The sequence below is a fragment of the Microcaecilia unicolor genome, chromosome 11 (assembly GCF_901765095.1).
Source record: "Microcaecilia unicolor chromosome 11, aMicUni1.1, whole genome shotgun sequence".
In the NCBI taxonomy this organism is placed as follows: domain Eukaryota; kingdom Metazoa; phylum Chordata; class Amphibia; order Gymnophiona; family Siphonopidae; genus Microcaecilia; species Microcaecilia unicolor.
Window position 1 is genome coordinate 172,556,198 of NC_044041.1, and position 72,089 is coordinate 172,628,286.

General features: G+C 44.2%; 1 protein-coding gene across 1 annotated transcript; it reads right to left on the reverse strand.

Moving 5' to 3' along the window:
• Nucleotides 1-16,575: 16,575 nt before the first annotated feature.
• Nucleotides 16,576-52,575, reverse strand: LOC115480796 (cytochrome P450 2C15-like). Its single transcript, XM_030219703.1, has 9 exons — nt 52,380-52,575; nt 44,152-44,314; nt 36,498-36,647; nt 34,994-35,154; nt 34,297-34,473; nt 29,820-29,961; nt 21,639-21,826; nt 18,611-18,752; nt 16,576-17,327 (listed from the first exon to the last, which is right to left on the reverse strand). Exons 1-9 carry the CDS (start codon nt 52,560-52,562, stop codon nt 17,146-17,148), a joined length of 1,488 nt encoding a protein of 495 aa, XP_030075563.1. The 5' UTR covers nt 52,563-52,575; the 3' UTR covers nt 16,576-17,145.
• Between the last annotated feature and the right edge of the window lie 19,514 nt (nt 52,576-72,089).

Genomic DNA, 72,089 nt, shown 5'->3' on the forward strand with positions numbered 1-72,089 from the left:
AGAAGAAATTCTGTGTGTAATCCTTCCACGTGTGCCCTAAACTTGCCCCACTGATAGCCTATGATAAAAGGAAGGCACAATGCAAAAACGCTATAGCCTGATGGAACCATATTGGCTAATGAGGAACAGGAAAAGGGGTCATGCTACTACCTTTCCTATGACCTTTGATTGACACTCCGAAGTGCATCTAAGTAAGTGGATTGGGCTCTATGGAGAGTGCAATATCAACTGCACATGAAAGTGACCCTTTTGTCTTAACACTATATGGTGCATAGTGAAATGTCGTGAGTCAACTGTGATAGATTACTTGAATGTTAAGTCCTTCAATAATTAACCAGCTTGATCGTAGGTTATGTGTAATCTGCTGTGTTGGTATAATAACCTTACCTAGCATCAATTATGTGCCTAATGATGACCTCCTGTGCTGGTGTCAGTACTCGGTGTAGCAGCAATGTATATTTTTAGTATAAGGAACCAAACTGAAAAGTGAGAACTATTGCCATGTCTTATGTTCATAAAGCCCTTTGTCTACCCCAAGCGAAATGCGAGCAAAATGCAAATAACCAGTGTGTTAATCATTGTTGCCATGGATACCCCATAAAGAATACTGGTGACATAAATGCAAGAAAACACTCTTATGTATAGGTAAGTGCTGAAGAGAAGATGTGCTGTAGAAAAGATGGATGTGTCACCCTTCGATAGTTAACAAGCCTGAGAGCCGATAGATGTAAAACTAATGTGTGCTGATACTACACTGTAACCTCCAGTGTTTATGTAATTACCCCACCCAGCCTCAATTATATGCTGGTTTTACCATTGTAAGTGCTAGCATTCAAGGTAAATCCATTATGCCTGAGACTACCAACAGTGTAGATGTAGTTACCCTATCTAGCAGTCAGGTATGTTCTTAGCTGGGGAACCTAAAGTGATGCCAAGTTGAACATCAAAGCCAATGGAGACTCTGTACTGATAGAAAGGTAAGAATTGCTGTCATGAATTCTGTTCCCAAAGCCCTTTGTCAATAGCCTCATGCTCATCACTAAGCATTGTCGACCTCAGCCTTAAATACCACATACTGAATGTTGGTTAACCACTGATTTCTTGATGTACATTCCAGTTAACCGTAGCAGGTTTCCAAGTGCAAAGCTAGTTATGCTAGTTATATGCACACCACAGCGTATCAATTGAGGTGTAACGCCAAGGATCTGAACTGGGGCCCAGTCACATGTGAGTGCGTGCATGTCAAAACTGAATTGTGAAAACATAGTATGATCTGAGTGCTATTCAGTGGCTAGTTGCTGGTGTGCGTGTGTAGAGTGCCATCTGTCATGATCCAAGCCATGGATTTTGTTTAGTTGGATTCAGCACCCTCCTGCAGGCACCATTCGGAAAAGGCTGTACAGTATATGTTGGTATGTAAAATATGTGTAGATGTACCATGCCCCATGAGTCCGAATGCTAGTAACATAGTGAGTGCCAGGAGATATAGTTCTGAATGATCCATCCCGTCTACCCAGCAGTTAACATTCATTATTCAAGTTTAAGTCAACAATAAGCATGAGATAATATACTTACTAATTATGAGTAGGAAAGCTAGGAATAACCATATGGTGTGCTACATGTCTTCCAAACGGTAGACTGAATGCATGCAGGCACGGCAGTACCTGCTGACAAATTCTACATACCTATACTAAGGCAGATGTAGTGTGCCCTGGAAGGCCAGGAAAACTTCACATCCATGCCATTATTTGCTGGCACCAAGCTGGTACCGTCTCTCTGCCTGCTGCTTCAGAGTATTCCGTGAATGGAGGCATACCTGCAAAACCATACTGAAGAGGATGTAAATTAGTGAGTGTAATACTCTCAATCATATTAACAATTAGCCTCTACCCTCAACACCAACACAGATATTCTAAAAGTTCTAAAGCAGAGGAACTAAGTGGGTCCAAGTGGTCATAAGTTCAGTGCCAGGAGGGCAAATTTAGTGAAGAAGGGAATGGATACCGTGTTTTAACCCTATCCGGTATCCTGTTTATTGCTATATACACATGTCCTTGGGATTACCTCTTCTCCAAGCAATACGTCCCGGGAAGTGTAGCACAGGTACTGGATAACTTTAAACTTACCATAGGGTTACCAATCATACCACGATACACCTGAATGGACATAATGCACATAAAATTGCATTGAACAAACTTGGAGCTAACAGTTACCCCTTAATAATGAAACAACAGGGAGGAAAATTTGGGTGGGATACCGGTGTCGGAAATGGTATTTCAAGCGGACGAGTCGGAGAAACTTACTGACTTCACGGTAAACCTGGAGGACGTAATGGGGCAGTTCAGCAAACTGAAGAGTAGCAAATCTCCTGGACCGGATGGTATTCATCCTAGAGTACTGATAGAACTGAAAAATGAGCTTGCGGAGCTACTGCTAGTGATATGCAACTTATCCTTAAAATCGAGCGTGGTACTGGAAGATTGGAGGGTGGCCAATGTAACACCGATTTTTAAAAAAGGTTCCAGGGGAGATCCGGGAAATTATAGACCGGTGAGTCTGACGTTGGTACCGGGGAAAATGGTAGAGGCTATTATTAAAAACAAAATTACAGAGCACATCCAAGGACATGGATTACTGAGACCAAATCAGCACGGCTTTTGTGTGGGGAAATCTTGCCTGACCAATTTACTTCAATTCTTTGAAGGAGTAAAGAAACATGTGGACAAAGGGGAACCAGTTGATATTGTGTATCTGGATTTCCAAAAGACGTTTGACAAGGTACCTCATGAAAGGCTACAGAGGAAATTGGAGGGTCATGGGAGAGGAGGAAATGTCCTATTGTGGATTAAAAACTGGTTGAAGGATAGGAAACAGAGAGTGGGGTTAAATGGGCAGTATTCACAATGGAGAAGGGTAGTTAGTGGGGTTCCTCAGGGGTCTGTGCTAGGACCGCTGCTTTTTAATATATTTATAAATGATTTAGAGATGGGAGTAACTAGCGAGGTAATTAAATTTGCTGATGACACAAAGTTATTCAAAGTTGTTAAATCGCGACAGGATTGTGAAAAATTACAAGAGGACCTTACGAGACTGGGAGACTGGGCGGCTAAATGGCAGATGACGTTTAATGTGAGCAAGTGCAAGGTGATGCATGTGGGGAAAAAGAACCCGAATTACAGCTACGTCATGCAAGGTTCCACGTTAGGAGTTACGGACCAAGAAAGGGATCTGGGTATCGTCGTCGATAATACACTGAAACCTTCTGCTCAGTGTGCTGCTGCGGCTAGGAAAGCGAATAGAATGTTGGGTATTATTAGGAAAGGTATAGAAAACAGGTGTGAAGATGTTATAATGCCGTCGTATCGCTCCATGGTGCGACCGCACCTTGAGTATTGTGTTTAATTCTGGTCGCCGCATCTCAAGAAAGATATAGTAGAATTGGAAAAGGTGCAGCGAAGGGCGACTAAAATGATAGCGGGGATGGGACGACTTCCCTATGAAGAGAGATTAAGGAGGCTAGGGCTATTCAGCTTGGAGAAGAGACGGCTGAGGGGAGACATGATAGAGGTATATAAAATAATGAGTGGAGTGGAACAGGTGGATGAGAAGCGTCTGTTCACGCTTTCCGAAAATACTAGGACTAGGGGGCATGCGATGAAAGTACAGTGTAGTAAATTTAAAACAAATCGGAGAAAATTTTTCTTCACCCAACGTATAATTAAACTCTGGAATTTGTTGCCGGAGAAAGTGATAAATGCGGTTAGCTTAGCAGAGTTTAAAAAGGGATTGGACGGTTTCCTAAAGGACAAGTCCATAAACCGCTACTAAATGGACTTGGAAAAATCTACAATTCCAGGAATAACATGTATAGAATGTTTGTACGTTTGGGAAGCTTGCCAGGTGCCCTTGGCCTGGATTGGCCGCTGTTGTGGACAGGATGCTGGGCTCGATGGACCCTTGGTCTTTTCCCAGTATGGCATTACTTATGTACTTATGTACTTAGTATGATATATCCAGTGGTGTACTGGTAAATGTTTAACAACAGGCTCTCTTCCCTGCCCTGCATACACCCATACCCAGTGACCCTCCTTTCCCCTGCCCTCCATCCACCCATGTCCAGCAGTGACCCTCCTCTCCCCTGCCATGCATGCACCCATACCCAGCGACCCTTCTCTCCCCTCCATCCACCCATGCCCAGCGACTCCATTCTCTCCCCTGCCACCCCCTCCTGAGTTGTTCAGCGAATTCTCCTCCCTCCCTCCGGATCCGGTCCCTCACCGACTCCTTGTCCTTCTAATTTTTGGGGGCAGGCAGTCATGCCTGCCTGCTGCCAGCGCTGACTCTCCCCCGCTGCCAGTTCATGCTTCAAAATGGGCGCTGAGACTTCAGCAGAAGTCTCGCGAGGCCGCCTCTGGAAGTCTCGGCGGCCATTTTTAAAGCGCAAATCGGCAGCGGGGGAGAGTCAGCTGGCAGCAGTCAGGCAAGACTGCCTGCCTCGAAGAATTAGAAGGACAAGGAGTCGGTGAGGGACCGGATCTGGAGGGAGGGAGGAGAGCCAGAGCCGGCTCGCGATTTTTAACAACCGGCTCGCAAGTCGGTAGAAAGTTTAACAACCGGCTCTTGCGAGCCGGTGCGAGCCAGCTCCAGCACACCACTGGATATATCCATTGAACAGCACAAACATTCCATAGGCATAGATATTGTATGATGTCAGCTTGACCTTAATGTGCCTTCTAATGAGCAGTCCTTTGTAACCTTACAATAGTATAGTTCCTTGGCAGTGTTTTGCTTGTGTGGTGTAGCTTGGCTGCCTGGAGTGCATATCTCATTGCAGCCCTGATTTTGTCCTTTAGTATGTCTTTCAAAGTATAGTAATGGAATAAGTCCTCTATAAAGTTGCTGGATGTTCTAAAGCCTATGTATAGACAGAGAGAGTACTATATATATGGGAAACATATTTATCCAATGTATCTTTAGTAGCATAAGACATAAGAACCTAATAGTAGCCATACTGGGTCAGACCAATGGTCCATCTAGCCCAGTATCCTGTTTTCCAAACAGTGGCCAAGACAGGTCACAAGTACCTGGCAGAAACCCAGATCGTGGAATCATTCCATACTACAGATCCCAGGGCAAGCAGTTGCTTCCCATGTCTATCTTAATACCAGACTATGGACTTTTCCTCCAGGAGTCTGTCCAAACCTTTTTTAAATCCAGATACACTAACTACTGTTACCACCTCCTCCGGCAAAGAGTTCCAGAGCTTAACTATTTGTTGAGTGAAAAAATACTTCCACTTATTTGTTTTAAAAGTATTTCATGTAACTTCCTCAAATATCCCCTAGTTTTTGTACTTTTGGATGAGTAAAATTTGATTTACTTCTACTCGTTCTACACTACTCAGGATTTTGTAGAGCTCAATCATATCTCCCCTCATCTATCTCTTTTCCAAGCTGAAGAGCCCTAACCTCTTTAACCTTTCTTCATACAAGAGGAGGATTTTTTTTTATATAAATCCAAAAACATTAATTATTAATCTGTAACACTTTTAAGTACAACCAACTTGCTGGCGGATGGATTTGAAAAGGAGTTCTTTCCTGTTCTGCTATAGGTGGAATGAATATTTTTTGGGGGGAGGGGGACATAGGGGGGACATAAAATAGCCACCTGCGCACTGAGTGTCCTAAGACCTCACCAGTATGGCTGCCACAATAACTGAATTGCACAGTATTATAACCCCTCCTAAGATGACCGCCAGGTGCTGTAGTGATTCACCTGGAAACCACTCTCTGCCGCCCGGCTTGCACAGAATGGCCCTATATGCAGCGACTCAGAATCAACCCACAGATTGATCAGGGGCACTATGAGCTGACACATGTTCCCCACCCTGACACTGCGATTTGTGCATCGAAGCGGCACATTCACAGAGTCACATGCATGCAAAGGAAAAACACACCTGCCTACTCAGGAGGACCACGGCACAACTCAAAGGCCTAAAAATTGTCCACATTCCCAGATGCGACCATGTGCAACGCACACGCTTTCATGGTCACAAACCCATGACCTGATGGTTCACAGAGAAGGGGGCATCCCTTATACAGATGCTGCCTGACGCCCAGGGGCCATACTGAACCCTAAATTATATAGTAAACCCAGACCACTGGCACAAACACATTTTTAAATTGAAACTTGCCTGCAATCCGCCCTCAAACAATGCCTGGTACCAGCACAGCTGATGTTAATTGTGCACCCCAAGTGCACCGCGGATGGCTCATCATGATTTTGCAGACACCGCCCATCACAGCAGCACAGTCATTTTACCCGCGACCATGGTTTGCTCCGCACATGCAGGAGCGGAAATGCGTCTGCCAGAGCCACAGATGCATACCGATTCCCAACCAATCCAGCAGCACCCTTCTATAAAATGGAACCATGCTGTTCTTACCACGGCCGCTGGCACACTCACCAGCACTCCGCCTCTCTGTGGGCACATTACACCCTATCCAGAAGACACAGGCAAGCCAAGCAGTGAGGACCCCCATACCCCCTCCTATTCCTGCTGTGCTGGGCTACCGCCCATTTGTGCTTATGACCGCCTAATGCTGTGTCACTGTCCTGTTCTCCTAGTTTTGTGTGCGAGCAATAATTAATAGTTATTTCCTATTTAGCCAACTAGTTTATATACAGTTCTGTGACCTACACCCAAAATTGTCCGCTCAACTTTGGGCAACTATACAAAATTCTGGGGTATAGGAATAAGTACCAGCCCAAAATATACTTAGAGGGCATTTTCGAAAGAAACGTGTCAGAATTTGGACGTTTTAGAAAGACGTCCACATTCAGAGGCGGGGAGAAGGTCATTTTCGAAAAAGATGGACGTCCATCTTTTGTGTTCCAAAATACCATGGACATCCTTGAATTTGGACGTTTTGCAATTTGGACGTCTTTCATTTTTGGCCATTTTCAAAACAAAGACGTCCAAGTCTAAAACATCCAAAGTCAAGCCATTTGGACGTAGGAGGAGCCAGCATTTTTAGTAGACTGGTCCCACTGATATGTCAGGACAGCAATCAGGCACCCTAGGGGGCACTGCGTTGAACTTCATGAAATGATCCCAAGTACACAGCTCCCTTACCTTGTGTTCTGAGCCCCCAAAACCCACTGCCCACAACTTACAACACTACCATAGCTCGTACGGGTGAAGGGGGCACCTATATGTGGGTACAGTGGGTTTCTGGTGGGTTTTGGAGGGCTCACAGTTTCCTGCACAAGTGTAACAGGTAGTGGGGGGATTGCCTGGGTTTACCTGTATGAAGTGTACTAAACTACTCCAGGGACCTGCATGCTGCTGTCATGGACCTGAATATGACATCTGAGGCTGGCGTAGAGGCTGGCAAGTAATGTTCTTCACCACACTTTTTGGGGGTGGGAGTGGGTTAGTGATCACTAGGGGAGTAAGGGGAGGTAGTGGCGTTCCTAGGGGGGGCTGACACCCGGGGCGGATCGCCGATGCGCCCCCCCCTGGGTGCAGCGACCCCCCCCGGCGAAATGCGACTATCCCCCCTCCCCTTACTCTGCTATCCCAATCCATGGTGGTCTAGAGGTACCTCTTCGGGTCAGGAAAGAGCCCCCTCTTTCCTGCCCGGAGCTGCTAGCTGCCCTGCATCCTCCTGTCCTGGTGAGTTCGGCTCTTGGCGTTTCAAAATGGCCGCCGAGAGTTGAAGCAGCCTCGCGAGACTTCAACTCTCGGCGGCCATTTTGAAACGCCAAGAGCCGGACTCACCAGGACAGGAGGATGCAGGGCAGCTAGCAGCTCCGGGCAGGAAAGAGGGGGCTCTTTCCTGACCCGAAGAGGTACCTCTAGACCACCAGGGATTGGGATAGCAGAGTAAGGGGAGGGGAGGGGGAGGAGAGATGACAGGGGGGAGGTGAGGGCGTGGAAGGGGCGGGACAGGGGACGAGAAAGGGGCAGCTCCCCCCAGCGAAACGACACCCCCCGATGCATCTTTACCTGCTGGGGGGGTGGCGGTGCGCGTCTGTCAGCAACGCTCGTTCCTTGCTCCCTCTGTCCCATTACAGGAATTAACCCGTTCCAGGGCCAGAGGGAGCAGAGAACGAGAGTTGCCGACAGATGCGCGGCATCCCCCCCAGCGGCGTGTACCCGGGGCGGACTGCCCCCACCGCCCCCCCCCTTAGTACGCCACTGAGGAGAGGTCACCCTCGATTCCCCTAAAGTGGTCATCTGGTCATTTGAGGAACCTTTTTGTGCCTTATTTGTATCAAAAACAGGTCCAGCTCAGAACTTCCAAGTTTTAGTGCTGGACATTTTTGCTTTGTTCCATTATGGCTCAAAGACGTCCAACCTGCTTATTTTCGAATGAGAAGGCCGGCCATCTTCCGACACAAATTGAGAGATGGCCGGCCATCTCCTGAAGCCGGCAAAATCGGTATAATCAAAAGCCGATTTTTGCTGGCTTCAATTGCTTTCCGTCGCAGGGCCGGCCAAAGTTCAAGGGGGCGTTTCAGCAGGGTATGGAAGGCGGGATGGAGGCGTGGTTACGAGATGGCTGGCTTTGGCCAATAATGGAAAAAAGAAGGCCGGCTCTGACGAGCACTTCGCCAGCTTCACTTGGTCCATTTATTTTTAGGACCAAGCCTCAAAAAAGTGCCGCAACTGAGCAGATGACCACCGGAGGGAATCGGGGATGACCTCCCCTTACTCCCCCAGTGGTCACCAACCCCCTCCCACCCAAAAACAAAATGAAAAATCATTTTTTTGCCAGACTCTATGCCAGCCTCAGATGTCATACCCAGTTCCATGACAGCAGTATGCAGGTCCCTGGAGCAGTTTTTAGTGGGTGCAGTGCACTTCAGGCAGGCGGACCCAAGCCCATCCCCCCTACCTGTTACACTTGTGGTGGTAAATGTGAGCCCTCCAACCCCCCCAAACCCACTGTACCCACATGTAGGTGCCCCCCTTCACCCCTTAGGGCTATGGTAGTGTTGTACAGTTGTGGGTAGTGGGTTTTGGGGGGGGATTTGGGGGGCTCAACACACAAGGTAAGGGAGGTATGCACCTGGGAGCAATTTTTGAAGACCACTGCAGTGCCCCCTAGGGTGCCCGGTTGGTGTCCTGGCATGTGAGGGGGACCAGTGCACTACAAATGCTGGCTCCTCCCACTACCAAATGCCTTGGATTTGGTCGGGTTTGAGATGGCTGCCATTAGTTTCTATTATCGGCAAAAACCAATGGCAGCGATCTCTAATGCTGACCATCTCTTGTTTCGATTATACGGTTGGGTATGCTGCTTTTCGGGGCCGGCCTTAGAGATGGCCGCCCATATAGATGGCTGGCCCCATTCGATTATGCCCTTCCAAGTCTTAGGAATGCCAAAGTCCCGCCTTGAACTCGCCTCTAGTAATCTCTCTTGAGATTTGGACGTCCTTCTGAGAAAGATGTCCAAAATGTGGTTTTGATTATACCTATTTGGACGTTTCTGTGAGATGGACATCCAAGTGCCGATTTATGTCACTTTTTGGACGTCCATCTCTTTCAAAGATGAGCCTGTTAGAGCTTACCACCAGTAACTCTACACATGCAATTGTATAAAGTAGGTGGTAACACTTATGTTGCTTACGTGCGCAAATGTTTTGAATACTGTCATATATGCACATATGTGTACACATCTGTATGAAAATGCTGAAACTCTGCCTAAGCCTTATTCTGAAAATATGTTCATATCTTACATAGCGTATATTTGATGGGTAGGCATATACATGGGTGGAGTCTGGGGGAAGCATGGGTAGGATTCCCACTGATGTGCATAACTTTAACATATATAATAGTAAATGGCAGCAGATAATGACCTGAATGGTCTATCCAGTTTGCCCAACAAGATAAACTCATTTTACATGGTATGCAATACTTTATATGTATGCCAGAGTTTGATTTGTCCCTGCCTTTCTCAGGGCACAGACTGTAAAATTCTGCTCAGCACTGTTCCTGTACTAAAAGTTCTGAAGCTAACGTCGAAGCCCCTTAAAATTTAAACTCCAGCCCATCCATATCTATTCAGCCACGATCAGGGCACAGACCGTAGAAGTCCGCCCAGCGCTGGTTTTACTCTCCAATTACCGGCGTCACCACCTAATCTCCACTAAGATTCCGCTGAACCATTCCTTCTAAACAGGATTCCTTTTTGTTTATCCCACGCATGTTTGAATTCCATTGCCGTTTTCATCTCCACCACCTCCCGCGGGAGGGCATTCCCTATAATTTAGACGCATACCTCTGGCATGTAGGTGTGAACACTTACATCAGTTCTGTGGCTGGCATAGGTGCATATACCCTGTTATTCCTTTATAGAATGTGCCCACCTCAGTCACTTTAAAACCCAGCACTAACAAAATGCCCTGTAGACTTCTAAAAACCTCAGGTTGCACATGGTTGGTTTGAATAACTACTGAATAATAGGTAATACAGTGTGAAAGGAATACATGGAAGATCATTTAGCTAGAACCCTGGTTGTGGCATGCCATGGGGCTCACCACTCTCTCCTCCTCCTCCTACTTATCATTTCTATAGCGCTACTAGACGTACACAGTGCTGTACACTGGACACCAACACACTTAGGAGAACTTTCACTAAAGCGCAAGCCCACTGTAAGCTTGACACGTGGTACTCTAGCACTACCGCCAGGCTTCTAAAGGAGCTCAGCAGTACTGCCTGTCCCCACCGCGTACCATTTCCAGCATCTCAGAATTTATTAGGGGGGTTAGCGAGGGAGCCCATGCAATCTCCTAAATAGGTGCCAGTAAGGGCTCCTCTGGGAAATGGCTATGAAGCAAGTGGTTAACTTACCACACAGCCATTTCCTTTAAAAAAAAAAAAAAAACTTACACCCACTATGGTTAAAGGGGGGCCTTTTTACTACAGTGTGTTAAAAGGGGCCCTTAGGAAGGAGGTGGGACTCACATACAAATACATGCATGACCCTGAACACCAAAGTAACTCATATAATGAAAAAAATAGAGACTAATCTGTTGATATGAAATGTTTATTTGATTGATTTAGATAATATTTGTGCACAGATAATAGACATTATTTAATAGAAACTTCTGCAGCTTAGTATGTCATTTAATAAAAGACAATTGTTATTTGAATGCATGACCAAGTTTCATTGATAAAGGCTGCTGCTTTGTCACTTAGTAACTATTTGTTGACCCATTCACCATCATTCCAAAGCAAGTTTACCAAAAACATCATTTGCCATCACTGTGACGTTTATTGAGGGAAACCGCAATCTTGCTAAAGAATTGAGTGTCATGAGTCATAGACAGGATTTTCTGTCCCAAATTTTTTAAGCTCTGTTGACTGTTATAAGTAGAAATTTTCTCTGCAGTTTACACTTCGATCTCTCTTGAAATCAGAGCCCCTGGGAAGCATGAGGATGGAGGATTGGCACACAGAAATGCAAGCAATGCAGGTGAGAATGGATGTGCAGGAAGAAAGAATGAGAAGGAGAGAGGAGGACTTTCATAGAGCACAAGAGGAACAGAGATGAGAAAGAGTGAACATTGAGTTTTCACAGAGGAAAATCCTGGAGAAGGACCGCGATGGACTGGAAATAATACAATTGAGAATGAAGTGGATAGAGCACCGTTCACGGAAGAAAGTGTGTATCAACAACTTGAAAAGCTAAAGGTGGACAAAGCCTTGGGACCGGACGGGATCCACCCCAGGATATTGAGGGAGCTCAGAGAGGTTTTGGCGGGTCCTCTTAAAGATTTGTTTAATATATCCTTGCAGACGGAAAAGGTTCCGAGGGATTGGAGAATGGCAGAGGTGGTCCCTCTTCACAAAAGTGGTGATAGGGAAGAAGCTGGAAACTACAGGCCGGTAAGCCTCACTTCGGTTATTGGAAAAGTAATGGAAGCGATGCTGAAGGAAAGGATAGTGAATTTTCTGGAAGCCAATAAGTTGCAAGATCCAAGACAACATGGTTTTACCAAAGGGAAATCGTGCCAAACGAATCTCATTGAGTTCTTTGATTGGGTGACAGGAGAATTGAATCAGGGACGAGCTATGGACGTAATCTACTTAGATTTCAGCAAAGCTTTTGACACGGTTCCCCACAGGAGGCTCTTAAATAAACTGGAGGGGCTGAAGATAGGACCTGAAGTGGTGAACTGGATTAGGAACTGGTTGACGGACAGACGCCAGAGGGTGGTGGTGAATGGAATTCGGAGAAAGGAAAGGTGAGTAGTGGAGTGCCTCAGGGATCGGTGCTGGGGCCGATTCTGTTCAATATATTTGTGAGTGACATTGCCGAAGGGTTAGAAGGTAAAGTTTGCCTATTTGCGGATGATACTAAGATCTGTAACAGAGTGGACACCCGGGAGGGAGTGGAAAACATGAAAAAGGATCTGAGGAAGCTAGAAGAATGGTCTAAGGTTTGGCAATTAAAATTCAATGCGAAGAAATGCAAAGTGATGCACCTAGGGAATAGAAATCCACGGGAGACATATGTGTTAGGCGGGGAGAGTCTGATAGGTACGGGCGGAGAGAGGGATCTTGGGGTGATAGTGTCTGAGGATTTGAAGGCGATGAAACAGTGTGACAAGGCGGTGGCCGTAGCTAGAAGGTTGTTAGGCTATAAAGAGAGAGGTGTGACCAGCAGAAGAAAGGGGGTGTTGATGCCCCTGTATAAGTCGTTGGTGAGGCCCCACCTGGAGTATTGTGTTCAGTTATGGAGGCCGTATCTTGTTAAGGATGTAAAAAGAATTGAAGCGGTGCAAAGAAAAGCTACGAGAATGGTATGGGATTTGCGTTACAAGACGTATGAGGAGAGACTTGCTGAACTAAACATGTATACTCTGGAGGAAAGGAGAAACAGGGGTGATATGATACAGACGTTCAAATATTTGAAAGGTATTAATCCGCAAACGAACCTTTTCCGGAGATGGGAAGGTGGTAGAACGAGAGGACATGAAATGAGATTGAAGGGGGCAGACTCAAGAAAAATGTCAGGAAGTATTTTTTCACGGAGAGAGTAGTGGATGCTTGGAATGCCCTCCCGCAGGAGGTGGTGGAAATGAAAACGGTAACAGAATTCAAACATGCGTGGGATAAGCATAAAGGAATCCTGTGCCGAAGGAATGGATCCTCAGGAGCTTAGTCAAGATCGGGAGGCGGGGCTGGTGGTTGGGAGGCGGGGATAGTGCTGGGCAGACTTATACGGTCTGTGCCAGAGCCAGTGGTGGGTAGCGGGACTGGTGGTTGGGAGGTGGGGATAGTGCTGGACAGACTTGTACGGTCTGTGCCAGAGCCAGTGGTTGGGAGGCAGGGCTGTGGTTGGGAGGTGAGGATAGTGCTGGGCAGACTTATACGGTCTGTGCCAGAGCCAGTGGTTGGGAGGAGGGGCTGGTGGTTGGGAGGCGCGGATAATGCTGGGCAGACTTATACGGTCTGTGCCCTGAAGAGCACAGGTACAAATCAAAGTAGGGTATACACAAAAAGCAGCAAATATGAGTTATCTTGTTGGGCAGACTGGATGGACCGTGCAGGTCTTTTTCTGCCGTCATCTACTATGTTACTATGTTATTATGAGTAGATTATGAAAATTCCCAGAACTACAGCCATGTATATCCCCAGGCATAAGAAGCTTCCAGATTTTGCAGGTGTACCTAAGAAACACGGAGACTTAACCATTGAGGAGTGGATAGAGCAAACAAATGCGGTCCTTAAGGTGCTAAGATTTCCAGAAGAGGATCATCTCAGATGGTGAAGGACCATCTATTCGTCCAGGCAAGGGACACAGTAAGGTATGCACCCCAGGCTCCACCAAACACTGATGATGATGTATGGAGATAAATTGCCTGTGACCCTTAGACTCACAGAGTTCTCCAACTATAGACAATCATTTTTAATAGACAACCTGTTATAAAATTATATTTATAACTCATTAACCCGTGGATTCTATATATTTCACTAAGATTTCTGCATGGAGATTGAAGTGTATTCCATAACAATGCTCATAACCTAATCGATTAACAAGCTAATCAGTGCTGATAATTAGATTTTAAGCAATTATTAGCACTAATTGGCTTTAATTAGAATTTACATGCACTACTTGCTAAATGCATTCTGTAACGTGGCGTGCATAAATTAGTAAAAGGGCCCCCAAATAAGAAACAGCCAGAATAACGTGAAAAAGGTAACACATGTCATTTATTCATAACAGATGCTGAACTCAAATGTACAATCAAAGAGAAAACTAAATGAAAACTGAACAGATGTAATCATCCATGTAATTCGTAAACCTGTTTATTTTCTTCTTTTATATATCGCCTATAATTCCTAACAGCTCTAGGCAATGAACAATCTTTACAACATACATCTTTGTTAATAAACAATTAAAACAGATAGATATTTAAAACTCTGCAAATATAAAAAGAGAAATACCATCCACAGCAATGCAAACAAGGATTTTGTTCTTTTCCCCCAAAAATACATACTTTCTGAACAAATTTCAAGTGGATTTCAAGTGCACTAGGTAAGGCTGGAGAAGCAGCAACAGAGAAAGACATTTTCCTCTGATTGTCCATCGGGTACAAATATCTTACTGAGGATATACAGAATTTTGCCATTTTTTGGTGATGATAGTGACTTGAAAATCTCAACTCTACCAAGGCAGGCTCCAGATAATTATGATGCTCTCCTCTAGTAACTTTAGGGGTCCTTTTACAAAGGCGCACTGAAAAATGGCTTGCGGTAGTGTAGGCGTGGGTTTTGGGTGCACAGATCCATTTTTCAGCATGCCTGCAAAAAATGCCTCTTTTTTTTTTTTTTGCTGAAAATAGACATGCGGCAAAATCAAAATCGCCACTCGTCCATTTTTGGGGTCTGAGACCTTACCGCCAACCATAGACCTAGCGGTAAAGAATTTGGGCGGTAATGACCTATGCGCGTCAGATGCCACTTGGCGCGAGTCCGCTATGCATGCCAGAAAATAAATATTTTTCAGGTGTGCATAGCGGACGCGTGCCAAAATTGAAATTACCGCAAGGGCCATGCGGTAACCGGGCAGTAACTCCAATTTGGCACGTGTTGGGTGCACGTAGGTGCCTACTCGGCTTCGTAAAAGGGGCCCTTCAAGATTAACATTAGGGTAGCAATTCACTAAATTGGCACCTCAATTTTGGCACAAGAAGAAGTGTAGCTGGCTGTAACTTTCTTGAGATAGGAAACAACATTTATTCAGGGACCCGGAATAAATATTGTTTCCACGCTCAAGAAAACATTTTGCTGTCTCCTTTGTTGCATCTGGGGCCAACTACACTTCCGTTTGTGACTTTTTATTATGTTATTGATTCTATCTGCTCTATTCTACTTCAGTTCACCTCTTTTTGGACACAAAAAGGGGCAACACAACTCCAACTCTACAATGGCTTAAGGGCATGCCTAAGCGTTGTAGAATACTATAGCAAAGCTACATTAACATAGTAACATAGTAAATGATGGCAGAAAAAGACCTGTACGGTCCATCCAGTCTGTACAATAGGATAAACTCATTATACATGGTATACAATATGTTATATGCAGGGCTTTTTTGAGGGGGTACTTGGGGGTACTGAGTACCAGCACCTTTTCCATTGTCTGCTAAAATTGACCCATGGTCCCCCAAGTTTTAATGAAATAGCTCAGTCTCTACACAACAATTCTGCCTTGTCAATGATTCTGTGACTGGTTGCAGAGGGCCTGGCTATTATGGGGTGGGTCCCTCAGTGATTACCCTGCCCCTGAAGGGTGGCCTGGCATTTGAGTACCAGCACCTTTTTTGCTAGAAAAAAGGCACTGGTTATATGTATACCCGAGTTTGATTTGTCCTTGCCATTCTCAGGGCACAGACCCTAGAATTCTGCCCAGCACTCTTCTTGTACTAAAAGTTCTGAAGCTAACGTCGAAGCCCTTTAAAATTTACGCTCTAGCCCATCCATATCTATTCAGTCACTATCAGGGCACAGACCGTAGAAGTCTGCCCAGCACCGGTCTTGCTTCCTAATTACCAGTGTTGCCATCCAATCTCCGCACCATTAGAGCACCAAAGGTCAGGTGCACCTACTTATGACAGGTCAATAGATGGCTTAATTGGGCACACCTAAGTTCACTATGCAACTCGTGCAACTGAGTATTCTACATGACATTCTCACGCTCTAACCATGTGTATGCCTCTGACAGTGCACACTTAGGGGTGAATTCTAAATTTGGCACTGAAAAAAATGCTATTCTATATTCAACACTTAAAGTTAAGCGCAGTTTATAGAATGGCATTTACGTATGGGAATTGTGTCTAACTTTAGGCACAGACATTTGCACCAACTGAAACGTGGTACAACTGTATGCAGAAAGATAAGGTGCATTTCCCTCTTATTCTATAACTATGCATGTTAATTTCAAGAACACACCTGCTCCTCCCATGACCTTCCCATCTCTGTGCCCCCTTTTTTGAATGCATGTAAAATTTAGGTGTGGATCTTTTGCTTAAATTTACACATGAATATTCCAATTACTGCCAATAGTTGCCTAACAAGCCAATTATTTGGACTAATTAGCTCGCCATTCAATTAAATTGCATGATGGAAAAATAAGAAGTCTCACAAGAACCAAAAACCAGTCAGAAACCTAGAAATGGTGCCAACTCTGCTTGAATGGGGAATCTAAAAGAACCTCATAGTTTTCTAAAGAGATCTCTGTATTCATAATAATTGCTAACTTCAGAGACTCTCTTAAAGTCCAGACTGTGGTTTTGGCTCTAGACACAGAATACTTTTAAAAGGTCTTTCACCAGACAAACCAGATCCATAACAATATTGGGCTTGATGGACCTTCGGTTTCTCCCAATATGGCATTCTTCTGATTGTACAACAGCTCTTTATAACACTTATGTACTTATAAAGAGCTATTGTACATTCAGAAGAAGGCTTGTCTGGATACATCTTGTCTGCCTTTAACTTTACCAATTATATAGCTATGTGGCATCCAGGAGCAAAGCAGTGAAGTATAACAGTAATGTGTACATCACAGACTCCATGTTTTAGCATAGCTGAGCCTTCAAATAGTTCTGTAAGAATCCAGAGGCCACCTTAGCGAGGGGTGAGGCAGAGGTTGTACTGGCGTGGCACTCTCGAAATGCCGCTCATTGCAGAGGACAGGTCAATGTCCTTTATGTCGATAACAGACTTTAAGTCAAAGTTCTGCAGGATGGTGGTGAGAAACAAGAAGATCTCCATGCGGGCCAGACCCTCGCCCAAGCAGATCCGTCTACCTGTATATGAAAGAAGAGCATGGTAAGAACTGTAGATGAATTTGAGATAAGAATGTTAAACGTTATTTTATTGTTGTTAGCAAGAAGATTCATATTCTGCTTTTTAGTGCTTAATTTAAGGAGCTACATAGGTAGATCCAGTTATGTGAATGTTTATCTACTTTTAGTGGATAAAAAGCATGCGTACATTTCATAATGGACCAAATTCTATATATGGCACCAAAAAAATCAGCGCTGAACAAAAACGCGCTTAAAGCTATTCTATAAACTTTGCCTAACATTAGGCACAATTTATAGCATATGCATAATGCCCATTCTTGTGACTCCCATTTTTGTGACTCAACTTAGTTGCATCCATTTAAACTATACAAAACCTGGTTTAAAAAGCATACGACTAATTTAGGCATGAACCGAGTATATTCTATAACATTGCGCTTAAATTTTAGGAAAGCCCACAATTCATCCTTGCCTCTCCCATTGCCACTCTCCCTTTTGAGATCCACACAGTCAAATTTATGTGCATTACTTTAAAGACTACGCATAAATCCCAGTTAGTGCAATTAGTACCGATAATTGCTTATCAACTTCCAATTATCAATGCTAATTGGCTTGTTACCTAATTAAGTTGCATGAACTGATTGGCTACGCATGATGATTTGTGCATGGAACCCTAGTTGCTATATATAGAATCCGAGGGGAATATGTACAATTTTACACACTTTGGGAGCCGTCCTGTAACTGGACACCTCCTTTTTGGTTCCCTAATACTGTGCGGTGATAGTTGTCGTTATACAATACTGGTCTAACCTGACATCAGTGTGCCTTACATTTCTGTGCCACCTAATATGGCAAGGGCATGCGTAACTTACAATATTCAATAAATTTCATGTGTAAGTTGCAGCACCGCCAATACCCTTCCCATGGTCTGCCCCTGGGCAGCCCCTTTGCATTTATGTGCTCTGTCATTTACATGTGCAGTTCTAGTATTGCATTTAGGCAGCTTGCTAGCACTTTCACAGGTAAATTACACATATGCGCACAACTAGCAGTGTTCTGTAAATGGCTTCATTTTCCAGGAGAAGCTAATCTTGTCCTGGTTCTACTCCTGATGCATATATGGGCTTATGGTTTTAATTTTCCTAAGAAAAGCAGGGAATTCCAAATCCAAAGTGAGGTAAAATAAATCTTGGTTAAAAATATGTAGTGATAACTGAGGAGAACAACATGTATAAGAAGGTTATGCATTTGTAAAACAAAGATATGGAAAAAATACATAGTGATACCTGCAGAGAATGGCATAAATGCATCATTTCTTTTAAAGCAGCCATTGGCATCCAAAAAGTGGTTGGGATCAAAAGATTCTGGGTTCTGAAACTGTTTAGGGTCATACAGGACTGAACTCAGCAAGGCATATACTGTGGTACCCTGGAAGACAAAAATCAGATCTTTTAAAATGAGGAAGCAGCTGTCAGTCAACAGAATTTAGAAAGAAAGATTAATACAGGCATTGAGTAAGTGGGAGGGGAGTCATATAGCTCTATTAGATAGAATGCTGAAAAAAGATGGAGCTGGTTAAAACAGGTGAATGTTAAAAAATGTAAAAAAAATCATTGAATTGCTGTTCGCTGTTTTTGAGTTATGATGATAAGACTGAAATAATCTATCATCAGATCTAGATGAAGCATCTCCCATTGGAGTAACACATCTATCTATCTATCTATCTATCTATCTATCTATCTATCTATCTATCTATCTATCTATCTATCTATCTATCTATCTATCTATCTATCTATCTATCTATCTATCTATCTATCTATCTATCTATCCAGTGATGCCTATTCAACAGATACTGCTCAGTCAATATCTAAGATTTGTGATGGTGAGAAACTGATGTATTTTACTTGGCCCTGGACAAGGCTTGACTATGTTCCATCATTGTTAATAATCACAGCTGACATGTGTCTGATTCACTCCAGTAATTCATCATGGTCAGTCATTTAGGGCCCCTTTTACTAAGCCGTGTAAGTGCCTATCAGGCTTATTTTCGAAAGAGGAGGACGCCCATCTTTCAACACAAATCGGGAGATAGGCGTCCTTCTCGCAAGGTCGTTCAAATCGGCATAATCGAAAGTCGATTTTGTGACACCCTCGACTGCTTTCTGTCGCGGTGACAACCAAAGTTCACGGGGGCATGTCGGCAGGGTAGCGAAGGCGGGACTGGGGCGTGATTAGGAGATGGTCGTCCTCGGCCGATAATAGAAAAAAGAAGGGCGTCCCTAACGAGCACTTGGACGACTTTACTTGGTCCAATTTTTTTCACGACCAAGCCTCCAAAGGTGCCCGAACTGGCCAGATGACCACCAGAGGGAATCGTGGATGACCTCCCTTTACTCCCCCAGTGGTCACTAACCCCCTCCCACCATAAAAAACAAGTTTAAAAATACTTTTTGCCAGCCTCTGTGCCAGCCTCAAATGCCATACTCAAGTCCATCACAGCAGTATACAGGTCCCTGGAGCAGTTGTAGTGGGTGCAGTGTACTTCAGGCAGGCGGACCTGGGGGGAGGGTTTGGGGGGCTCAGCACCCAAGGTAAGGGAGCTATGCACCTGGGAGCAATTTGTGAAGTCCACTGCAGTGCCCCCTAGGGTGCCCGGTTGGTGTCCTGGAGTGTGAGGGGGGATCAGTGCACTATGATTGCTGGCTCCTCCCATGTCCAAAGGGCTTGGATTTGGACGTTTTTGAGATAGACATCTTTGGTTTCCATTATTGCCGAAAACCGAGGACGACCATCTCAAAAACGACCTAAGGACGACCATCTCTAAGGTCGACCTAAATGTCAAGATTTGGGCGTCCCTGACCATATTATCAAAACGAAAGATGGACTTCTGTCTTGTTTCGATAATGCGTTGCCCCGCCCCTTTACGGGGCCATCCTGTGAGGGCACCCTCATAAAAACGTGGGCACCCCATTCGATTATGCCCCTCCACGAGTGCCAAATTGGAGTTACCGCCCGGTTACCGCATGGCCCTTGTGGTAGGATCAATTTTGGCGCACGTCCACTACGTGCGTCTGAAAAATATTTGTTATTTTCTGGCGCACGTAATGGGGGCGCGCCAAGTGGCATTTGATGTGCATAGGTCATTACCGCCCAGATTCTTTACCGCTAAGTCTATGGCTGGTGGTAAGATCTCAGACCCAAAATGGACGCACAACAATTTTGATTTTGCCACACGTCCATTTTTGGCAAAAAAAGGAGGCCTTTTTTACAGGCGCGCTAAAAAATGGATCGGTGCGCACCCAAAACCCGTGCCTACACTATTGCAAGCCATTTTTCATTGCACCTTTGTAAAAGAACCCCCCAGTACAGTGAAGATTGCCAAAATATCATGCATAGTTCAATCTTTTACCAATAAAATTGTATTTCTTCCTTTGTATAAATTTTGCATATGGGGACAAGTTTCACTGCTGGATATAGTTTGCAGGTCTGGAGATACACTTGCACCAACAGTCCTGATAGCTAATTTTCAAAGAGAGACTATCTGCTTACTTTCTTTTTGAAAATTAGGGTCAGAAAAGTAAGAGGGTACAAAATTGCCTCTTTTTTTGTTTACACCTCCTGTCCTTCTTCCACAACTAAGTCTAATAACCATATAGAACTTGACGACTAGACTTGCAATATTGGGCTGGAAAAATGGAGGATAGATCAATTTTCAGACTGAAGAATTTACCTGAATAACTGCTTAGTTATGTAAGTTTATAGTTTATTACTGCTTTCTAGACTGCCCTAGCTGCCTAAGGCAGAACAGAGCGGTTTACAGGCTAAAAACATAAACATATAATAAGCAACTTCCTTTGAAAATTCTCTACACTTCCTTCCATAAACCAAAGCAATGAACTAGGCTAGAAATAATGGCTATGTTGGTATTGTAGGGTCAGAATTGGGTTAACTTCTTAAGTCCTATTTTTTTTAACAATTCTATGCCAGCTAACCTTGGACTGGATATTTTGATGTCTTATCAAACGTCATCCATAGAAGATTAAGAAGGGCAAGGGTTATTCTGGGGGTGGGGTTGAAAGATAGTGATGATATAGGCTAATCAGAACATTTTTTTTGTTTATTAGGACAGCACAAATGGGAGTCCTGATATCAATGGATGTTATCTATTTAACTTTATAACCACATATTCTGCAGTCCTACTGGAATAAATAAAGAGGTTGAATATTGGGCAAAAAAGATAAGTAGATAAGTCATCTATTTATACAGCAGCCAGGTGACTGAATAAGTGAATATTTCCCCCAGTGAGACCTCTACCTTGGGAAGAAAATATTGCTTGAATTGGATATCTCGAGTCACAGCACGGGGTACACCCAGTGGGATGAGGTCTATGAACCGCTGGATCTCATGAACCACAGCCTCAGTGTATGGCATCGCATTCCTGTCCTCGATAGAGGGGCTACGGTTTTGTCCGATCACACGGTCGATCTCCTCATGGATCTTTGCTGTGAAGTGAATAGATAAATATGTAAACTTGATTACAGCCATATTGGGCAGAGAGGAGAGAGAGAATCTGCTTTTATGCTGAATTAATCCAGCGTATGGCAACAGAATCATATATACAGTGGGGGAAATAAGTATTTGATCCCTTGCTGATTTTGTAAGTTTGCCCACTGACAAAGACATGAGCAGCCCATAATTGAAGGGTAGGTTATTGGTAACAGTGAGAGATAGCACATCACAAATTAAATCCGGAAAATCACATTGTGGAAAGTATATGAATTTATTTGCATTCTGCAGAGGGAAATAAGTATTTAATCCCTCTGGCAAACAAGACCTAATACTTGGTGGCAAAACCCTTGTTGGCAAGCACAGCGGTCAGACGTCTTCTGTAGTTGATGATGAGGTTTGCACACATGTCAGGAGGAATTTTGGTCCACTCCTCTTTGCAGATCATCTCTAAATCATTAAGAGTTCTGGGCTGTCGCTTGGCAACTCGCAGCTTCAGCTCCCTCCATAAGTTTTCAATGGGATTAAGGTCTGGTGACTGGCTAGGCCACTCCATGACCCTAATGTGCTTCTTCCTGAGCCACTCCTTTGTTGCCTTGGCTGTATGTTTTGGGTCATTGTCGTGCTGGAAGACCCAGCCACGACCCATTTTTAAGGCCCTGGCGGAGGGAAGGAGGTTGTCACTCAGAATTGTACGGTACATGGCCCCATCCATTCTCCCATTGATGCGGTGAAGTAGTCCTGTGCCCTTAGCAGAGAAACACCCCCAAAACATAACATTTCCACCTCCATGCTTGACAGTGGGGACGGTGTTCTTTGGGTCATAGGCAGCATTTCTCTTCCTCCAAACACGGCGAGTTGAGTTCATGCCAAAGAGCTCAATTTTTGTCTCATCTGACCACAGCACCTTCTCCCAATCACTCTCGGCATCATCCAGGTGTTCACTGGCAAACTTCAGACGGGCCGTCACATGTGCCTTCCGGAGCAGGGGGACCTTGCGGGCACTGCAGGATTGCAATCCGTTATGTCGTAATGTGTTACCAATGGTTTTCGTGGTGACAGTGGTCCCAGCTGCCTTGAGATCATTGACAAGTTCCCCCCTTGTAGTTGTAGGCTGATTTCTAACCTTCCTCATGATCAAGGATACCCCACGAGGTGAGATTTTGCGTGGAGCCCCAGATCTTTGTCGATTGACAGTCATTTTGTACTTCTTCCATTTTCTTACTATGGCACCAACAGTTGTCTCCTTCTCGCCCAGCGTCTTACTGATGGTTTTGTAGCCCATTCCAGCCTTGTGCAGGTGTATGATCTTGTCCCTGACATCCTTAGACAGCTCCTTGCTCTTGGCCATTTTGTAGAGGTTAGAGTCTGACTGATTCACTGAGTCTGTGGACAGGTGTCTTTCATACAGGTGACCATTGCCGACAGCTGTCTGTCATGCAGGTAACGAGTTGATTTGGAGCATCTACCTGGTCTGTAGGGGCCAGATCTCTTACTGGTTGGTGGGGGATCAAATACTTATTTCCCTCTGCAGAATGCAAATAAATTCATATACTTTCCACAATGTGATTTTCCGGATTTAATTTGTGATGTGCTATCTCTCACTGTTACCAATAACCTACCCTTCAATTATGGGCTGCTCATGTCTTTGTCAGTGGGCAAACTTACAAAATCAGCAAGGGATCAAATACTTATTTCCCCCACTGTAGCAGGGTTTATGAAGCATCTTCTATCGAGGTTCTGAAACTAACTTCCCTGTGAGGATCATGCAACAGGAAAATTCAAAAGCACAAAACAGGAGGCTAAAAGACAGACATGGTTCAATCATTTGAAATTTACAGAATCAAATGTGCAGATGTGAGGTGTGTCCTCTCATTTGGCAGTTGAGGTCTTTTTATTTTATGATAGGAATCAGGACAGCAAACACCAGTGGAAACCCCTTAACTGTAGCAGCAATGGGTTGCTTAGATATAACGCAGAATGATTTTCAGAGTAATTTATATTAATTGGCTGTTTGAAACCTGCCCTACAACAGTGCCTCTCCAATAGGTTCATTGATAGAATATGCTTTTTTCAGGGGGACAGCATGTTTAGGTCACCGGAGGAAAAGACGACATTTCAAATCTTTGATTATAGTTTTCAAGCAAAAATCTACTCATAGTGAAGGGTTCTAAATCTCTGAAGAACTGTCATGGATTCAGGGATGGTGAACCCTTGGGCTGCACTTGGGGTTGTGACAGACAAGTCCTTTGGGCTGGCACAGGGCAGGAGTAACAAGATTCAACAAACAAAAGAACCAGATCCAGATAAGGCAAGGAAAGCAAGGTCAAGGGCAAAACTGGAAACTAGGAAAAACAAGGCAAGACTCGGAACTAGGTTAAAACTGGGTTCAGAATAGGCAAGGCAGAACTGAAACCCATGCAGAACAAGGCAAGATAAAGGTTAAAACTAGGTCCAGAAAAGGCAAGACAAGGGCAAGGTAAGAACTTGATCTGGACAGGACTGGACAAGACAAGGCAAAGTAGGCACAACTGAACAAAGCAGTCAAGCAAGACAGAAGCTTGATCCAGACAAGGAACGGTGAGCAAGGCAACAGGGCTAGAACTGAACCTAAACAAGAGTAAGGCAAAACACAGAAAAAAGTCTAGAACTGGGTTCAGGCAAAGCAAGGATAGGAAGGGCAAGAACTGGATCCAGACATGAGAAAAAGTAGAACAAGACAAGGCACAAGACATGGCTGACATGGCAGGTCTGGAGCTAGGCAGAAACAAGGCAGGGCTGGAGCTAGGCAACAGGTGCAAACAAAAGCAAGACTAAAGACAAGGCAGGAACAGAGCTTGGCTGTAGCAGGGACCATGAACAGAGCCTGACTGTAACAGGGACCAGGAACAGAGCTTGGCTGTAGCTGGGACAAGGAACAGAGCTTGGCTGTAGCAGGGACCAGGAACATAGTGCAATCCCATCCTATTGTCCCTTTGGAAGGGAAAACACTTCAGCTGTAGAGAAAAATCTCTCTGGCTGGAGTAAGAGAGAGAATCAAACTTAGTTTAGGTGCAACCAAGTAAAATCTTTATTGGTATTTCTCTAAAACAATACAAAAAAATGATCGATCCCTCTGGAGCAGTTTTGTCACACAGCCAACAAGACGTTCAGGCTGAGCTACAAGGCTGCTCAGTTTGTCTTTCTCATTCTGCACTTATATACTGTTATAAGTTTCATTTCTCCTAAATCATGTGATTCCTCTTATTCTAACTTAGTGTACATAAAAGGATATTTCCTGTTCCTGTTTTCTTTATTATACAAAAGGGTTATTTTTCTTATTTTACCAGTCCCAATGGAGGGGGAGCACTATGTGCTCATTGGCCATTTCCTTATCAGTAACACATGAAACTCCCATGCATCTTGTCTTTCTTACTATGTACAACCTGAATGAACATCTTTGCTCCCCCTCCCATAAACACCTAAAGAATTCTCCTTATTTGGTGGAGGGTCCTCAGTCTCACTCACCATCCGGTTTCATCAATATTTGTCTGCCATATATGGGTCTTATAGTTCCTGTTTCTTATGAGTTTCTCCTTGTCATGTGATTTATCAGAAGTGCATAACAATATTTGCTGTTTACTGCTAATCAAAGCTTATGCACTCTGTATACAGGCAGCAGTAGGACGAAACAAAACTTATGCCCATGACAGCTGATATGAGTGCTTGCAGACCAAGCTTGGAAGGACAAGCTTGCAAACCAAGCATGTGCTAAAAACGCCAGTGTGCCTTTATAAAAGGAACCCTATATAAGTTAAGTAGGAATTTGCAGAATAGTGCTTAGACAGAATATTGGCATTTATGTGCACTAGTTTTTAGAACATCTCTTTATCTGTTTTTAACCAAATCTGGTTCTTAATATAGGACAGTGATGGCGAACCTATGGCACGCGTGCCAGAGAGGGCACGCAGAGCCCTCTCTGTTGGCACGCGTGCCGTTGCCTCACCCACCAGAAGTTCATTCCCTCCTCCCTTCGAGTTCCAGGCCCCCTCCCTCCGAATTTTAAAAGTCATCTATTTTACCTCGTCGGGGTTAGGGCGGCAGCATGCAGGCTCGGTGCTTAGTTTCGTTTTCCCTTCTCTCTCTCAGCTCTGGTCCCGCCCTCATTTCCTGTTTCCACAAGGGTGGGGCCAGAGCTGAGAGAGAGAGAAGAGAAAACGGAACTAAGCACCGAGCCGAGCCTGCAAGCTTTTTACTGCTGCTGCCGCCCTAACCCCGACGAGGTAAGATAGATGAGTTTTAAAATTTGGAGGGAGGGGTCCTGGAACTCGAAGGGAGGGAGGGGGGCCCCTGTAACTGGGAGGGAGGGGACTCTGGAACTCGGAGGCAAGTGGAGGAGGGGGCGAGGGAGGAGGACAGGAGAGGGAGGGGGGACGAGGGGGAGGGGGGGTGAGGGGCAGGGGGATGAGGGAGGACAGGGGAGAGAGGGAGGGGGGATGAGGGGGAGGGGGGAATGCACCACCTGTTAAATTGCCCTGTTGGCACTTTGCGATAAATAATTAGATTTTGGGTTGCTGTTTGGGCACTCGGTCTCTGAAAGGTTCGCCATCACTGATATAAACCCAAAACACATACTAGGAAATGTAGTTGGAAAGCAATGACCACAAATGCTCACAGTCTAAGCAAGAAAATTCATGACCTTCAAGCCCTGATGTTGGAGACTGACTTGGACATAGTTGCAGTCACAGAGACATGGCTCCATGGTTCCCATGAATGGGATGTAAACATACCAGGCTATAATCTTTTTAGGAAGGATAGAGAGGGACGTAAAGGTGGAGGAGTAGCTCTGTATGTGAGAGATGATATCGCAGCAACTGAAATGACAGGGAAGTGGGGAAAGGAAGAAGCAATATGGATCACCTTAAAAAGAGAGAATAGAACCTTGGTCCACGTGGGTGTTGTCTATAGACCCCCGACACAATTGGAAGAACTAGATAAAGATCTGATCGCTGATATTCAAAAGTTGGGGAAGACAAGAGAGGTGCTGCTGTTGGGAGATTTTAATCTGCCGGATGTAGATTGGAAGGTTCCGTCTGCAAAATCGGAAAGAAGTAGAGAGATTGTGGATGCTTTCCAAAGTGCTCTGCTCAGACAAATGGTGAACGAACCCATGAGGGAGGGAGCCACGTTGGATCTGGTGCTCACGAATGGGGATATTGTGTCAAATGTCCGAGTGGCTGCACACCTGGGAAACAGTGACCATCAAACGGTTTGTTTTGATGTAACGGCTCATGTGGATGGCGGCCACTCTAAACTCAAAGTCCTGGATTTCAAGCGAGCTGACTTTAACAAAATGGAAGAATACCTGAGGAAGGAGCTGATGGGCTGGGAGGACAGACGAGAAGTGGAAGGACAGTGGTCCAGGCTAAAAGAAGTAATAAACGGGCCACAGACCTTTATGTAAGGAGGGTAAATAAAAGCAAGAGAAAAAGGAAACCGATATGGTTTTCAAAGCAAGTGGCTGAGAAAATAAAGGCTAAAGAGTTAGCGTTCCAGAAATACAAAAAATCTCAAGTAGAGGAACACGGGGAGGAATACCGGATGAAACTGAAAGAAGCCAAGAGAGAGGTACGTCTGGCGAAGGCGCAAGCGGAAGAACAAATGGCTAGAAATGTACGGAGGGGAGACAAAAACTTCTTCAGGTATATTAGTGAAAGGAGAAAGACTAAAAAGGGGATTGTGAGACTAAAAGATACAGCAAAACGCTATGTAGAAAATGATGAAGAAAAAGCCAATTTGCTAAATAGATACTTTTGTTCTGTTTTTTACTGAAGAAAATCCTGGGGAAGGACCGAGAGGGACTGGCAAAAGTACACCTGAAAACGAAGTGGATAGAGCACCGTTCACGGAAGAGAGTGTGTATGAACAACTTGGAAAGCTAAAGGTGGACAAAGCCATGGGGCCGGATGGGATCCACCCCAGAATACTGAGGGAACTCAGAGAGGTTCTGGTGGGTCCTCTTAAAGATTTGTTTAATAAATCCTTGGAGACGGGAGAGGTTCCGAGGGATTGGAGAATGGCGGAGGTGGTCCCTCTTCACAAAAGTGGGGATAGGGAAGAAGCTGGAAACTACAGGCCGGTAAGCCTCACTTCGGTTATTGGAAAAGTAATGGAAGCCATGCTGAAGGAAAGGATAGTGAATTTCCTGGAAGCAAATAAGTTGCAAGATCCGAGACAACATGGTTTCACCAAAGGGAAGTCGTGCCAAACGAATCTCATTGAATTCTTTGACTGGGTGACGGGAGAATTAAATCAAGGACGTGCTATGGACGTCATCTACTTAGATTTCAGCAAGGCTTTTGACACGGTTCCCCACAGGAGGCTCTTGAATAAACTAGAAGGGCTGAAGATAGGACCCGAAGTGGTGAACTGGATTAGGAACTGGTTGACGGGCAGACGCCAGAGGGTGGTAGTGAATGGAGTTTGCTCGGAGGAGGGAAAGGTGAGTAGTGGAGTGCCTCAGGGATCGGTGCTGGGGCCCATTCTGTTCAATATATTTGTGAGTGACATTGCCGAAGGGTTACAAGGTAAAGTTTGCCTTTTTGCGGATGACACCAAGATTTGCAACAGAGTGGACACCCCGGAGGGAGTGGAAAACATGAAAAAAGATCTGAAGAAGCTGGAAAAATGGTCTAACGTTTGGCAATTAAAATTCAATGCGAAGAAATGCAAAGTGATCACATAGGGAGTAGAAATCCAAGGGAGGCGTATGTGTTAGGTGGGGAGAGCCTGATAGACACGGACGGGGAGAGGGATCTTGGGGTGATAGTATCTGAGGACCTAAAGGCGATGAAACAGTGCGACAAGGCGGTGGCCGTAGCGAGAAGGTTGCTAGGCTGTATAGAGAGAGGTGTGACCAGCAGAAAAAAGGAGGTTTTAATGCCCCTGTATAAGACGTTGGTGAGGCCCCACCTGGAGTATTGTGTTCAGTTTTGGAGGCCATACCTTGCGAAGGATGTTAAAAAAATGGAAGCGGTACAAAGAAAAGCTACGAGGATGGTATGGGAGTTGCGTTCCAAGACGTATGAAGAGAGACTTGCTGACCTGAACATGTATACTCTGGAGGAAAGGAGGAACAGGGGTGATATGATACAGACGTTCAAATATTTGAAAGGTATTAATCCGCAAACGAATCTTTTCCGGAGATGGGAAGGCGGTAGAATGAGAGGACATGAAATGAGATTGAAGGGGGGCAGACTCAGGAAAGATGTCAGGAAGTATTTCTTCACGGAGAGGGTGGTGAACGCTTGGAATGCCCTCCCGCGGGAGGTGGTGGAGATGAAAACAGTATCGGAATTCAAGCATGCGTGGGACAGGCATAAAGGAATCCTGTGTAGAAGGAATGGATCCACAGAAGCTTAGCTGAAATTGGGTGGCGGGGGGAAGAGGGGTTGGTGGTTGAGAGGCTAGGATGGGGGAGGGCAGACTTATACGGGGTCTGTGCCAGAGCCGGTGATGGGAGGCGGGACTGGTGGTTGGGAGGCGGGAAATACTGCTGCACAGACTTATACGGTCTGTGCCCTGAAAAAGACAGGTACAAATCAAGGTAAGGTATACACATATGAGTTTATCGTGGGCAGACTAGATGCACCGTGCAGGTCTTTTTCTGCCGTCATCTACTATGTTACTATGTTACTATGTATGTTATATAGGAAGATGAAAATATGCAGGTAGCGACAGCTCTTTCTTTCCCTTCCCTTCCCTTCTCATTTTCTTTTCTGCTGTGATATCGTAGATCCTACTTCCTACTTGATCTTCAGTTCTGCCTCTCTAGTTTCACCACTGATTATCCTTCTCTGCCATCTTCAGTTCCATCCATCCACTGCCCTGTTGGCACTGGTGATTCTCTGTGCTTATCAGATCCTTAACTATGGAAGAAACCACGTCTGGGCAGAAACGTTTCATTCAACTTTTTGCTTTTCATTTTATCACCTGCCTTTTCTTTCTCACCTTCTATTTTCGGGTGTTTCAGAAGAATCAGGAGGCCGTATCTTAGGGTCGTGCTGACTGTCTCTGTCCCAGCTGAGAATAAGTCAAAAGTGGTGGTTACCAACTCCTTTGCAGAAAATTCACTCTGGGGATTCCCTTTGTCCTAACAGATACAAAAAGAAATCAAAGATGAAGCTATTTGACAAAAGGATATGTTAATGATACTAGTAAACTTCTGAGTTAGACCACAAGGAGGAGAAAGTGATGTGGCTGAGGATACATATGGAGAGTAGAACTGACTCATGGGTGCTCAGAGACACAGCTGGGGCTCAAATGCACTGGAAGGCAAAGAGGTCAATATTCAGGGGTGCCAAATCTGATTAAAGTTAGCATCCAGTACAACAGAACACGAATACCAATCTTAAAGGTACTAGGTCAGTTCCCACCTGGACAGTTCCCACCGGACAGTTCCCAACAACCAATTCCCACCTAGGACAATTCCCACTGAACCAATTCCCATCACACCAGGGAGAACAATTCCCACATAACCCAAAAAACACACTACAACAAATAATCCCCCTCCCTTTTCTCTTCCACATCGTTTTGGGGCTAGATGAACCATTGGTCTGACCCAGCATGGCTACTCTTATGTTTTTATGTTCACACCCCCCTCCCACAGCATTATCTTTTACACATCCCTTTCCCCTTCCAAAGATACAGTTCATCAAAACTAGTTTTGAACCTAATTCATATTTAATCTGGGATCTAAATGTCATAAATAAGTAAGTAAATAAATAAATAGATAAATACAAAGTGCAGTTCATATGGGGAGGGGCAGTGCCCTCCTACACCCCCCCAAACTAGGTTTCAACCTAATTCAGCCCCTCAAAATGACACACTGATTACGATTTATAACAAACTACTACTCTACCTATGAAAAGTTATTCCATTATTATACGTCCTCTGTGTACATCAATATACTGCTCTAACCTCGTTTCAGATGCTATAAAAAAAGCACCGCCAAGACTTATGGGATCCGATACAAGAAAGAAGCGACAGGCTAGGGGAGGGTGGGAAATGTCCGGGGGGGGGGGGGGAATCCTTGGTGGGAATTGTCCTGGGGGACAAATTGTCTTAGGTGGGAATTGGTGGGTTGGACCTTTCCGGTGGGAACTGTCCAGGTGGGAACTCGCCTGATACCATCTTAAACAGTGCAAATAATCTTAACACGATCTTTTAATATTGAAACACAGTGGTCAGGATAGCTAACCAGACAAAGACAGGACTGTTTTTTTATGTGGTCCTATCTACCTGGTTAACTATCCAGACACCAGCACTGAATATCACTGTTGCCTGGATAAATGCCTACATTGGGGAAAAATCTTCCCTTGGAATGCCCCTCCATTGTCCGCATTCAGATCGGGTGGTTAGTGCTGATATTTAGAGACACTGCACAGGTGATTTAACAACATCAGTCCAAGGAGAGAGGGAGACTGTCCTTAACAAGGAAAGCCAGCTAAAGTTCCTCATAAGCAATCATAAATAAAACAGGGAACAAAAGATGTTTTAATGCTGAGAAAAAAAGAAATAAAGAAAAAATGGAAAGGAGAACAAAAGGAGGGAAAAAGGATGCAGGGGCATCAGATTTCTATCAGTGGCCAGGCTATTAGCTATGCCAAACCCTTGAGCCTACCGCACAACATCAATCACTTGCCACCCTGGACCAAAAACCTCCAAGAAAATGCTATCCATACTTTATTGAAAACTTTAGAAATTCATATTAAGAGGAAAACTTCTTATACAAACTTACAATATATCAAAAAATATATATTTATAAAAAAATATATATATAAATGGCGACTACTAATCCTGCGTAAGCAGACTCAGCGCTGATCAAATAATTCCACTGTCCAACGTCAGAACGTGTCAAACCAAGTGCTTTGGTCAAACGACCTGCTTCCGGGGAGAGTGGATGTCGCACATACTAGGATGAAACCAAACATTCTTTAATGCAATATATTAAAGAATGTTTTGTTTTCATCCTAGCGTGTGCAGCATCCACTCTCCCCGGAAATTGTTAAATTGTTTTGAATATCAACCTCATTGTATATGAAAATTTAACATTAAAAAAATAATAATTGACTTTATTTGCTGCTATCCAGATAGTGATTGGCACTGAATATATGCCAGGCTCCATTTTAGCTAAACAGTTTAGAGTCCCCCTTTTACATCAAAAGTAGAGATCAGACCAAAGTTGGGACATGCTCAATTCCAGTGGCATTTTAGAAAAGGGAGCTGACCAAGAGGCAGTCAGGAACACAAACAGGTGGCGGCCTGGTACGGCTAGTAAAGGGTTCGGGGGGAGGGAGGGGAGGGGTCAGAGAGACTCGCAGATAGAGGTAGGCAGTTTAGATCAAGGACTCCAAAGGTAAAATGGTAAAGGTTAGAAGGGGAGGAGAGGAAGTAGCTAGTAAGAGGGGAGTTCTAGAGGTGGAGAAGGGGTGGGCCGCCGGAGACAGGAAGAGATGTGACTGCAAGGGTGCAATTGCCATTTTAATCATGTTTGCAGACTGCTCCAGCGCTGCTCTCTCATCGCCTACCACTCCATTACCAGCTTGGTTATGGGCCTGTCACACCGGCAGTTGGGTGCTCCTCCAGCTCAAGTGCACATCCATTCCCCTTGTGTATTTGAGCATTTGAGCAAAGGCTTAGCAGAGGAGAGGTTGCTGCATGGATGGGAGGAACGGGAAGCAACGAATCTTGAAGCCTGCAAGCGCTGCAGGAGAAGCCTTATTTTCTTGTCGAGCACTTACAATTTGGAATGCTCTTCCTATGCAAATTTATTCGGAGATAAATTATATACACTTACGTAAAAAACTTAAAACATTTTTTTGATAAATTTTAGTTAGTATTTTATTGTTAAATGTAATTTTGTAATTCCTCATTTTGTTTTGAGTTATTTCTTTTTGTTAACTGCCTTGAACCTCTTGCTGGGACTAGTATGGTCTACAAATTGCTGAATAGATTAGATTAGTTCTTAACTGCAAAAGTTAAGGTACAGTAAGTGCAAAGTCTGTGTGGTAAGTGAAGGAGGTATACCCAGCATCTACTCTGCATTTAGTGCTCTGGGCATAAGAATATAAACATAACATAAGAACAACCATACTTGGTCAGACCGATGGTCCTTCTAGTACAGTATCCAGTTTCCAGTAGTGTCCAATCCAGGTCAATGTACCTGGCAGAATCCCAAATCGTAGCAATATTCTGGAATCCCAAATAGTAGCAAGATTCCATGCTACCAATCCTAGGGATGAGTGGTGACTTTCCTTATATCGCTCCTAATAGCTTGTTCAAACCTAACCCAAATATGCTAACTGATGCTTAACTATTTATTCAATAAAAAATATTTTTTCCTATTTTTTAAAAGTATTAACATGTAACTTCATGGAGTTTCCCCTAGTCTTTGTACTTTTTGAAACAGTAAACACCTCGAATATTGTGTTCAATTCAGGTCACCGCATCTCAAGAAAGATATAGTGGAATTAGAAAAGGTACAGAGAAGGTCAACAAAAATGATAAAGGGGATGGGACAACTTCCCTATGAGGAAAGGCTGGAGCATCTAGGGCTCTTCAGCTTGGAGAAAAGACAGCTGAGGGGAGATATGATAGAGGTCTATAAAATAATGAGTGGAATGAAATGGGTAGACGTGAATTGTTTGTTTACTCGTTCCAAAAATACTAGGACTAAGGGGCATGCAATGAAGCTACAAAGTAGTAAATTTAATACGAATCGGAGAAAATTCTTCTTCACTCAACATGTAATTAAACTCAAGAATTTGTTGCCAGAGAATGTGGTAAAGGCTTAGCAGGGTTTAAAAGAGATCTGGACGGCTTCCTAAAGGAAAAGTCCATAGACCATTAAATTAACTTGGGGAAAATCCACTGGTTATTTCTGGGATAAGTAGCATAAAATGTATTGAACTTTTGGGGGATTTTGCCAGGTATTTGTGACCTGGATTGGCCACTGTTGGAAACAGGATGCTGGGCTTGATGGACCCTTGGTCTGTCCCAGTGTGGCAATACTTATGTACTTATTCATGTTTGCTCATTCTACTCCACTCAGGAATTTGTTGACCTCTATCATATCCTTCCTCAGCTGGCTCTTTTCCAAGCTGACACTTAGGAGGAATTCAATAAATGGCTACCTCTATATAGATGCCTCAAGGCTGTGTGGTAGAAGCCTCTTCTAAAATAGAATCTGGTGCCCAGTGACCATAAAGAATGGGCTCTCAACTCCCATTACCAGGGCGGATCTATGGAGCTACCCTGTTGTAGAATTGCTCCCATAGTTGTGGCCTGTAAACATGTAAGTTCCTTTGATCCACATCTATTCTTAAACAGTAGTTTCATTAATTATACACTATGGAAAGGCACATAGGAGAACATGCTATTTCAGTTTCCTCATATACACCCCATCCCCTACCCAGTTTCACAGTACCTGCTCCATTTTCATGAGGAAGCAGTCAATGAAGTCACGAGGAAAGTTGGGATCCAAGGTTTCCTGGTGCATTTTCACTCTCTTTGACACAAACGCTAACAGCTGATCCATATTTGTAATCACCCTCTTGTGAGGACCAGGCAGGTACTCCATCACATTAGGGAAGAAATTATAGAACTAGAAGGCAAGGAAACCATTATTTGACTGGGGCTGCAGGAGCAAGTTCAAGACAATGTTATTCCAAGGGACTCAAAACAGGAAAAACAAAACAAGACTCAACAATTACAAATGGTCGAGCAGTGTTTGCAAACTTAATTCCTTGCAGTATTATCATTCACACCAGGATTTAATTTTGCACCTGAAAAGTATGCAGAGTAAGATATTCACACAGCGATGGCCAGACAGCTGATTTATATAAAGAAACTGTACCTGTGGCGACTTTTCACTTTAAAAATCAACTTATAGGCACACAAGTATTTTGCACGATCTCAAGGACACTAAAAATGACAGCTTTGCATTTGGTTCCATATATCTGTAGCTGATGCTAGATAAAATAGGACCAAACTCTTCTGGTTGCCTGTGATCCCTCCCACAGCCTCTGACCAATTGAAGAGCTTTCCTTTCCCAGTCATTCTTGCTTAAAAGTGACTCCAAAGCACACCATTACAGAAAAGCAGATTAAAACTTAGCATTTTACCTGCACCCAGACTGAGCTAAAAAGCCGAAACATATCATTCAGCAAACTGAGTAAGATAAGGAAGTTCTTATCTTCATAGTCAAATCGGTTTCCAAAGACCACAGAGCAGATGACATTGGAGACAGAGCGACTCAAGAAGAACGTGGGGTCAAAGGGCAGCTCTAGTATAATGGAGAGAAAATGAAGTATGTCAAATTTGCTGCAACATGAGCATGGTAAAGAAGCATTGACTATATTTGGACCCTAACCTGTTCATATCAATTGTAGAAGCCTTAATTGTGAGTTGCCTAGACTACTGCAACAATCCATATCTGGGTTTATCAGTCAAGCCATTAAAGAAACTGCAGATAATACAAATTATGTTAGCTAGATACCTAACAAGTCATGAAAGAACTGATAAAGCTTCCTCCTTTTTGCCTTCCTTACACTAGCTGTCTGTTAAAAAAACACTGTCTCCCCCCCCCCCCCCCCGATGTTCAGTTGACAATAGTCAGCATTTCTTAAAAACACTTACTGTCGCCAGCTAAATTAGCCCCCAGTAATCAGTTCCGGGCTATGTCCGGGCACTGAATATTGTGGATTAATTTTAGGCGAGTTGGGTGCCAGAGCTTATGAGGGCTTGGCCAGTTTCAGTCCATCCATGCATAAGAGAGTTATGTGGGTGCCGGCACCGAATATGGTTAGCATTCATATAACCACGGACTCCCCCCCTCCCCCCAGTGCCATCCCCAGTGCTTCCCCTGATCTGCCCGCATATTGGTTGTGCGGTCTGTGGGGATATTCAGCATCACTCTCTAATCAACTGCCACTGAATATCCCCCCTTAGGCACTGGGAAGTGATTTAAGCAATGAGGAGAGGCTTCTGCCCACTTAAATTGTTTTTTGCTACCATCTGTCTGATATACATATATTACACCTCTGTCTAAGACTCTATAAACTTACATTATACATTCATGTCAACTGATATCTCAATCTCTATACTTTTTGACATATTAATTTCTAAACTGTCTTGACTGGGACCTACTGAGAGTGAATAAAGCTTTTAAATAAATAAATGGTCAATTTGTTCACATCTGGAAAATGGCCTCATAATGAATCTCCTCTAGTGGTGGAAGGTATCTACCATTATAGAACTGCTTCTACAGTTAAACCAACAGAAACCCCCTCCTATTGAAAGAGAGGTAGAGCTTCTGCATCTAGATCAACAAGTATCCAGTTCTGGTCTCACCTAACAAGTTTCCTTAAAGAATGTCATATGGAAAGTTCATGTGAAACATATTTGATAGTTCTTAATGTCACCTCTTTAACAAAAGATATCATGTAATCATGGGAAGATTCAAGCTAAAGGCTCTTCATCTATCCGTCAGGTTATACTATAGATAGAAAGGTGAATAAATCTTTTTAAGTGGACCTACACTACAACCTTACTTTATCTTCTGGTACCGGTGATACCCAAAAAGGAAAGGACTAAAGAGCATTCTATAGTAAACCTTATAACACAAACCTTCAGTTTTCCTGAGCTCCTCCACCAAGAACTGGGCCTCTTCCTGGATACGTTCCTCAATGCTTCTCTTCCCCATCCCAAAATTCCTCAGAGTCATGAGGGAAAACCGTCGGAGTTGCTTCCAGCGTTCTCCATTGCTGCTTATGACCCCTGTAGAGAGTGAATAAGTGCTACTGAATTTTTTGAAAAGGATTGGGGTGATTAAAAAAATATATTATCACATCTATTTGTTGAATAACACTATGACCGAGGGCATGCAGTCATCTACAGAAGTAGACTCAGGGACCCAAGAGCAATAGGCAACCAAAACAACAATAATAACAAGAAGAAGAACAACATCAACAACAATAAAACACTCATAGGGATCAGGAAGAAGAGATAAATTCACATAAATACATCAGGAAAATGGGTAAATAATTACATCCTTTGGAGGAAATCTGTAAAAGGGCATTAGAAAAGGACAGGGGAAGGGGAAGGACAGAGGAATTCAAACCCAGGGACGAAGGGAGTTTGGCAGCTGGTGAAAAGCCGGATGATGCTGGTGAAGCTGAGAAAGAACTTCAGAGCAAGAATGTTTTCTTCCGAAATAATGTCTGAGGTCGGGGGGCAGGGTGAGAGAGAGCGATAAAAATCCATAAGTGGAGAGTTTGCTTAAAAATCGTGTCTGGTAGGAAAGAAGGACTTGTGGCAATCAGTCTGATCCATTTGCAGACAAAACTTGTGGCACTGCTGAAACTGGAAAAAAGATGCTGCTGTAGCATCCAGCGATAGGCTGATATCCTTTCTCAATGTGTCTCTCAAGCTGCTAAAAAGACCCATCCTACAAAGAGTCTCACCAATGATAAAATCAAGTTTATTAGTAGACCAAGCTGGCATTCCTAACAGCGGCTGGTGATTATGTGTTGCCCTTAACAACATTTAGCAAAAAAGAAATTCCAGAAAAAAATCTCAAAAGTGTCACAGTGTTTCTTAGTCTTTTACTGGTACACCAATTTACTTGTGAAGCTGGCTGAAAATCTCCCTGTTTAGTTTATCAAAGCAGTGGAACTTCTAAATAGCAACCATTGATTAAGGGGGAATTATGATAATGATGTGAGGACCTGGAAGCTAAAGATGAATGGATTGCCTCAAGGATAGGTGTTTTCACCCCGTTACCCAGTCCCGAAAATTCATTTACGCAGATGACATATACATTGGTATGTAAGCATTCAGCTTCCTGGATATGGAGGATGGTCTAAATGACGATATGGCCGCAGTTCAACAGTACTGCCAAACTTTATCACTTTTTGCAAGTTGTAGCAAAACAGTTTCTTCAGTGTTCACTTCCATCTATATCATGCAAATGAAGCAAACAAACGTTTTTCTTCTTGCTCAAAGACTGCACCATGAATCAAATCCAATAAACCTCGGGCTCAATGTAGACCATACAGTCACTTTTTAAAAACACTTATCAAATTTGGCAGTTAACTAAAGTCACATAACAACCTGACCTCAGAGTTGGCAGCAAAAAAACTGGGGTACATCCATGAAGAATCTGAGAATGAACACTCTGGCAGTCTGTTACTCTGTGGCGAGTACTGTGCACCAGTCTGGGCCCAAACTGTATATATGAATTTGGAGGACACACAGCTACATTCCACTCTGTAACATACTAACAACCAGTGGGTACTACTGCTGCATACTACCCTATCAGACCTTCATTTTTGGAGTGCCACAGTTAGTTTATGCACTCAGAGCCCAGTGTAGCATTAAGAGATATTCAGCCAGATAAATCTGCCCAAATTCTCGCTGCTGTTCCCTAAACATCCATTTGGTGTCAGTGTTCTCACTGCTGGCTGTGGTAGCAAGGAGAGATCAGCCAGCCAATAGGACAGAGGTGCCTGCAAGTGATTCCAGTGCTGTTCCTGAGGCTCATACTAACCCTGGTCCTTTGCTGGACGCTGTACACTCTGCACCTGCTAGAAATGGCTCCAGCTAATCTAAGGAAGGTTTCAATATAGGAAATCTCTGGAAACTGACAGATATTGGAAGTTGGTAGAAGCTTGAGAGGGCCTTGCCAAATTTAGTAGAGCACTCCCTCTAAGCCCACTCCCTGATATCCAACTTTGTCTTAGGTCCATCTTCTGCTTCTGGCCCTGCAACTACAGGGTGGCCCCTTCACATATGCCTGAAGCAGTAGCCTAACTGAAATCAGTTGCTGCCTTGTTTTAGTGGACAGGAATGGGGAACCCAGTGCTTTTTTTTGCGCTGGTACGCGCCGGTACAGCGTACCGGCACCTTTTTTCCCAGAGCCAGCTCACTTGCCCGCCCTCATCTTTCCGACAGCCCTGCTTTCTGTTTCTGCCACCCCAAATTTAAATATTTCATTTTTTTTTACCTAAGGTTGCAGCGCTAGCGGTGGTGGTGGCACTAGTGACAGTAGCAGGCAGGCTCACGTCCTCCAGCCTTCCCTTCCCTCTCAGTGTCTCGCCTTCCTCTGACGTAGTTTCCTGTTTCCACGAGGACGGGAAACTGAGAGGGAAGGGAAGGCTGGAGGAGGTGAGCCTGCTGCTGTCACTAACGCCGCCACTGCCGCTGCTGCCGCTATAACTTCAGGTAAAAAAAATACAAGATTTAAACACGGGGTGGCAGGAACAGAAAGCAGGGCTGTCGGGGAGCTAAGGGTGGGCAGGTGGGGCTGAGGATGGAACTTGAACTCGACGGGGGCTGAAAAGTGGGAGAGTTGGACGCTGGGGCAAGTCACTGGACATGGATGGGAAGGGAGGATAAGGGGCAAAGGAGAATCGCTGGACATGGATGGTTAGGGGAGGGCAGAGGAGAATCACTGGACATGGAGGTCAGTGATTCTCCTCTTAGTCTCCCGAGAATCACTAGACATGGTTGGGAGGGAAGGATAGGGGCAAAGGAGAACCACTGGACATGGAGGGGAGGGCAGGGGAGAGCAGTGGCATAGCCGAGGGTGGGCTCGGGTGGGCCCAAGCCCATCCACTTTGGGTTCAGGCCCACCCAGTAGCAACACATCTATAATGTGGCTGGCAGGGATTCCCAAGCCCCACCAGCCGAAAACTCCCAACTGTCCCTCCTGCATACCTTTTAAATAGCAGATCTTTGCCTGCAGCAAGCAGCGACTGATACATACTGTTCGCACAGGCCCTGCATCCTTCCCTCTTATGTATTCCCACCTATGCGGAAACAGGAGGTTGCATCAGAGGAAAGGCTGTTGGTGAAAATCTGCTATTTAAAAGGTATTCAGGGAAGGGTGGATGTTTGAGAGACCATATGGATGCAGGCAAGAAATCACTTGTGGGACAAGGCAGAGTTCTTCTGCCCACCCATCTTGGGCTCAGGCCCACCCAAATTTGGGTGTCTGGCTACGCCCCTGGGGGAGAGAGCAGAGTTGTTGGGCATGGATGGAGGGGATGGCAGGAGAAATGCTGGACATGGAGGAGAAGGAAGACAGGAAGGAGATGCACATGGATGGGTAAAATAGGCAAAAGCTGGATCCACTCTATACCTCCTCCACTCAAATCCGCGGAGGACCCAGCTTTTACCTATGGATGTAGGGCAAGAAATGAAGAAGAAAGGAGGAAAGTAAAGAAATAAATGGAAAGGAAGCCCTGGAAATGGAGTTAAGGGAACAGATAAGAATGCAGCAGAATCAGAGACTGGGACCAACAAGATCAGAAAAACAAAGTCACCATACAGCAACGGTAGAAAAAAATCATTTTATTTTCATTTTAATGCTTGGAAGATGTCCAATTTGAGAATTTACATCTGCTGTCTTATTTTGCACTGGGTATACTGGAGCTGTAACAGCTTACAGAAATTATTTATAATGAAAAAAAAATCACGTTATTTTTTTCTCCTATACTGGTATAGTATTTTCAATGATAATGCTTATATGCACCACGGCTGGTATAAGGGGTGTGGCTATGGTGGGTGTGGCTACCATGGGGGCGGAGTCATAGATGGTGATCCTGCCCATAATGAGTACTGGAACCTTTTTTCCTGCAAAAAAAAAAAAAACACTGGGGGAACCCGTCCGCTCCTACTAAATCCCAAAAGAAAGGAGCAGGAGGCCAATTTGTGTTTCTGTTACCACAACCAGGATGCCCTTTTCCATCTATACAGGGCCAAAGGGTATCAAAATCTGCCATTTATTACCATCTTGTCTACTGCAGCCACCTGCCAATAACTAGGTTAGGAAAACTATAAGTGAATAATAATATCTGAACACTGATATATTTTTAACATCTGTCAATAAGAACAGCAGATATCCTAAACTGTGTGCTTGAAAGATCCTCACCAACTTGGTAAATTTAAACATCTAGGGGAATTAAAGTATTATTAGGAAAGGTATGGAAAACAGGTGTGAGGATGTTATGATGCCGTTGTATCGCTCCATGGTGCGACCGCACCTTGAGTATTGTGTTCAATTCTGGTCGCCGCATCTCAAGAAAGATTTAGTAGAATTGGAAAAGGTGCAGCGAAGGGCGACTAAAATGATAGCGGGGATTGGATGACTTCCCTATGAAGAAAGACTAAGGAGGCTAGGGCTATACAGCTTGGATAAGAGACGGCTGAGGGGAGACATGATAGAGGTATATAAAATAATGAGTGCAATGCAACAGCTGAATGTGAAGCGTCTGTTCACGCTTTCCAAAAATATTAGGACTAGGGGGCATGCAATGAAACTACAGTGTAGTAAATTTAAAACAAATCGGAGAAAAAGTTTCTTCACCCAACGCATAATTAAACTCTGGAATTCGTTGCCGGAGAACGTGGTGAAGGTGGTTAGCTTAACAGAGTTTAAAAAGGGGTTAGACGGTTTCCTAAAGGACAAGTCCATAAACCACTACTAAATGGACTTGGGAAAAATCCACAATTCCAGGAATAACATGTATAGAATGTTTGTACGTTTGGGAAGCTCGCCAGGTGCCCTTGGCCTGGATTGGCCGCTGTTGTGGACAGGATGCTGGGCTCGATGGACCCTTGGTCTTTTCCCAGTATGGAATTACTTATGTACTTAATTGTATTTTCATTTATGTCTGGAGACAGGAGGAAAGAATTGTAAATAGTTACTACTTGATCAGTGAAGATAAAGTGTACTGTGCCTAAATCATTTAAAGGACAGTAAAATTTGGTTTAGATAAAAAGACTGTGGGGCCCTTTACAAAGCCGTGGTAGGCTGTACGCATGTGCAGTGCATGCCAAAACGTAAATAGGCATGCGCTGGTTTCAATTTTCCACAGGTCCTTCTTCCCAGATGTGGTAAAAACTGGCCCAGCAGGTGCCCAAAACACGCGCCCACATTACCGCAGGTCACTTTTTGCCGCAGTATAGTAAAAGGGCGCCTGTGTGTGGCGAAGGATTACTGACTCAAAGCCTGGTGCAGCTTGCTGTGGCCTCCCCAGATAAACCCGGGTCCTGCCCCTGGTTCCAAAGCAACAAATTTGATGTGTTTCCCTTCCACCTAGCTTCTTGGGCTTACACTAGACTGCTGCCTGGGTGTGCAGACAAGGGAATTACACAAGAAATCCTACAACTTCCATTTTACTGCAATATTCTACAATTGAAGTGGAGTGAACTAAGCTAATGTGAGGCAATTTCATGATAATGGCTTATCTGGCATTCACCACTCTCTCAGTGAAAAAATACTTTCCGACATCTCAGTTCATGTCCCCTGTTTTTCTTGTATATTCATTTGTATTGAGAAACCACCATAAATACAACAAATCAGTCAAATAAAAGATAATGAACCTCAAATCATACATAGTCAGTAGAAGTAAATCGATTTTTTTTACTTGTTCCAAAAGTACAAAGACTAGGGGACAATTTAGGAAATTACATGGAAATACTTTTAAAACAAATAGGAGGAAATAATTTTTCACTCAACGAATAGTTAAGCTCTGGAACTCTTTGCCAGAGGATGTGGTAACAGCGGTTAGTATATCTGGGTTTAAAAAAAGGTTTGAACAAATTCCTGGAGGAAAGGTCCATAGTCTGCTATTGAGGCAGACATGGGAAGCAACTGCTTGCGTGGGATTTGTAGTATGGAGTGTTGCCACGATTTGGGTTTCTGCCAGGTACTTGTGACTTGGCTTGGCCACTGTTTAGAAAACAGGATACTGGGCTAGATGGACCATTAGTCTGACCCAGTATGGCTACTCTTATGTTCTTAAGCTGTTGATTATATATGACATTATCAGTAATACATTTTTGTTCCATGTAGCACTGATAATACTGATAATAATGGGCGTGCAAGTGGCAGATGAAGTTCAATGTTGACAAGTGCAAAGTGATGCATGTGGGTAAGAGGAACCCGAATTATAGCTACGTCTTGCAAGGTTCCGCGTTAGGAGTTATGGATCAAGAAAGGGATCTGGGTGTCGTCGTCGATGATACGCTGAAACCTTCTGCTCAGTGTGCTGCTGTGGCTAGGAAAGCGAATAGAATGTTGGGTGTTATTAGGAAGGGTATGGAGTCCAGGTGTGCGGATGTTATAATGCCGTTGTATCGCTCCATGGTGCGACCGCACCTGGAGTATTGTGTTCAGTACTGGTCTCCGTATCTCAAAAAAGATATAGTAGAATTGGAAAAGGTACAGCGAAGGGCGACGAAAATGATAGTGGGGATGGGACGACTTTCCTATGAAGAGAGGCTGAGAAGGCTAGGGCTTTTCAGCTTGGAGAAGAGACGGCTGAGGGGAGATATGATAGAAGTGTATAAAATAATGAGCGGAATGGATCGGGTGGATGTGAAGCGACTGTTCACGCTATCCAAAAATACTAGGACTAGAGGGCATGAGTTGAAGCTACAGTGTGGTAAATTTAAAACGAATCGGAGAAAATTTTTCTTCACCCAACGTGTAATTAGACTCTGGAATTCGTTGCCGGAGAACGTGGTACGGGCGGTTAGCTTGACGGAGTTTAAAAAGGGGTTAGATAGATTCCTAAAGGACAAGTCCATAGACCGCTATTAAATGGACTTGGAAAAATTCCGCATTTTTAGGTATAACTTGTCTGGAATGTTTTTACGTTTGGGGAGCGTGCCAGGTGCCCTTGACCTGGATTGGCCACTGTCGGTGACAGGATGCTGGGCTAGATGGACCTTTGGTCTTTCCCAGTATGGCACTACTTATGTACTTATGTAAAAGCATGGATAAGCCATTACCAGAAAATTCCCTCACATTATGCTTAGTTCACTCCACTTCAATTGCATAATAACTGCAAGTTTTCCTATACAGCAAATTAAGACAAATCTTAATAGGAATAATCCTTCTGATGTTTAGCCCTCAGTATACTGTATATATATATATATATATATATATATATATATATATATATATATATATATATATATATATATATATATATAATATGTTTATTGTAACATGCTTTGGGTGCTATATGGAACAAAAAATGTATTATTGATAATAATGTCATTTTATAATACCTCTCAATAAAGGGTAGAAAATCTCTAAGATCGGATAACCAAATTGGAGAGCGGATGGGAGGAACTAGCACCAGAAGGTAATTATCTCATCATTACTTATGTACTTATGTACTTATATATATAATACTGGTTACCCAGCCACATGTCTGCTGCTTCTGTGTTTTCCTCTTATCTCTCTTATGTTTTCAAATGTCCTTACCGTGACCTTGGATGACTCTGTCCAACATAGGTAGACTTCCCCTAGCGGCAAAATCCTCACTCTGTTCGTTCAGTGCCTTCTTCACAACTTCATAACCACATAGCACCACCACCGGTTCTGAGCCCATGTGGATGGTGAAGAGTGATCCATATTTATCACTTAGCTAAGAAAAGAAATCATGGACAGATCATTATCTAAGAATCTAACTACTAGTAAAATCTATTGCTAGCAATCATCCAACATTATATATTGCCCCCCCTCCCCGTGCCCCCTTCCAGATCCAATTGATAAAAATTATTTATTAAGGTATGAACTTTCAAGGATGAGTCCACTACAGCATCACACTATGATCACATAAATTTTCATATGTCAAAGCTGTGGAAATACAGACTGTCTATCTTAGGAGCCAACATTTCACAATTACTGGGGGATGCTAAACCCAGTAGAAATTATCCCTTCCTAGATGTGGAGGGGCATTTTTGAAAGAAACGTCTATGTTTGGATTTGGACGTCTTTGTAAAACGTCCAAATCTGGGGGGGCGGAGAAAACTGTATTTCTGAAAAAAGATGGACGTCCATCTTTCGTTTCGAAAATACCAAGGATGTCCTTGAATTTGGATGTCGTTAGACATCAATGTCTTTGACTTTCAGCGATTTTTGAAACCAAAGTCGTCCATGTCAAAAACGTCCAAATGCAAGCCATTTGGACGTGGGAGGAGCCAGCATTTCTAGTGCACTGGTCCCCCTGACATGCCAGGACACCAACCAGGCACCCTAGGGGGCACTGCAGTAGACTTCATAAAATGCTTCCAGGTACATAGCTCCCTTACCTTGTGTGCTGAGCCCCCAAACCCCCCCAAAAAACCACTACCATAGCCCTTACGGGTGAAGGGGGAACCTAGATGTGGGTGCAGTAGGTTTCCGGTAGGTTTTGGAGGGCTCGCTGTTTTCTCCACAAATGTAACAGGTGTGTGTGTGTGGGGGGGGGGGGGGGGGTTGGGCCTGGGTCCGCCTGTCTAAAGTGCACTGCAGTACCCACTAAAATTGCTCCAGAGACCTGCATGTGCTGTTATGGACCTGAGTATGACATCTGAGGCTGGCATAGAAGGTGGCACGACATATTTTTAAAGATGTTTTTTGAGGATGGGAGGGGGTTAGTAACTACTGGGGGAGTAACGGGAGGTTATCTTCTATTCCCTCTGGTGGTCATATGGTCATTTTGGGCACCTTTTTGTGCCTTATTCGTAAAAAAAACACGTCCGGGTGAAAACGTCCAAGTTTTACTTTAGGACATCCTTGCTTTTTTCGATTATGGCTCAAAGATGTCCAAGTCTTAGGCATGGCCAGGTCCCGCCTTCACCATGCCTCCAACATGCCCCCTTGAAATTTGGACGTCCTTGCGACGGACTGCAGTTGGAGACGTCCAAAATCGGGTTTCGATTATACCGATTTGGATGTCACTGGTGGATGGATGTCCATGTTCCAATTTATGTCAAAAGATGGACGTCCATCTCTTTCAAAAATGAGCCTGCTAGTCAAGGAGTTGACTCAACGTTGGGGGTACTCAAGCACACAGCTGGCTCCTATGCTGTCTATAGCTGGTATTTGGAGTTTATTTTACATCACAAAGATATCCCAGTGATTTTTACAACTCCTAGGAGAGAACTAAAAGGGAAGAAGAGATAGAGAAGAAAAATAGATTTTGGAAATAACTGATATCAACCATCTTATTACAATGGCCCTACTTAGTTGCACTTTGAACTGTTCGAGCTTTCACCGAGAGTTCTGTGATCAGTAGAGACTAAATATATTTGAGTAGATAGAATTTCTAAAATATGCTTAAAGACACACAGCATAAAACCAGAATGGTCCATCCAGTCTGCCCAACAAGATAAACTCATTACATATGGTAAGTTAGGCCACCACATACAAGATGAAGAAAACTGCTCATGAAAAACTGTTACCAAACAAACAACTAAAATGAGCATTACATAAATAATAGTCTACAAATTTCTATAACAAAAGGAGGGGAAAGACCTCAGTGGTAGTTCATCACTCTGTTACTGAGATAGAATATACTTCACATGGATCAATCATCAGTCTAAAATCCTCCATATCAGTATACCAAATATTGCCAGAGCTTATTTTCTATAGTATTGTATACTCTAAGGGGCCCTTTTACCAAGCTGTGGTAAAAAGTGCCCTGTGGTGGTGTGGGCATGTGGGATTATCATGCGCTGAGGTCAGTCTTTACCGCAGCAGGAGAAAGGGTACTTTTCATTGATGTCATTAATGGCTGTGTGCTCATTCCAAAATTAGCGCATGGCCATTACCGTGTGAGCCCTTACCACCACCTATTTAGTAGGCTTTAAGGGCTCACGTGCTGCTCACATGGTAATCAGGCAGCACAGGTCAATGGTCGTGCACTGCCCAATTACCACCGAACACGCCTACTCCCCACCACTTGAGCTAGAAAATAATTGTTATTTTCTAGCGTGAGAAATGACGCGCGCCAAAAGCAGAACTACTGCAGGGTGCTTGGGTGCCCGCGGTAGTGTTATTTTGCTGCACACTACCCACATGGTGGTCCTACTGCAGCTTTGTAAAAGGGCCCCTTAATTTATTTGTTAATATAAGAAGGGAACTTATCTTGATACAGGTTCAATGGACCTGCCCATTTCGCTTAGTTCCCAATAATTATAGTGCTACATAAAGACCCGATGATAAGTCCAGTTCTATAAAGGTCACTTGGTGCTATGAGGCCTTTATGGAATAACGCTTAGCATGGAGGACTTACGTCTGCTGAAAACCTGGTGTAAATGTTGGTGCACAACTCATGGTTTATAGTTTATTAAGATTTGCTATCCTGCCATTACCGACTGTCAGTACTCGGTGCATTGCAACACAATAAAAGTTCAAGAAAACTGAAAGGAACTATAAATTTATATAGGACAGCAGATAGAACAGAGATCATAGAAAGAAAGGAAACCTATCAACAAGAAAACAACAGAAATAAAGAATGATTGCCAAAACATCATACTATGTCAAAAACTTTAACTAAGTTTTGCTTTGAGAGTTTTAAAAGAAGTCTTAGCACGGATGTCAGGTGGAAGGGAATTCCAATGATAGGGGGCTGCAAAAAGGAAAGCATGATGGCTAGTGGACTCTAACCGGTCAGATTTTGAACCAGGAAGTACAAACCGATGGTTGTTAAGTGAAAGGAGGAGACTGGCTGGGGAATAACTTAACATAGCAGATGATGGCAGAAAAAGACCTGCATGGTTCATCCACTCTGCCCAACACGATAAACTCATATGTGCTACTTTTTGTGTATACCTTACCTTGATTTGTATCTGCCATTTTCAGGGCACAGACCATAGAAGTCTGCCCAGCACTAGCCCTGCCTCCCAACCACCAGCCCCGCCTCCCACCACCGGCTCTGCCACCCAATCTCGGCTAAGCTTCTGAGGAGCCATTCCTTCTGAACAGGATTTCTTTATGTTTATCCCACGCATGTTTGAATTCCATTACCATTTTCATCTCCACCACCTCCCGCAGTAGGGCATTCCAAGTATCCACCACTCTCTCCGTGAAAAAATACTTCCTGACATTTTTCTTGAGTCTGCCCCCTTCAATCTCATTTCATGTCCTCTAGTTCTACCGCCTTCCCATCTACGGAAAAGGTTCATTTGCGGATTAATACCTTTCAAATATTTGACCGTCTGTATCATATCGAGGGGCATAATCGAACGGCGCCGGCCATCTCCATGGCCGGCCATCTTCAAGGACGGCGCCACGAAGGGGAGGAGCCAACCGTATTTTTGAAATATGGTTGGGGTCAGCTAAATCGATCGCCGGGTGTAGATCAGATGGCCGGCGTTGCTTTTCAGCCATAATGGAAACCGGGCCCGGCCATCTCAAACCCAGCGAAATGCAAGGTATTTGGTCGTGGGAGGAGCCAGCATTTGTAGTGCACTGACCCCACCTCACATGCCAGGATACCAACCGGGCACCCTAGGGGGCACTTCTAAAAATTAAAAAATAAATAACAATATCTCCCAGGTACATAGCTCCCTTACTTTGTGTGCTGAGCCCCCCAAATCCCCCCCCCAAACCCACTACCCACAACTTTACAACACTACCATAGCCCTAAGGGGTGAAGGGGGGCACCTACATGTAGGTACAGTGGGTTTTGGGGGGGGTTGGAGGGCTCCCATTTACCACCACAAGTGTAACAGGTTGGGGGGGATTGGGCCTGGGTCCACCTGCCTGAAGTGCACAGCACCCACTAAAAACTGCTCCAGGGACTTGCATACTGCTGTCAGGGAGCTGGGTATGACATTTCAGGCTGGCATAGAGGCTGGCAAAAAAGTTTTTTTTTTGGGTGGGAGGGGGTAGGTGACCACTGGGGGAGTAAGGAGAGGTGATCCCTGATTCCCTTCGGTGGTCATTTGGTCAGTTGGGGCTCCTTTGTGAAGCTTGGTCGTGAAAAAAAAGGGACCAAGTAAAGCCGGCGAAATGCTCGTCAAGCCTGGCATTTTTTCTTACATTATCGGGCAAACCGGCCATCTCGTGAGCAGGCCCCTATCCCACCCCCATCCTGCCTTCACTACCCTACCAACATGCCCCCTTGAAGTTTTGCCAGCTCCGCAACGGAAAGCAGTTGGCGCCAGCCAAAATCGGCTTTCGATTATACCGATTTGGCCAGGTTCAGGAGATCACTGTACATCTCCTGATTTGAGTCGGAAGATGGACAGGGATCTCTTTCGAAAATGAGCTGGATCACCCCTGTTTCTCCTTTCCTCCAGGGTATACATGTTCAGGTCAGCAAGTCTCTCCTCATACGTCTTGTAACGCAAATCCCATACCATTCTTGTAGCTTTTCTTTGCACCACTTCAATTCTTTTTACATCCTTAGCGAGATACAGCCTCCAACACTGAACACAATACTCCAGGTGGGGCCTCACCAACGACTTACACAGGGGCATTAAAACCTCTTTTCTTCTGCTGGTCACACCTCTCTCTATACAGCCTAGCAACCTTCTAGCTTCGGTCACCGCTTGTCACCCTGCTTGGATTTTGGCGTGGAACGTTAGGTATGATATATAGAATCCGGGAGTTGTTTCTTAAGCCAAAACCAGCTATGTGGGCACAAGACCTGAAAACACCTAAGAAGAAAAAGCCCTAGAAATCAAATATGATAATTTTGCCATTAGAACACAGAAAATTTCCATATAAAATTGTGTTAATGGCAAATATTAGCATATTTTAGTAAAAAGGACTCTTGGCTTTTTATGAAGTATTTGATATAGGTTAATTGACCAATTATGAGAGATTGTCCTTAAATGTTTATAACAGATTTCATCTTAAATGTTTTATTATGATGGTTTCTGTCAATGTATTCTTTAATTTTATAATGGATTTGTATTACTATTGTTTTGTAATCCATCTTGAGCTGGTTTGCTGTTAAAAAGGAATTTAATTTTCTACTTAAGTTTATGTAGACGCTGATTTTACAATAGGATACCTATGTGAGAACTTCCAACAAGACACTTATTTTATTTTAATTATTTATTTATAATTCCAAGCAAATTTACAAGTTAAACACATATGCACAAGAAAAACAGGGATTATTCTATCCAATAAAAAGAATACTATTATAAACATTCTCAGTTATAAGAGGAAAAACAAAGAAACATCAATCCTTAGACCCTCCTATGGGGGAGAGTAGCCCAAAAGAAAAGTAGATTTAGAGGGGCATTTTCAAAAGGGACGTCCAAGTTGCGATTTGGACGTTCTTGCAAAATGGCGAAATCCAGGGGCGGGGAAAGCCGTATTTTCGAAACAAGATGGACGTCCATCTTTTGTTTCGAAAATGCCATCAGGGACGTCCAAATCCTGAAAATTTGGTCGTCCTTAGAGATGGACATCCCTAGACATGGACGTTTCTGACTTTCAGCGATTTTCGAAACCAAAGACGTCCATGAGCGGCACTTGGGGGTGATTGTGTCTGATGACCTTAAAGCTTTCAAGCAGGTAGAAAAAGCGACGGCCAAAGCCAGAAGGATGCTTGGGTGCATAAAGAGAGGCATGACCAACAGGCAAAAGGAGGTGATAGTGCCATTGTATAAGTCTCTGGTGAGGCCTCATTTGGAGTGCTGCGTGCAGTTCTGGAGACCGCACCTATGGAAAGATATAAACAGGATGGAGTCGGTCCAGAGGGCGGCTACGAAATTAGTAAGCGGTCTTGAATGCAAAAATTATAGGGACAGGCGTAGCGAAGGCGGGACTTGGGTGTGCCTAACACTTGGACGTCCTTGACCCAGAATCGAAAAAAACAAGGACATCCCTGATGAACACTTGGAAGTTTTCTCCTGGACATGCTTTTATTACGACTAAGGCACAAAAAGGTGCCCGAAGTGACCAGATGACCACCGGAGAGAATCGGGGATGACCTCCCGTTACTCCCTCAGTGGTCACTATCTGGTCAGCTTCTTCATATCAAGAAAAAATCTAAGTTGTTCTAACTATGTTACTATGTTATATGTTACTATGTTCAGGAGCAAAAAACCCCACATATTTCATACCTAAATATTTCACCGCGCATTTACATGGCTATGCCAAAAGGAAAGTAGCACCTCAATTTTTTTTTTGTTTCTTCTCTCTTCACTAAGAATTCCTTCCGTTTGCCCATAAAAAAGAAGACCAGAATTCTTAGAATAAAGTCTTATCACTGAGTTCAAGTCCTATTCAAACTCAAAAGCAACTAGTAATGTTCCACGCTCAGAACCTTCTGAGAAAGAACTTTCCAGAATTGCTGATAGGTCCATTCTGGAAGAAAGCTGAATTTGTACTTCTGAAACTTGAGGATTAGGGAGTGCTGGATTGGGGACTATGTTCCAGCCAGCATTGGTGCTACTTTCACTATCCCCTTTTCTTTTAGTATGGGGCATAGTTGAACCACAGAAAAAGGAAACAAGTATTTCCAGCAGGAGTCGAGCAGAAATGCTCCTCCTCATCTAGCCGCCATCTTAACCACTCCCCACAAGACACCTAATTCAAGCCTACTTTATAAAGCCAACATATAAAATAGGCACCCGGATACTGCCTACATAACATACAATTATGAAGCATACATATACATCTGCTTTAAAGCTGAAGTAATTGCATTTGTGTACTCTATTTTACAAAACACACACCGATATTGTCACTCCTCCTCTGCTCTGCCCAAACTATGCTCCCTGGAACCAAATAATTAATATGTATTCATACCCTGCCTGCAGCCTACACCGGGGCTTTCCCAATGACCCATCCCACCTCTTCTGATGCAACTTCCTGTTTAATCAAGGGAAAGATGGATCAGAGGGGGAGCCCTGGTGCAGGCTGTAGGCAAAGTATGAGTATCGCTGCCACTGCCACTGGGGATGCAAAAGCAAAGACTTGATTTTAAGGTACAATGGGGGTTGGGGGGAGAGAGGGAGCGAGTAAGGGACTTGAGAGAGCATTGTGGGTCTGGAAAGGAAAGTGATAGATGCCGGACCATAAATACAAACTGAGGGAGAGAGGGAAAGAGGGAGAGATGCTAAATAGATGGACGGATGGTAGAGGGAGGGAAGTAGAGGTAGAAGGAGAGAGAGGAAGGTGTTAGAGGGAGGGAGGGAAGAAAGAGGGAGAGATAATGGGGGTGGATGTGAGGGATAGAAAGAGATGCTGGACAATGGGTAGGAGGGAAGGAAGAAAGAGAGGGAGAGTTGGATCTGGGAATGGGAGATATTGGTCCTTTAATCAATGGCATAGCCTCAGGGGAGGAGGGGGTGGACTTTGGGGAACTGGGCAGTTTCATTTTTAAATGAATGCTCTGTTATTTTCTGTTGGGGAAAAATGCTACTCAGCAACAACAATAGAAAAAAAAGCTGGCAAAATGTCTGTTAGTACTTTGTATTCATATAACCATCAAAGTGAAAATATGTGCATACTTTTGCTTTGACAATAGGGACAAATGCTAGGTAAAAAGTAACCACACACTTTGTAACAAAATACATAGTCTGTATATTGCTCCTGGTATTAGGCTATGACATCTGCTTCTGTCTCACCATGCCCCCTTCGCTTGCGGTAGGATAATAGGATTGTTTCTAAAATAAGATTCAAGATCAGTTTGTTTACATTAAAGCAACTCCGTGCTAGGCTTAAGCTACCACCAACTGAGCAGAAAGAAGTAGATGACGTACCTTACTGAGTGAACGGTAGATATCTTTACCGTTCAGCTGAAGGATGTTGCCCAGGATGGGGAGGCCAGTGGGTCCAGGGGGCAGCTTGCCGATACCTTGCTTCCTTCTCTTCTGGACTGTGCCTAACATTAATAAGGTGAGACATGCCACCAGCAAGAAAATGCTAGCTCCCACCAGCTCCATTTTTGAATGTTTATCAAGGATCTAGCTTTAGAAACTGAGAGGTATTTTTCAGCCACACAGATTTATATAATATGAGCCCAGGTGGAACTTGATTACTCAGCTTACCTTTAACCAGATTATCATAAACTTTGTTGAACTTAACTTTCAACTGAGTCTTGGATATTATTTATTCAAGAATCTTGCCAATTAACTGTTGATGGTGCATTGTTTGCCAAAGCATTGCTGTGCATGTGGTAAAGAAAACTAATAACCCAATGTATACAAGTGAAAGGAATTAATGGCCAGTTAGCTCACGAAAAATACAGCTCAACAGTAGAGTTTGTTCAACCTGCAGTTAGCTGCATGAGAAAACCCAGAGTCCTTGTGGTTGTGCGAGTGACTGGAAGTCTTGGACTCCTCATAGAATAGAAAGTGGGTAGTGAAAAGGTAAAAAAGGAAAACTATATTTCTGTACCAAGGGAAAATAAACAGGCTTCTTTCTTCACAGATTCTGCACCCTCAATGAAGTCTCTCAAATACAGTCTTTGTACTCAGTCCTCAACAGGTCCCACACTTCACTATATTCTGTTTCCCCTCATCAATCAGGGCCCCTGTAGCTAGTCCCAAACTCAGCTCTCACAGGTTGAACAGTCATTTCTCAGCAGGGCCGGTCTTAGCAAGTGTGGGGCCCTGTGCAGACCAATTTGGTGGGGCCCCATCCTAGCCCTGCCCTAGCCCCCGCCCTAGCCCTGCCACCACCCTAGCTCCAGCCCATTGATAAGCAAAAATAATGCAAAATATCACAGATGCACATTTCAAAAAGCTGACATATTCCAATTAATAAATTCTGAATAAAATACTTTTTTCTACCTTTGTTGTTTGATCATTTAGTTTTTCTATTCGCTTTGCTCCCAGTGTCTTTTATATTATGCAGTGTCTTCTTTCCATTTGATATTTTTTCTCTCACCATGTCCACCATCCTCCTGTGTCCTTATGTGTCCTACCATCTGTAGCCCTGTCCCTATCCTTCCTCAAGTTTCAGTATCTGCCCTCAACGTGCTCCAAACCAGCCCTTAAACTCAGCAGTTTTCCCTCCATCCATATCCAGCATTTCTCCTAACTCTCCTCCATCCATGTGCATCTACTTCCTGTCTTCCCTCCCCTCCATCTATGTCCAGCATTTCTCCTATCTCCCTTCCCCTCCATCCATATGCATCTCCTTCCTTTGTCTTTCCTTCCCGCCAACCTTGTCCAACATTTCTCCTCTCTTCCCTGCCCTCCACTCCATCCATGTCCAGCATTTATTCTCTCTTCCCTCCCCTCCATCCATGTGCATCTCCTTCCTGACTTCTCTCCCCTCCATCCATCTGTCCAGCAACTCTCCATTCTCCCCTGCCCTCTCCTCCATCCACCCATATCCAGCAAATGTCCTCTGTGCCCTGCCCCCTCCATTCATCCATCCATGTTCAGCAAGTCTCCTCTCTCCCCTGCCCTCTCCTCCATCCATCCATATCCAGCAAATTTCCTCTATCCCCTTCCCCTCCATACATCCATGTCCAGCAATTTTCCTCCTTCCCCTGCCCTCCGCTCCATGTCCAGTGATTTCTATTCTCTCCCCTGCCCTCATCTCCATCTATCCATGTCCATTCTCCCTGCTTTCTCCTCCATCATCTCCAACAAATTTCCTCTCTCCCCTGTCCCCTCCATCAATCCCTGTTGTCCAGCAATTCTCCACTCTCCCCTGCCCATCCTGTTTCTTTCCATCCCCTTCCCCATTCTATCCAGCGTCTTCCCCCTCCCCCTTCGCAGCATCTTCCATCTCTCTCTCTCTTTCTCTCTCCAATAAAGAACAATAATGTGGATGCAGCAGCTCACAGGTTTGCTTGCTATGTTTTGAGTGAACGGCGACGGCTGCGCGAGGGAGTGGAAACAGAGATTTACCAAATGGCTTCCTTCCTTACAGTGGACTAGTTAGGCTGGCTCACTTCCACTCCACTCTCACCGAACTTGCAGCGGTGAACTGGCGGGCGGCGGTAGTAAAAAGCAGCAAGCAGGCAGGCTCGACTCCGTCCTTCACTTCCCTGCCTTCTCAGCGTTCCGCCCGCCCAAAAGGAAATGACATCAGAGGAAGGCGGGACACAGAGAGGGCAGGGAAGCGAAGAATGGAGTCGAGCCTGCCTGCTTGCTGCTTTTACTACTGGCGCCCCACCCGCCAGTTCGCCACTGCAACTTCGGGACGGGTAAGAAGACTAAGCCAGTGCGGGAGCGGGATGGAGCAGAGGAGGCAGAGTTGAGGCGCACCACGCGGGGCCCCCTTAAGCGCAAGGCCCTATGTGGCCGCCTTGGTCGCCTCAGCCTAAGACCGGCCCTGTTTCTCAGAGTCTCTTAACTTAGGTTTCAAGGAATTCCTTCTACCTTACTGGAATCTCTTCTTCACACAAATTCAGGATAGCAAAGTCTACTGAAGGCCATTCCACTTCCCCAGGGCTTCCTCAGGTACTTCAGCCATGAGTAGGGTTACCATATGGCTCCAGAAAAAGGAGGATAGATTGAGCCAGTCTGGGTTTTACTTCCATTGTTTTCAATGGAAGCAAAACTCATACTGGATCAATGTGTCCTCCTTTTTCTGGAGCCATATGGTAACCCTAGCCATGAGGACACACTGCAAGGATCCTTGGTCTCAGGACCTTCCCTTCCAGAGACCTCTAGTTTCAGGACTTCCTTCCTGGAAGCCTCTACACTTGGGGCCTCCCTGATTCTATGCTCTCAGAGCATTTAACCTTCCTTCCATCTGGGCCCTGCCCTTCTGACTCAGGACCTGTTTTGGCAGTGTAACGCCATCTGCTTTCAGGCAGCTAAACTGCCCCCCAGTAAGGAAGTACTCACTGCCATATCATCCACTTTCTCACAGGCCTGTTTGCTAAATTAACAGAATCCATGTCTTTCTGAATGGAATAAAGGTTGTGGTTATACTCAGTGGCGGCCCTACCATTAGGCGGCCTGAGGCGGGAGCCTCAGGCAGGACTCTTCCTGGAGCAGCTTCTCCTCCTTCTTTCCTCCACTCCTTTCCCCAAGTTTACCTTCTTTTTCTATTTTCCAAAAGGTGGTGGCAGCAGCGATTCCCATACGCTGCCTTGACACTGGCACCAGTCTCTTCTCTTTACTGTGGCCCGCCTCTCTGATGTAACTTCCTGTTTCTTCAGAGGCAGGCCACAGTAGAGAAGAGGCCAGTTCTGGTGGCAGGGCAGCGTATATGAATCACTGCTGCCACCGCTTTTTGGAAAATGGAAAAAAGAAGATAAACTTGGGGAAGGGGATGGAGGATGGAAGAGGGAGATGCCAGACTGTGGTCCTGGTGGTGGGGGAGTGGCATCTCAGCACTGCCTCAGTTGGCATCTTGCCTTGGGCCAGCCCTGGTTATACTTCTGGAAGTCCTGCTGACTATAAGGCCTGTTTGCCAGATGATTCCCTTTGAGTCCTAGCAGGCTTGCATCAATTAATTCCTGGCAACTACTATGCAGCTAGGGAAGGTGGTGCAGCAGTGAGCACTGTCGAGGAAGGTGCAAGATTTGGTCAGTACAATGGCAGGAGCAAAGTTGGATTGTACCACACTCTAAATCTAGATTTAATGCGTACTTTTTAAAGGCTTTTTCTTTCTTATTTGCAGGTCATGCATTAATGTTCCCATTAGTGCGCAGAACGTACAGAAAGTTAATGTGGGAGCGCTTACTGCTTCATATTTAGGAGGTGCTATGTGCTCCCACGTTAACCCAGCATTAGCCAGTTTTCACACACTCTATCTATGTCCCGTCCCCACATAGAAAAATTCTTAAAAATTTAATAACATGTAGTTTAGGGCATGAGAACAGGGAAAAAATGCTTTAATGTGTTTGTGTTGTAGCCCGTTTCACGAAGTAACCACTCATTAAGGGCTAGATTCTATATATGGCAAGTAGAATCTAGGCACATCGGATAGAGACGCCTAGACGTATTCTATTAGACACGCCTAAATTAAGGCGCAATATATAGAATGTGCCTGGGCCAAGCAGATGCACCTAAAATCTAGGCACATCCATTTACTCAAGCGAAAAGCTGGTGTAAATGCCCGTGCCTACACCTATGTGCGGTGGTACAAATTCTATAACAGCGTGCGTAGATGTGATTGATGGGCCTGGCACGCCCACAGTCCACCCATGACCGCACCCCCATTTTGGCTGCATGAATGTGGATTTGGACTGTGTGCATCAGAATTTACATGTACCATTTTGCTGTCCTAAGTTATCTAGATATCAGCATTCCTCACAATAAATTCAGACTCTGCCCTGGCTCCACTCTAGTACTGCCCTAGTGATTTTTTGCAACATTATTATTTGTCTAAGATCTTATCTGTATATACCAGAGGTTCCCAAACTTTTTCAGTTCATGGCACTCTTAGTGTCCAAGCAATTTTTCAAGACATCCCCCCCCCCCCCCCGGCCACATGGGTCTCCGCACCCCCCCCCCCCCCCGGCCACATGGGTATTCACATACCCCGGCCACATAGGTCTCCACACACACCCCAGCCACATAGGTCTCCCTTTCCCTGCAGCCCTCTCTTCCCAGAAAGTCTAGCACACCATTCCCTGCAGCCCCTTTCCTCCCATAAATCCAGCCCACCTTTGCCTTCCCCAAATCCATCATCGCTCACTACCTTCCTTCCTGCAGGTCCAGGATCACTGCCGCTTCCCTCTCCTTCCCACACTGCCGCTGCATTGCTTGCAGCCATGGGCATAGTTTGGGGGGCATTGCCCCCCCCAAATGCAGGACCGGCACAACCTGGCTGCAGGCAGCTCTCAGCCAGCCCGACCGCCCTCAGCTACCCAACAGCCCTCCTCTCTGTTCCTGCTGCCCTGCGTTTAAACCTTTTATTTTAATTCGCAGCGGCAGCACTGAAAACAACCCAGCAGGCTCGCCTCCAGCCTTTCCATTGCCTCTCAGTGTCCCGCCTTCCTCTGATGATGTATTTCCTTTTTCCGCGAAGGCGGGACACTGAGAGGGAAGGGAAAGGCTGGAGGTGAGCCTGCTGGGCTGTTTTCAGTGCCGCCACTGCGACTTAAAATAAAAGGCTTAAACGCAGGGCGGCAGGAACGGAGAGGAGGGCTGTTGGGGAGCTGAGGGCGGGCAGGTGGGGCTGGGTTGGAACTCAAACTCGGGGACTGAAAAGGGGGGCTGGGGCAAGTTATTGGACATGCATGGGAGGGGAGGATATGAGGCAAATGAGAATCGTTGGACATGGATAGAAGCAAAGAGCAGAGGAGAATCGCTGGACATGGATGGGGAGGGCAGGGAGGAGAAGAGAACTCACTGGACATGGATGGATGGAGGAGGTAGGGGAGAGAGGAAATTTGCTGGATATGGATGGATGGATGGAGGAGAGGGCAGGGGAGAATGGAGAGTTGCTGGACATGGATGGATGGGGGGAGGGAAGACAGGAAGGAGATGCACATGGATGGAGGGGGGGAAGACAGGAGAAATGCTGGACATGAATGGAGTGGAGGGCAGGGAAGAGAGGAGAAATGTTGGACAAAGGAAGGAGATGCACATGGATGGAGGGGAAAGGAGAGAGAAGAAATGCTGGACATGGATGGAGGGGAGGGAAGACAGAGGAAGTAGAGGCACGTGGATGGAGGGGAGGGGAGTGAGGAGAAATGCTGGTTATGGATGGAGAGGAAACTGCTGAATTTAAGGGCTGGATCAGAAAACTTTGAGGGCAGATGCTGAAACTGGAGGAAGGATAGGGACAGGGCTACAGATGGTAGACAGGACGCATAAGGACACAGGAGAATGGTGGGCATGGTGAGAGAAAATATATCAAATGGCAAGAAGACACTGCATAAAACAGAAGACATTGGGACCAATGCGTATAGAAAAACTAAATGCTCAGACAACAAAGGTAGAAAAAAGTATTTTATTCAGAATTTATTAATTGGAATATGTCAGCTATTGGAAATGTGCACCTGTGATATTTTGCATGTAAGTTTCAATTTCTCTAGTATTGCTGCATGCCGAGTCTAACTTCTTGAGGTAACTTTCCAGTTCAGTATTTTGCCTTCATGTTTTTTTACTGCTAGTTCCTTGTGTCATATCTGTTGTGTTACGTGTGATAAAGGTGTAGTATTCTGCTAGCATGTAATATTTGCAGCCCTTTTGTTTTGTTTTTTTCACTAGGTAGCGTACTGGTGTTTTAGAGCCCGGTGTAATTACAGTTCTGCCTCTCCACGCATAAGGTTGTAGCTCGTCCTGTCCTTGGAATTAGTGCTGTTATGGTTTGGTAAGGTTATGAGTGTGTTTTTGCACAAGTTTGTGTATAGTGTTTTGCAGTGGAGATTTTGTGTGTTGGCCTTAATGAGGTGGCACCAAAACATCAGAAAGGGTTTTAGAGCTTAAATCATGACACACTACCTCTTGAAGGATCTACATATAGAGCCTATGTATTTCTAAGGTCAATACTGGCATGGTGTGAGAAAGGGGGTGGGGAAATACTACTGGAGAGGAAGAGGGAGTGCTGGGTAAGGAGGAAAGAAGGAAGGAAGGGAAAAAGAGCTGGCTTTTTTGGGAATAACCAAACAACACTGTCCAGCTTATAATCGAACGAGAAAAACGCCCAAGTTCCGACCTAAATCGGGAGATGGGCGTTTATCTCATAAAAACGAATAACGCGGTATAATCAAAAGCCGAATTTGGGACGCTTTCAACTGCACTCCGTCGCGGATGCGGACAAAGTGGACGGGGGCGTGTCGAAGGCGTGTCGAAGGCGGAACTGGGGCGTGGTTATCACCCGAACAGAGATGGGCGCCCTTCGCCGATAATGGATGCGTTTGTAGCTAGAATTTAGGGCACTTTTCCTGGACCCTGTTTTTTCACGAATAAGGCCCCAAAAAGTGCCCTAAGTGACCAGATTACCCCCAGAGGGAATCGGGGATGACCTCCCCTGACTCCCCCAGTGGTCACTAACCCCCTCCCACCACAAAAAAATGATGTTTCACAACTTTTTATTTTCACCCTCAAATGTCATACCCTCCTCCCAGGCAGCAGTATGCAGGTCCCTGGAGCAGTTGTTAGGGGGTGCAGTGGACGTCAGGCAGGTGGACCCAGGCCCATCCCCCCTACCTGTTACAATTGTGCTGCTTAATGCTTATTAGTCGTCCAACCCCCCCAAACCCACTGTACCCACATGTAGGTGCCCCTCTTCACCCCTTAGGGCTATAGTAATGGTGTAGACTTGTGGGCAGTGGGTTTTGAGGGGGATTTGGGGGGCTCAACACACAATGGAAGGGTGCTATGCACCTGGGAGCTCTTTTACCTGTTTTTTTGTTTTTGTAAAAGTGCCCCCTAGGGTGCCCGGTTGGTGTCCTGGCATGTGAGGGGGACCAGTGCACTACGAATCCTGGCCCCTCCCACGAACAAATGCCTTGGATTTATTCGTTTTTGAGCTGGGCACTTTCCTTTTCCATTATCGCTGAAAAGCAAAAACGCCCAGCTCACACACTGGCGAATAAAACATGGGCGTCTATTTTTTATCGATAATACGGTTCGGTCCGCCCCTTCACGGACCCGTTCTCGGAGATTAACGCCCATGGAGATAGGCGTTTCTGTTCCATTATGCCCCTCTGTGTGGCATAAACTGGCCACAACTTTAATAATTGAAAATTTTTATGAAAACACTTTATCCCAAACTTGGCCTGTACTCATATTTTTGCATACATGATTTAACAAGCTTGATAGAATCCCAATCTTTATCCACAATCTTCTATCCCAACCTTTATCCACAATAAATCATCCGACTAGTTGGTGATGAACTATCCCTGATGATGGAGACAAAGAGGGGCATTTTTGAAAGAAAGGTCTAAGTCGGAATTTGGACGTTTTACAAAGACACCCAAATTCCGAGGCGGGGAGAAGGTCATTTTCAAAAAATATATATGTCCATCTTTTGTGTTCGAAAATACCATGGACATCCTTGGATTTGGACGTTATGTGATTTGGACGTCTTTGATTTTCGGCCATTTTCGGAAAAAAGACGTCCAAAATGCAATCCAGCATTTTAGTAGACTGGTCCCCCTGACATACCAGGACAGCAATCGGGCACCCTAGGGGGCACTGCATTGAACTTCATAAAATGTTCCCAGGTACACAGCTCTCTTACCTTGTGTGCTGAGCCCCCCAAACCCACTACCCCCAACTGTACACCACTATCATCCCTTATGTGTGACGGGGGCACCTATATGTGGGTACAGTGGGTTTTGGAGGACTCACAGTTTCTTGCACAAGTGTAACAGATAGTGGGGGGATGGGCCTGGGTCCACCTGTCTGAAGTACACTAAAATACTCCAGGGACCTGCATACTGCTGTCATGCACCTGAATATGACATCTGAGGCTAGCATAGAGGCTGGCAAGTAATGTTCTTCAACACACTTTTTGGGGGTGGGGGTGGGAGGGGGTTAGTGACCACTGGGGGAGTAAGGTAAGGTCATCCCTGATTCCCTCCAGTGGTCATCTGGTCATTTGGGGCACCTTTTTGTGCCTTACTTGTAATAAAAACAGGTCCAGCTCAAAACGTCCAAGTTTAGTGCTGGACGTTTTTGCTTCGTTCTATTATAGCTTAAAGACATCCAAGTCTTAGGAATGGCCAAATCCCACCTTGAACACGCCTCCAATATGCCCCCTTGAAATTTGGACATCCTTCCAATGGACCTCTGAGAAAGACATCCAAAATGCTGTTTCGATTATACCAATTTGGACGTTTCTGTGAGATGGACGTACGTGCTAATTTATGTCACTTTTTGGACGTCCATCTCTTTCAAAAATGAGCCTGAAAGTCCCCGTTGTGAATATCTTCCAACCCACCTGGAATGCGGTACTACCAGACCAGGCCTTGACCCTAAACCTATGTCCATGATGGTGATGCACATGGGCCCAATTTTTCTACACAGTATGAAATAGTGGTCATGTATCATGTTCCCTTGTTTAGTTCAAAATAATATGGATAGCTTCTGAAAAAATATTCCTCTGTGACAAAGGTACCCAAACCTTATTACACTTTGCTAAAACAGATTACTTGACAGGGGAGGGAGAGAGGGCAAACATGTTCCTCCCACCTTGACTCCACAAAAGAATGTCCTCAAAACACATTTCTCACTCAACACGTTCATATTCTGCTTACCGCTGATTGGTTATATCTGGCTTAAAACTCCAATCAGCCCTGAACAGATTAATCAGCCAAACATCCTGCAACCACTGACTGTGCCTCAAACAAACTTAACAATTTAACCTTTAATGTAGCTTGACCTGCAAAAGGGGTGTGGCGCTAGCTCAGCCATGTTATTGTGCCCTCCAGTAACTTTGGGGTGCTATTCTAAAAATGAGGTTTTAATTAATTCTGTTGGAGCAATTTGTAATACAACAGTCCAAACCCCATCCTTTTATGTTGAAAAATATAAAAAGTTACAGAAAACCCATGGGCCTCAGTCAGGATTACTTATTTAGGGTAGCAGCATGAGCCTATAGAATTACCATGCTACTGTCTGTAAGGATGGTGTGTTGCTAAGCCATAACTAGGGTCTGCATCAAGGATCCCATGGACTTCCTTGAACCAGAGGCCTGTTTCAGTGTGATACTGCTGCCCTGCCTCTGAAATATTGAGTAGTTCTGGTAAATTCAGGTTCAGGCAAGTTAAGAGAACCTGACATGAACCTCATTCTGGGGACCAGTGTTCCCAACCCTGAGGAAGTGGGCCTTGGAAAGGAATGCTAGAAATGAGGAAGTACCTTAGTTGCCAACAACTAGGAGGGCTATCAGCTTTGCTGTAGAACCCTTCTCTGGAGATTTGTGAAATTTGAATTAAATTATATTTTTGCTTATTGAAATGAAATAATTCAACTTTTCTGAATACATGAAGGGAAGGAAGTGAAGTAAGTCAATGGTTGTATTTGGCTGAACATTTTGACCTAAGCAACTTTGTGTTTTTATTTCTGAACTTGAGTTAATGAATAACCCTTAATCAATGTGAACTGAATTGCTCTGAATTGCTAGTTGACTCGTATGCATTGGAACCACATTCTGCCTGGCATTTAGATTATGAATTGATTACTCATGGAGACTCAAGAGGAACTCTGTCTATGTAGCCATGTTACCTATAGATTAACATAGCTGCAATTTATAAACTATTTATATTTAGGAAGTTGAATTAGTTGTAATGATATAATTAGCCTGTTTGGCTCCTTTCTTGGAAAATAGAACGACAGAGTCATGTAGACCAAACATTTTTGTTTTGTGTAGTTTTCTTCCTTTGTATATGGAATTAAAAAACAATTGAGGTCTTTTATTTATTTATTTATTTATTTATTTATTTATTTTTCATTTGGAGGCAGTATCATCAATAGTATGCACTATTACTCAACTAATGTCCCCTGTTTCTTAAACAGTGTGCACTGTTTTTCAGCATCTAGGGATCCTTTTACTAAGCTGTGGCAGAAAGTGGCCCTAATGTGCCCTTGTGCAGTTTTTTCCTGGGCACGAAGGCCATTTTTACTGCATGAGTAAAAATGGCTTTTTGCTATTCTCTGTATTAATGACCAAGCTCTAATGTTCCTCAAATTATATATTCAGGTTTCCTTATCGAATTAAATAATCACCACATTTATATATTACAAAAAAAATAAACTACAAAAAAAGTGAATGTGCTCAGAAAACAATTGTGACTGTCACCAAAACAAGGTCACCGTTATCTATCATTGCACAAGTCCTCAATCAAGTCTCTCATATAAAATGCAAGTGTTGTTGTAATATAAGTACACTTATTTTATTTATTTTTATTACATTTGTACCCTGCACTTTCCCACTCATGGCAGGCTCAATGCTTATCTTTCTAGACATACCCTCCAAGATATAGCAATCTTCTTCAAGTTTCATAAAGTTCATAATTCTTGACTCGTAGTATCTTTGAGATTTCCCTTACAATAGTGAGTAGACACAGTGTCCACAATTTCCCAACATGGATCCGAGTTTCATCAAATGGCTTCCTCGGGGGATAAGTAAACAAATATCAAAAATATGATGAAAGGTTGTCACAACTGTCAGGAATGGTGAGCCCTTGGACCAAAGCCGGAGCTTTGACAGGCAAATCACCGGGGCTGGCACAGGCAGGAATCAGAACAGACTGGATTAGGATAAACTAACACACTCAACAAGGCAGGACAGAGGTAACTAAACACAATGGGCAACACAAGAACCGGATCTAGACGAGGCAAGGAAAAGAAGGCAAAGGGCTAGAATTGGAACCCAGAGAGGACAAGGCAAGACTCGGAACTGGATTAAAACTGGGACTGGGACCCAGAAATGCAAGGCAAGGCAAAACACGGAAGTAGATTAAAACTGGGTCCAGAAACGGGCAAGGCAAGGACTGGATCCGGACAGGACTAGACTGAAAGAGACAAGACAAAGCACAACTAGACAGGCAAGACAGGATAGGAGCTAGGCAAAAAGAATAACAGAAGCAAGACAATAAATAAGGCAGGGACAGGATTCAAGGTTCTCGAACAGGATTCAGGATTCTTGAACAGGCTTGGCTGGAACAGGATTCAGGATTCTCAAACAGGATTCAGGATTCTCGAACAGGCTCGGCTGGAGCAGGATTCTGAAACAGGCTTGGCTTGACTAGAACAGGATTCTGGAACAGACTTGGCTTGGCTAGAACAGGATTCTGAAATTGGCTTGGCTTTACTTGACTGGAACAGGATACTGAAAGGGCTTGACAGGGAACATGAACAGAACTAGCTCAAACACAGAGCAGGGGCAGAACCTGGCTTAAACACACAACAAAAGGCAACGCAGGAAAGCTCCCTAGGTCCCTACAAAGGAGTAGGCTGACGATGTCACAAGTAGGAAATGAAGCAGAAGCAGGGAGACCAAAGCGAGGCCTGGCTTCAGGGACACCAAAACGAGGCTTGGCTAACAGGAAGAACAACAACAGGAAATGAAGCAGAAGCAGGGAGACCAAGCGAGGCCTGGTCCAAAGGAAGAATAACAAAAGGGAAAAAGGCAGACCAGAAAAGCCGCAGAGCCAGATACAGAGAAACAGCAAGTCCGAACACAACGGCACAGCCACAACCACGAGAAAGGTCCATAAAATTTTTTTGTACATTTTGGACCAGATTCTATATAGGGTGCCATAAAAATTGGCACCATTAAAAAATATATACCTAGGCGTATTTTATAAACTACACCTAAAGTTAGGCACAGTTTATAGATTGCGCCTAGTAACTATCCACATGACTAAATGTAATCTCAGGTATTTACACCAGGTAAAACTTGATACTAAGGCGTGGAGTGGGTGTATTCTATATCAGTGTACATTAGAAACGCCTATGACCCAACCATTCTACACCCATAGTCATACCCCTTTTTCAATTCTGCATCTTAAAATTTACAAACTGAACTTCACACAATATGCTTAGCAAGTTCTCTGCATAAATTCTAATTAATGCCAATTAGTGTCAGTAAATGCCTGTGAAGTGGCAATTATCGGCATTGATTGGTTTTGTTAAGATAATTAAGTTGTGCACACAAATCAGAATACAACCTGATTTGAGCACACAACTTCGGTTGCACTATATGGAATCCAGGAGACAATGTTCTAAAAATCTAACCAAACTATTAATCTAACAAGTTGACAGGAATAGAACTGCTTCTGGTCCTAAAATGGCTGCCACTAGCTTCACAGATGCCACTGGCATTTTAAACTAACACATGTGCATAAACTGCCTCCACATTATCCAGTAGACTCTTCTTGGGGACTGTGCATGAGCAGTCTTCTCATAACAGCGTCAAATCTACTTTTTTATTGAGTCCGCTATTGAGTATCAGTGGGTCAAATTTTGAGATTGAGGAGATTATGTACTATGACGGAGGAATATAAACACCAAGCGTTGATTATGTCTCACAAATCTGAACAGCATGTGTTACCCTTCTAGGATTATTAAAAGAGCTTATACTTGCAATGACACTGGTTGTCTCAACCTAAACAACAAGTCTAAGACTCTAGGATGACATACATAAGTACATAAGTAATGCCACACTGGGAAAAGACCAAGGGTCCATCGAGCCCAGCATCCTGTCCCCGACAGCAGCCAATCCAGGCCAAGGGCACCTGGCAAGCTTCCCAAACGTACAAACATTCTATACATGTTATTCCTGGAATTGTGGATTTTTCCCAAGTCCATTTATTTATTTATTTGCTGCACTTGTATCCCACATTTTAAACTCTGCTAAGCTAACCGCCTTCACCACGTTCTCCAGCAACGAATTCCAGAGTTTAATTATGCGTTGGGTGAAGAAAAAGTTTCTCCGATTTGTTTTAAATTTACTATGCTGTAGTTTCATCGCATGACCCTAGTCCTAGTATTTTTGGAAAGCGTGAACAGACGCTTCACATTCACCTGTTCCACTCCACTCACTATTTTATATACCTCTATCATGTCTCCCCTCAGCCGTCTCTTCTCCAAGCTGAATAGCCCTAGCCTCCTTAGTCTTTCTTCATAGGGAAGTCGTCCCATCCCCGCTATCATTTTAGTCGTCCTTCGCTGCACCTTTTCCAATTCTATTATATCTTTCTTGAGATGCGGCAACCAGAATTGAACACAATACTCAAGGTGCGGTCGCACCATGGAGCGATACAACGGCATTATAACATCCTCACACCTGTTTTCCATACCTTTCCTAATAATACCCAACATTCTATTCGCTTTCCTAGCCGCAGCAGCACACTGAGCAGAAGGTTTCAGTGTATTATCAACGACGACACCCAGATCCTTTCTTGGTCTGTAACTCCTAACGTGGAACCTTGCATGATGTAGCTATAATTCGGGTTCTTTTTCCCCACATGCATCACCTTGCACTTGCTCACATTAAACGTCATCTGCCGTTTAGCCACCCAGTCTCCCAGTCTCGTAAGGACCTTCTGTAATTTTTCACAATCCTGTCGCGAGTTAACGACTTTGAATAACTTTGTGTCATCAGCATATTTAATTACCTCACTAGTTACTCCCATCTCTAAATCATTTATAAATATATTAAAAAGCAGCATGTTACCATACACAAAGTATTGAGTTGAGATAAAGAAAATCATTAAAATGTTTTGGCATGACATGCAATTTCACCCACAATTTCAGGAACTTCCAGTTCTGTACTTAGGGAACCATCTGTAAAAGAGATAGAGAAGGGTCATTTTCCATGTGGTCAGTGTGTTCATAAGTTTGGCAGACAGATATGGTACCGATTTGACAACCTAGAAGATTTATTATCTCGAGCATAGATCAAATTGCAATACTGCTCAAGTTATTTATTGCATCAAACATCCCTGTTGGAAGTACTATATAGAAAAGACCCACAGAAAGATAAAGTTGTGTATAGCAGAACATTTAAGCAATCTACAGTTGGCAGAGAAGAAGTACCATCGGTGCAACATTGGAAGGAAGCACAACATAATTTACAGGATTTGTAGTTTGTGATACTGCAGGTTGTAAAGGTCCTTAGAGGTGGTGATGTATCACAAATATTACTGGAGAAAGAACTAAAGATGATCTTTGAATGGGCAATGGTACAACCTAGGGGACTCAATAAAGAAATAGATTGGACACTGTTATGAGAAGACTGCTCAAGCACGGCCCCCAAGAAGTGTCTATTGGATAATGCGGAGGTGGTTTATGCACATGTGTTATTTTAAAATGCTGATGGCACCTGTGAAGCTGGTGGCAGCTATATTTAGGACCAGAAGCGGTTCTTTTCCTGTCGGTATGTTAGATTAATACTTTGGTTAGATTTTTTAGAACATTATTAAGCATATTCTATATACCGTGTCTGAATCTAAGGCATCTTATAGAATACGCCTAGGCGCTTCTATCAGATGTGCCTAGATTCTAGGTGCCATATATAGAATCATGTACAATATGTCTTGATGGATGAACAAAAAAGTCCTCTCTTGTTCATTTCTTGGAATATCAGCTTGCTTCTTTGACCCAGGAACTACATTATCCACTTATTGGGAATGCAATTGCACAGTGCCTAGATGGAAGTCTGATAGAGTGGGATACGAAGCCTGACAATGTAATGTTAATTGTTACCGATAATGGTACTAAAATAGTCAAAGCAGTTTGTGTACTTTGAAACAGCTATAATGAATAAAACAAACCACAGTAATATGGAAAATGGTAGATTATCCATTGCTAATTCAGACAGTGATGAATCAGATGAAGATGAAGAAGACAATGTTTATCCTGATATCAGTGACTCAGATGAAAATTCACAAGACAATGGGGATGATTTGAAATCGACTTCAGAATTTGATATTCTTTGTAACACAATGGGGCTTATTTTCAAAGCACTTAGACTTACAAAGTTCTGTAGACTATTATGAGGGGCACAATCGAACGCGGAAGCCCATCTCCATGGGCGACTATGTCCGAGGACGGGTACGCGAAGGAGCGGGACAGACCGTATTTTCGAAAAAGGTGGGCGTCCATCTTTTGTTGCAATAATACGGTTGGTGCCGGGCAAATGCATCGGATTTGGGCGGATTTGAGATGGGCGGTATCGTTTTTCACTGGCAATGGAAACCGAAGCTGCCCAGCTCAAAATGAACACATCCAAGGCATTTGATCGTGGGAGGGGCCAGGATTCGTAGTGCACTGGTCCCCCTCACATGCCAGGACACCAACTGGGCACCCTAGTGGGCACTTGTAAACAGTAAAAAAAAACAGTAAAATACCTCCCAAGTCCATAGCTCGCTTCCCTTGGGTGCTGAGCCCGCCAAATCCCCCCCCCCAAAAAAAACCCACTCCCTACAACTCTACACCAGTACCATAGCACTTATGGGTGAAGGGGGGCACCTCCATGTGGGTACAGTGGGTTTTGGGGGAGTTTGCAGGGCTCCCATTTACCACCACAAGTGTAACAGGTGGGGGGGGGGGGGGCTGGTTCCACCTGCCTGACATGCACTGCACTCACTAACAACTGCTCCAGTGACCTGCATACTGCTGTCATGGAGCTGGGTATGACATTTGAGGCTGGCATACAGGCTGGCAAAAAAAAGTTTTTAAAGTTCTTTTTTTTTTGTTGGGAGGGGGTTAGTGACCACTGGGGGAGTCAGAGGAGGTCATCTCCAATTCCCTTTGGTGGTCATCTGGGCAGTTGGGACACTTTTTGAGGACTTGCTCGTGAAAAAAAAGGATCCAAAAAAGCGGCCCAAATTCTCGCTTCTGCCGCCCTTCTTTTTTCCATTATTGGCTGAGCGCGCCCATCTCTCCTCGGCCGATAAACACGCCCCAGTCCCGCCTTCACCATGCCTCCGACATGCCCCCGTCAACTTTGTTCGTTCCAGTGACAGACTGCAGTTGGAGGCACCCAAAATCGGCTTTCGATTATACCGATTTGGGCGCCCATGGGAGAAAGGCGCCCATCTCCCGATTTGGGTCAAAATATGGGCGTCTTTCTCTTTCGAAAATAAGCCTGTATGTAACTTTGTAAGTCTAAGTGTTTTGAAACTACACCTCAAAGGTAACCATGAATGCCTTGTATGCACATTTGATTCTGTTGGCTATTAAGAATCTATATCAAAACAGGTGTGTTGATATCCTAATGAAGGCGCACAAGATATTTAATAATTTCAGAAAACGTTCTGTGGCCACAGAGACTCCATAATAAGTGTGGTAAAGGAAGTGTAAATGATGGTCCTATAGGGTAGAACAGCACCTATGACATGTCAAGATGGCTTCTTGAGCTGAAAGGAGATGTTAATGAGGTTTTTTCTGGATTGATCATTGATTCCATGCTACAGTCTGAATGGACAAAGCTGGAGGAACTTTACCGTTTGTTGCAACCACTTGCTGAACAGACACGTTGTAAAGCAATTCATGCTTCATGACTTATATTATTCCTTCTCTACCCAATTTGCAATGTCACATAGAAAAGTCAAATGAAGCATGAAGGAGAAATTGTTTACAAGCATTCAACAACCGATTTTCCTCGATTATGACACCCAGCAGTGCCTTCACTGACAATGGCAATACTTTCAATCATCTTCCAGTTGCTACATGCCTGCTTGATCCTTGCATTACATCTGTTATGCTAATTCAAGAAATGAGTCCTCTACTTGCAACTGCCAAACAATTCTTAATTGATTAGGAAACACATGAAAACAATCTGCAATAAAGCCTTCACAAAAAGTAATCCACCTGTTGCAGGATATAATTCAAATGTCAACACCCCCAGCAGCACTCTGGTAGGCCTGGAAAGTTTTATTTATATTGCCGAGAAGCTGAAAGTGACAGAAGTAAGAAGTCCTGCTCCAGTTCAAGAAACTGTTGACGTGCAAATAAACAAGTGCATTGCGGAATTGAAAAGCATTCTGCAATATTATTTGAAGAAGTCTTTCTTCAAATAATATTGCAGAATGCTTTTCAATTGTGGCATAAGAAAAGTGCAATCTATGATAGTCTGTTTGTGCTATTAGTTTGGCTTCACATTGAGAAAAGCATTCAGGGGCCCTTTTTACAAAGCATCGGAAAGCCCAACACAGGCTTACTGCATGCTACCCAGAACGCGGCTGCCGGCGGTAGTGTGCACAAAAAATTTTTATTTTATAGTGCGGCGCTAATCCGGCGCTAATGGCATCGCTGCACGCTGCCTAGTTATCATCGGGTTACCACAGGAGCCCATACCACCACCTTAATGGGTGGCGGCAAGCACTCCCCCCACATGGCCATGTGGTAAGAGTAATCTTATCACATGGCCATTTTTTTAGGGGCTTTTTACCCATTGCGGTAAAAATGGTCCTGGCACACAGGAAAAAACAGCCCCTGCCTCTACCACAGGGCCCTTTTTCAAGCAGCTTAGTAAAAGGACCCCTAAGTTACATGCGATTGGTTTGATTTGAAAGCACTAAGGGCCCTTTTTACTAAGCTGCAGTAAACGGGGTCCTGATCTTGCATCAGCTCGTGTTTGTGATGTGCAATGAGGCCTCCTTTTACTGCAGCAGGTAAAAGGTCGGGTTTTTTTTTTTAGAAAAGAAATGGCCGTCGGCATGCAATAAATGAACCACTTGCCACGCAGCCATTTCCAGGAAGATCCCTTACTGCCACCCATTGAGGTGCTGGTAAGGGGTACTGCGCTAACCGAGCGGTAACCAGGCAGCGCTCGGCACTGCCCAATTACCACTAGTTAAGTTCTGGTGCTACAAAAATAGAAAATATTTCTGTAGTGCCGGAAATGGTGCACACCGGGGGTCGAAACTAGCACCAGGATCCTGTGGTACCCCAGTGGTAGTTCCAGATTGGCGAATGGCGAGCCCACTGTGTGCGCTAACCCTTTAGTAAAAGGGTCCCTAAGTTATGTGCAGGTGATATTCTGAGAGCTGTTCTATATGTTTTTTATTTCTCTTATTTGCTGGCTTTTGTTTGTCACTTGGAAACGAGAGTATTTCTAAAACGAAATGCCAAACTGGAATAGTTATAGTGGACATTGTCTGTTTCTGCTATTGGTGTGTTTTCACATTGAGAAAAGCACTAAGTCATTTGCTATTGGTTTGGTTTTACACTGAAAAAAATGACTGTTAAGTGCATGTGATATATATATATTTTTTGTTACATTTATATCCCACATTTTCCCACCTATTTGTAGGCTCAATGTGGCTTACATAGTACCGGAGAGGCGTTACAGACTCCGGTGTAAACAAATACAAAATGATCTTGTGGTAAGATAAAGTTCATGTGGCACAGCTGCATTAGGGAATCATACAACGGAAGAGTTGTGTTATGTCCATTACGTTCTTTAGTTTTGTTGTGCTGCAGAGATCAGGCAATTATGTTGGATCGGTAGGGTATGCCTTTTTAAACAGGTTAGCTTTTAGTGTTTTCCAGGCTGTTCTTGATATGCCTGTAATTGTGTCTGTTTTGCTCACACTAAATAAAAAGCAAGAACTGAAATTACTTGTCATCAGTTTGTGAACTAAATAAGAGCTAAACGTTTTGGGAGAGGACTGAATAAAAACTAAAACGAACATTGCTGCGAGAACTAGAATAAAATAAGAATTTAAATGACATGCTTTGCATATGAATAACAACTAGAACTAAATTATGGACTGAAATATCCATGCATCGTGCCACACCTAACAGGATTCCATAATTACAAGCTCAGTTTGCTTAGCAGATAATTGTTAGGGAATCGTTCACACGGGCAGAGCATGGGCAATCCATAAGCAGGGCTGGCATTTATATGGCTGTCTTCCAGAAAACTGTTAGATGCACGTGTAAATGTCACACTTATTTGTGAGAATTCATGTGAGCCATAGACCTATAATAAATGCTCGCACTTAAATTTAGGTGTCATGATGTGGATTTATACTAGTCCTATATAATAATTCTCACCACCAACGTTGTAATGTGGGACTGCCTGTGTCCGTGGCTCCTGGAGTTGTTGAGCTAGGTTCCGTAGACAGGATGACGTCACTCATAGCT

What these genes read in the sequence shown, in the direction of transcription:
- LOC115480796 (XM_030219703.1), bottom strand. Translation starts at nt 52,562, where the DNA reads ATGGAGCTGGTGGGAGCTAGCATTTTCTTGCTGGTGGCATGTCTCACC. An exon ending in TCCTCATGAAAATGGAGCAG is followed by an intron (nt 29,962 to 34,296) that starts GTACTGTGAAAC and finishes TGTATCTGTTAG; the next exon opens with GACAAAGGGAATCCCCAGAG. An exon ending in GAAACACCCGAAAATAGAAG is followed by an intron (nt 21,827 to 29,819) that starts GTGAGAAAGAAA and finishes TTCACTTCACAG; the next exon opens with CAAAGATCCATGAGGAGATC.